This window comes from Syngnathoides biaculeatus, chromosome 5, assembly GCF_019802595.1.
Source record: "Syngnathoides biaculeatus isolate LvHL_M chromosome 5, ASM1980259v1, whole genome shotgun sequence".
Taxonomy (NCBI): domain Eukaryota; kingdom Metazoa; phylum Chordata; class Actinopteri; order Syngnathiformes; family Syngnathidae; genus Syngnathoides; species Syngnathoides biaculeatus.
Window position 1 is genome coordinate 13,549,254 of NC_084644.1, and position 71,043 is coordinate 13,620,296.

The 71,043-nt window shown below is 44.5% G+C and overlaps 4 protein-coding genes and 1 long non-coding RNA gene across 10 annotated transcripts; 4 read left to right on the forward strand and 1 right to left on the reverse strand.

The window, feature by feature from the left end:
• The first annotated feature begins 1,871 nt into the window (after positions 1–1,871).
• Positions 1,872–10,112, forward strand: dbpb (D site albumin promoter binding protein b). Its single transcript, XM_061821004.1, has 5 exons — positions 1,872–2,931; positions 3,061–3,399; positions 4,897–5,355; positions 8,433–8,701; positions 9,217–10,112. Exons 2-5 carry the CDS (start codon positions 3,210–3,212, stop codon positions 9,430–9,432), a joined length of 1,134 nt encoding a protein of 377 aa, XP_061676988.1. The 5' UTR covers positions 1,872–2,931; positions 3,061–3,209; the 3' UTR covers positions 9,433–10,112.
• A 4,457-nt stretch (positions 10,113–14,569) lies between these two features.
• ntd5 (ntl-dependent gene 5) lies at positions 14,570–32,727 on the forward strand. Its single transcript, XM_061820296.1, has 8 exons — positions 14,570–14,653; positions 16,397–16,531; positions 19,117–19,308; positions 23,896–24,022; positions 24,884–24,960; positions 30,279–30,461; positions 30,746–30,943; positions 31,049–32,727. The coding sequence occupies exons 1-8, from the start codon at positions 14,581–14,583 to the stop codon at positions 31,138–31,140; spliced, it is 1,077 nt and encodes a 358-aa protein (XP_061676280.1). The 5' UTR covers positions 14,570–14,580; the 3' UTR covers positions 31,141–32,727.
• LOC133500971 (uncharacterized) lies at positions 24,015–32,820 on the reverse strand. Of its 2 annotated transcripts, none has more exons than XR_009795057.1 (3): positions 32,745–32,820; positions 24,745–24,875; positions 24,015–24,330 (listed from the first exon to the last, which is right to left on the reverse strand). It is a non-coding gene; the product is annotated as an uncharacterized LOC133500971 (long non-coding RNA). The 2 variants fall into 2 exon arrangements; XR_009795058.1 differs by lacking the exon at positions 32,745–32,820 and adding an exon at positions 28,851–30,087.
• A 1,054-nt stretch (positions 32,821–33,874) lies between these two features.
• On the forward strand, positions 33,875–39,980 carry LOC133500968 (zinc finger protein 236). 5 transcript variants are annotated; one of them, XM_061820291.1, is made up of 3 exons: positions 33,875–34,015; positions 35,759–37,645; positions 38,900–39,980. In XM_061820291.1, the coding sequence occupies exons 2-3, from the start codon at positions 35,783–35,785 to the stop codon at positions 39,227–39,229; spliced, it is 2,193 nt and encodes a 730-aa protein (XP_061676275.1). In that variant the 5' UTR covers positions 33,875–34,015; positions 35,759–35,782; the 3' UTR covers positions 39,230–39,980. The 5 variants fall into 5 exon arrangements, with proteins under 5 accessions (XP_061676275.1, XP_061676273.1, XP_061676274.1 ...); XM_061820289.1 differs by lacking the exon at positions 33,875–34,015 and adding an exon at positions 34,034–34,297; XM_061820290.1 differs by lacking the exon at positions 33,875–34,015 and adding an exon at positions 34,313–34,578.
• A 5,119-nt stretch (positions 39,981–45,099) lies between these two features.
• si:dkeyp-69b9.3 (myocardin) lies at positions 45,100–58,301 on the forward strand. Its single transcript, XM_061821139.1, is given in 17 exon segments — positions 45,100–45,155; positions 48,769–48,906; positions 51,248–51,301; positions 52,452–52,507; positions 52,612–52,684; positions 53,176–53,289; positions 53,369–53,562; positions 54,058–54,198; positions 55,311–55,476; positions 55,552–55,704; positions 55,950–56,032; positions 56,143–56,398; positions 56,401–56,672; positions 57,255–57,353; positions 57,441–57,584; positions 57,748–57,802; positions 57,877–58,301. Coding segments are annotated over 16 exon segments (2,340 nt in total). The 5' UTR covers positions 45,100–45,155; positions 48,769–48,851.
• The last annotated feature ends 12,742 nt before the right edge of the window (positions 58,302–71,043 follow it).

Consider the following 71,043-nt stretch of genomic DNA (forward strand, 5'->3'; position numbering starts at 1 on the left):
CACACCAGGACTACCATTCCCATGCTCCAGTGTGGCTTTGCCATCCAAGTCACATGGACTTGCACTGTGATGAGGGATAAAGCTGTACGGCTGTGAGTTCTGCCTGCTTTATTCTTGTTTTTTTTTTTTAAAAAAAACCTCTTAAAATTAACCAGAGGAAAAATGTGAAGATCCTTTACCATTTCTCAGTTGATGCACGTCTAAAGCGCAACTAGGATGATAGTCGCGTGGATTCCTGCAATTTGTGGAGGGTTTAAAAAATAGAAAAGTACATTCTGCTGTAATGATATGAAGTTTTAATCAGTGAGTCACAACCACTGTGCTGTGGTAGATTAGTGTACTGTGTGAGATCAGCAGGTGATCTACAGGAAATGATCTGATTTCTACTCATTGGACAGAAGATGATTTAAACTTGGCAATCATTACATAACCTCTATATCAACATTTTCATTTTATTTTTGTTCGGTGGTGTGACATTTGTGGAAGATATGGGGCTTTGCTCCATGAAGGTTAGGAAAACATTGATTTTCACCATTACACTTAAGGTCATGTTGACAAAGGTTGCAGATTTCTTTTGGAAATTTTGAATGCTGAATGACCTTTAAATCAAGCCTGTTGAGTCAAACTTAAAACAATTGAGTAATAAGTCAATAAGAAGTCATAGCTCTGATAATAGAAGAAAAAAAATGAATGCTGTGACAAGCCTCAAACTTGATTGTACAAGTGTGACAATTAGTTCAAGCAGAGCAAATGCTTTATGCCCCCCCCCCCCAAAAAGCCTTTGACACTGGTCCAAATGATACAAATAGTTTTGTTTTTTTTCCTCCAGGGCAGATTCAGATTCGATTATGAGTCGAGGGGCTTCATAACTGATATTTGGAGCTGATACTCATTTGCAGTAAAAGCAAAAATGTTAATCTTTTTGAACATTTTTGCATGTTAGGTTTTTTAATATTAGTTTTCAGAATTGGCAGCTTTAAAATCCTAAAAAGGCAGGAAGTTAGCTTCCCGGTTCAGTAGCCTACCTTGCAAAGTTAGATAACACAAAAAATATAGCTAACTAAAGTTTATCGCCGTTACCAACAGTTCAATAAAAATGAAACCTTAATCTTTGACATTTCAGCTCAAACATAAAATGCGGGGGTTTCCTAGTGTTAGCATCTCATAAACCGAGATGGAAATTTAAATGAATGTCCCCATGGAGTTTAAAAGTTTTAAAATGGATTTCTTACAGTTAGTTCGATTTAAAAAAAAAAATAGCTAATGCATCAAAACGCAATTTTTCGGTGCCAACTATCGCCCTATTCCTCGCCCCAAATGGAATTCTTCATGGGTTCATAAAGTTTTGGGTCAATTGATAAAAGTGTAGACATCTGGATGTCAAGGCTGTGTTAATAATCTTTCAAATTGATATAAAAATCTGGAAATAGCAGGGATGACAAATGAATCAGGCCCGAGCGTCGCTTTCAATCGACCCCCGTTGGTCTCATCACTGTCAATTTATAGAAGTGAACAGTCACGTGCGTGCTCACGCTTGCAAAGGATTCCACCCGCCGACGGTGTCACAGAACCCTGTCAAATGTTTACTTGTCAACTCGAGCACATCCGTCTGTGGGCAGTGCACACTTGGATTCCTGTGGCGCGCTGTTTTGCATGTGCTCGGGTACAGTGGAGCGAGCTGGGCCGGGCCGCCCTCGTGCCTTTTTTTTTTTTTTTTTGTTTTTTTTTTACATCTCATCCTTCCAGCTCGCCCTCACGCGGCACTCGCATGCACGCAGGGGATCCGAGTGGGCGGGAGCAGCCGACCTACTTGTGGCCAATGGGCGCGCTCGCAGACGAGCTCCCAGCCAATCGGAGCGGGAGCCGCCAGCGGACAGGCTGGGCTCCGCGTGGCCGCTCCACGTGAGCCGTGGTGGAGCTTTTGTACAATACACCGGGAGGGAGGAAACTTGCTGTGGGGGGGGGAGACACACGCACGCTCACGTTTTCTCGGCCTTGCTATTAAGGAGGGATATTGAAATGAAAACATTATTATTTGACCGGCAAGATTAAAATATGTGTGCGTTTTACAACTAGTCGTACGTTAAACTTCCCCTTCCGCTCGTTCAAACTGCTAACATTTAGCTAACGTTAGCGCCAAGGTTAATTCCCCATTCGTGTTGTTGACGCCGCGGAGTAAACAAGAACAAGTGACAGCAGACGTCTCTCCTCGAGGTGTGGCACGAGAGTGGGCGTAGCTCATAAATAATGGCACAAGCTCCGGTGGGGGGTGAGCGAAGAGTTCTGGCCAACCCTCTCCGGGCTTATTCGGCGGCGTTTGACGTCACGTGAGCCGCCCGTGTCCGTTCCATCTGAGCTCGACGACGGCTTCACACACTACACACCACACACAGCCGTGCCCGTGACTTGGAGCCGCCGGATGCAAATGAGAAAGTACAGACAGAAGGAGGAAACGACCCCCCCGCCGCCCTCCCACCGCCGCTCGGGTACCTCCTCCCACTTCCACGCGACGGACAAGTGAGCGCGAGCCCACAGAAGACAAACATCAAGTTGTCATTTCAACGACAACATCGACACTCTGGCGTCGATTTCGCTCTTTTTTTTTGTTTGTTTCCAAAATCGGTCCGTACTTTCTTTTTGAGGACTTTTCACCAGATCCGTTGCTCCATTTTTGAAACGACTGGATATAATTTTCCATTATTTTTTAGGGGTTGCAATTTCTCGCATTGCACTGTTCTGACCCCCCCCCACCCCCCTACACTAGTACATTTTGGTGAGCTTTTCCACTCAGCTGATCCTCCCACACTGCACTGAGAATAACGATTTGGATCCCCCCCACCCCACCGGAGGAGTGAAATGGAATACTTCGAGGCAAACAGCCGTGCAAGGAAATAAAGGGAGCCTTCTGGTCCTCTCATCAGGTGATTAAAGGTAATTACACGTGGATGTGTTGTTTATACTGCACTTGTTATTATAATTCTGTACAGCGGCAGCACCATAAACACCCCCCTTTTTTCTCCACCTCCCCTCTTTTTCTTTCCACCCCCGCTGCATGCACAGTCATCCAAACTCGTTTTTGTAGATCCTGTGGTCACCTCTTCTCGCCCCTCCCAAGTACATCCCCCTTCCCACCTCCCACCTTCACCTCACAGGTGTCTCTCCGTGCCTCCCCCCTCCCCACCCCCCACCCTCCTGCCGTCTGGCCCAGGATGTCCAGGCAGCTCACCCAGCTCCCGACACCGGAATTGCCCGCGGGCGCCAGCCCACAGTTCGGGACTTGCACACAGCCCGGGGGCTCCCTCACCGCGGGGCACCTCAACTCCATGGTGGGACTCAAATCCCTGCTGCAGCACCCCATGAAGGGGGACCAGCGCCTGAGAAGCCCCTGTGATCTCAAAGGTGGGGTCTTGTTTATGTTGTGCACCATGTGACATGGCCTCCCACGAATACGTCACAGTTTCACCTGCTGTTGCCCTCTCAGTACAAATATGCAACATTAATGCATTGTAATTCATGCTAGAGTGTCGCCGCATATTATAATCCCCGCTCCCTTTGATTATAATCACTTGATGATTAGTGTCCAGTTTACAATGTTTGCTTAATGTCAAGGCTCCTCTCATGAATTCTGATATTCCATCATAGTGAGATTACCTCGGGATTTTACAGTCTACATGATAACAGACTGGCTCCGGCTCTTGTTTTAATACTGCAATTCTGTTGCCATCTGCTCTATCTGTGAGTTGTTTGCTTGTGTGAGGTGGGTGGCGGGGGGGTAGAGGGAGTTTTAAAGTAAAACCCTTAGAATTCGGGGAACAGTCGAATCTACGTTTTCACCGAGGTGTGCAGATGACTTTGGTCATGGTACAATCCAGAAACCTCGATCTGTCAATGGCCAATCTCACGCTACATTCTGTAAGTGACTTTGGCACATTAAAACAATAAAACCTACGATATTGAACTATCACGAACCATTGCCGCTTGGTAAAATGTGACTTTAACGCTAATTTTTTTATCCCCCAAAATATAATCAAGTAGACCTAAGTAGGACTAATTGTTTGGTCCAATGAGAGGGTTTGCTTTACAACTTGTCCAAAGGAAACCAAAAAAATAACAACACAATCGTACTGCTCGGTGGAAAGGACCTTAAAGCTCCATTTTTGTTCCTTGAGGGATAATTTAATGAACCCCACAGCAATTGGGATTAACATTAGAGCTTTGACACTGGGAGCCATAAAAGGGTACCGTACCAAACCAGACCTTACTGCTTGGTGGAAACCAGCCTTAAGGCTCAATTTCTATCCCACAAGATGGAACTTAACAGACCCGAAAGGGCAAAATGTTGGGCTCCAAGGTACCTGTTAGAGTTACAACTTTGAGAACAGCAACTAAAAAAAAAAAAAAAAAAAAAAAACATACCAAACGAAACCAAACTAAACCGTAATGCTCAGTTGAAACTCGCCTTAGCTGAACAAAATCATACTACTTGGTGCAAATAGGGGTTAAGGCTCCTTTTCTGTCCCTCAAGATACAATCCAATAAATCCCACAGGGTGAATTGTTGGACTCCAAGGTGAAGCTTAGCTTTGCAACTTTGACAATTGGGCCCAAAAAATAGCATACCGTGCAGAACTGAACAGAAGCGTACTGTTTGGTGGAATAAAGGATTTAGACTTTATTTCCTCTCTCCCGGACTCCTGTACTTCATAACAAAGTTCAAAGGTGTTCCCAAGATCTAAAAGTCAATGGTATATAAGGGCAGCGCTTTTCAAGATGGCAACATACTAATCCCCCACCCAATAGTTGGAGTACGTTTGAAAGGCTCAATCCTAAAATGTTTCTTGCTGTTACCTAAACACTTGGTCATCAAAATAATGATATGTTCTCTGTTTAATTGCAGACAAAGAGCGATCTATGGACCTCGATGAAGACTCTATGGGCGTGTGCTCCATGAGGAACACGTCTGGAATAGGCAGCGGCAGTGCCGGCAACGGCTGCAATGGCACAAGTACCGGTGGCAACGGAGGCGGCAATTTCAACCAGTTCTTGGGCCCCCTCTTATGGGATCGCACCCTGCCGGCGGACGGGGGCCTGTTCCAGCTGCAGTACATGGACTTGGAGGAGTTTCTGACTGAAAACGGAATGGGCAGCATGCACAGCAACAACAGCTCCAGTTCGGCCCAGATCCCCTCGCAGAGCTCCCAGTCCGCAGTGCCCAACCAGAGCTCCCAGTGCCTACCGCCCCCATCCCCGGCTGGCTCCTCGTCGTCGTCGCCCTCATCTTCGTCCTCCCCGTCCCTGCTCGGTTTGGAGGTGGCGCAGCCTCAAAGCCTCACCGGAGGAAACGACTGTCTGCACGGTGAGTTTTACTGATACGACCGGAAAAGGCTCAAGAAGTCGGGGGGCCCTCGTTACTGACAAATTGTCTCCTGAAATTGAGGCTCCTGCAGTTCACTTGCAAATGCAGCAGAGGCGATGTCATGCGTGTAATTTTCCCACAGGCTAGTGAAGGAGTTACAAAAGGAGATACCATGGTGACAAAGCACTTCTCTGCCCAGTAGAATCACAGAGAAGGCCCGAGATTCTGTCACGGGGCTTCACGAGAGCATAGAAATAGACTTGAGGATTCAAACAATGCCCAAAATACACCCCCAGAGTTCAAATGTGGTCCCCTTAGCTCAGCGGACTCAGGATCTGTGGCATTAGAGCGAGGAAAACACACCACGAGAATATTATGAGTCAGCGTCAGCATTTTGCATGTGATCAATGTTCCTCGGTTTAACGACGTGATCAGCATTTAACCCTGGCCAATTATTAATATTCACCAGCGTGGGAGGGGTGGAGGTCCAAACAGTTTTTGGAAACGGAAAGGGAACGAGAGCAGAGCGTGGAGTATTTATGATTGCGTGTCTTTAAATCTTCCCTCGCTTCACACGCCACAGCCATGTGCACGAGTCGCTACACGTGCCGAGGCTGCCTGAGTCCGCTGGAGTGAGAGAACTAGAGGCGGGTCGGTACACATGGGGGAGGAGCCTAAGGGAGGGGGAGGGCCAAGGGTACAGGAAGACGGCGGCGGCGGCTGCTGCTCCTGCTGCTGGAAACACTGGACATCTGATCGCCAATGTATAATACCAGCACATATCTATTATCTTTGAAGCTTTTATATCTCACTCGTAGACCACTATTGTGCTTTAAAGTCATCTTCATTTTTTTGCCAATTTCTAAAATCCATATAATTTAATCTGCTTTCATTAGGAACATTCACTTTTTCTATGTGATTGGCTGGGAGAAATCACAGGCCTGGGGACTGACTTCCCTATTCAAGGCACGCTGTGTCATTTTGAACACGTTACCAAATATGGTTCCTCGCTCCGCCACGTGAGAGGGACAACCGTACTAACGTCTCACAGAATGAGGGAGAACTCACGGGAGAGCGCTTAAGGCTAACCCCATTACATTTAAGGGCAAATTGGCTTATTCAAGCACAAAAAATGATCTGTAGCTCCAGCTGTGAAAGATGTTCCAGTTTGGCTCGAGCCAGCACATTCCAGCAGAACCCCTCCAGCAGCAGGTGGCTGCACTCACTGCTCCCTGCCAGCAAGTGCAAGCCGGGAAGAGGGGGGCCTGGGCCTGGGGGGTGGGGATCAAAACAATTAAGAAGTGATGGATAATAAGGTTCTCGTGAGCGGTTGATTGCGGGAATGTGTGACTTCCGACTTAGATGTAGATCCGCGGTGCGGAATGTGGTTCTGGGTGCACCTGGTGCGATGACGGGTCATGATAGGATAGCCCAGTAGTACACTAACTTATGAGTTTAATACACAAACGTGAATTTATGGATGCACTGCAAAATGCAGAGCCTTGTTTTATAAATTCAAAGCAGATGTTTGGCAAATTTCTCATTTAGATTAAACACAAACATAATCAGTCATCTTTCATTAAGGACAGAAATCTGACAAGGTTTTCTGTTTAGAAATTGAAAATCTCTGGATTTGGACAATTTGGAGTTAATGTCTCAAATAGTGATTCATCGATTTACGAAATAGTTGCCTCTTAATTTGATAATCAATTAATTGTTAATTAACTAATTCTTCCACCTCCAGATATCACCTTTATGTTTTTAGGCCCCTGCTTGTCTTATTGGCCATTCTGCAGTCACTGTTGTGTGGCTTTGAAAAAAAATCAACATTTTTTTTCTTCAAGTGCTCTGTGGGCCGTACTAAACATGAAATGTATTTTCATTATTCAGTGAACCCCCACATACTCATAGTTTGGCTTTCACAAATTTGCATACGTTTATCTGAAGATTTCTTTTGAGGGAACCTATCGTTTTTTTTGTACTGAAGCCACAGCCATGTCTAATGTAAATATATTGCTCTGGCGCCATCTTTTGGCAAGTGCTAACCTTTTTTTATGCGGGTGAAGTTTTCTTCACTATTCAGAGCAGGGCTGGCTATTTGCTATTTTTTACAAATAGCTCAATTTTTATTTTCAAAAATGTGTAGTCCGCCAGATGAAATGCACTAGCACTCTTCATTTGGTCACCAAGCTGTAGATTCTTCACCCTCCGCTTCTAAAAACGCTCCACAGACTTGACTTTAATTGTCTTTCACACAGTTCTGAAATTCCAAAGCAATTGGCTGCTAGCGCACGGGCACATAGCGACAGCATCTCTCCTGTACATCCCTTAGCTTTGCACCATCAATATCACAGCAATAGCATAGCAAGCCCCCCCGACCCCGGCTCCCGCCCGCCTAGCAAATATCGATTCCCAGCTCTATTTTCGTCCCACATCCATAGCCAATGCCCTTCATGTGTGTGTGCATATGGGAGTTTGTGTCAGCATCACACCTATGATGGAAAACCTTTCTGTGACCCCACTCCGAGTTAACTTCTTTCAAAGGGAGGGGTAGAACGTTACATAACATTTCCCACGTTTGGATCTCTCCGCTAGGTCCCGGTCCAGCACTGCACGGTTTTGATTGAAAAAAAAAAAGTACTCGTAGAATTCCTGGGTAATAGATTATTTATGTTGTAGGTTGGGTTCTTTATTGATGGCAACCAGTTAAGACAGCCGGAATGACATTCGTGATTGATGGAAGGTGGCTCTTTATTTCCCCCTGGTGGCCTTTTGTTTTATGCAACCCTGCATGTGTCTCACAACCTTCATTTACGCGAGGCAAATATTATATATTAAAAAATATCACAAGAGATCTTCAAGCAAAAATGTTAAAATAAAGTGTATATAACTGTAACTGTAATAGGCTAGAGCTAGTGTATCCATATGTATTTCTTCGGGCTGTCGCTTTACGTCACTGGCATATATAATGGCAGTAAATAAATAACTTTTAGACCAATCAGGTGCAATTTGATAATCATAATGTCTTCATTTGTGAATGTAAACAGAACTGACGTCTCCTCTTTGAAAAATTGCAGGGAGCCAGACGAGTATGAACGATTCCTGCGAGTCGCCATCCTCCTCCTCTTCCTCGCCGTCGTCCTCCTCGTGCCCGCCCTTGCTGACGCCGACGGGCAGCGGGCCGGACGTGGTGGGAATTTTCGACATGGACCCGTCGGACATCGTTTTGTCCAACGGGCCCGGGCAGCAGAACTTTGACCCCAGGCAGACCTTCAGCGAAGAGGAGCTCAAGCCGCAGCCCATGGTGAAGAAGGCACGCAAGATCCTGGTGCCCGATAATATGAAGGTAAATCATTTTCTTTGGTTCATTTGATTCAAAATGTAACTTAATGAGTTTTTTTTTATTTCTTTTTTTTAAATTTGATATGATGTATTTTATCTGTGATTTAATGGCATTGTTTGATTTTTAATTCTTGCTTCCATTCATTAATTGAAGCTGTTTTTTAATTTGTTGTTGATTTTATTTATTTTTTTTTTCAAAAGTAATCATTTTAAGGAATTATTTTATTACTAATATATATTTTTTTGCATAATGTACTAATGGCGGCACGGTAATCGGATACTCTAAATTGCCCTTAGGTGTGATTGTGAGTGCAATTGTTGTTTTTCTCGATATGCCCGTTGACAGCTGGGATAGGCTCCAGCCCTCCCTGCGACCCTTGTGAGGATAAGCGGCAAAGAAAATGGACGGATGGATGTACTAATATCGATCTATTGACCTGTTTGTCCATGTCTATCTAGATATCCGTATCTGTCCATCTATCAATCAATCAATCAATCAATGTGTTGTGTTCTTCTCAGGACGAGAAGTATTGGAGCAGAAGATACAAGAACAACGAGGCGGCAAAGCGCTCTCGAGACGCGCGGCGCCTCAAGGAGAACCAGATATCGGTGCGGGCCGCCTACCTGGAGCGAGAGAATGCCGCCCTGCGACAGGAAGTGGCAGAGATGCGTAAGGAACTGGGTCGGTGCCGCAACATCCTGAGCAAATACGAGAACCGTCTGGCTGACCAGTGATCGAGGAGGACGAGGAAGAGGAGTGAAATAAGCTGGATTCCTTTTTAAGACTTTGGATTTTTAGGTTGACAGGTTGGAAAAGTCTGGAATCATGATGATGATGATGATGATGATGATGATAATGATGATGATGATGAATGTATCAGGAGGAGGAAGGAGTGCGTACCTACCGCAGCTCAGGTGTTTTTGTCGAGCTCTTTAAAAACGACGGACGGAGAGAATAATTTAACAGATGTGACTTTTAAGGGTTTTGCTATTGGAGAATTGTATATTTTTATAATACTTCAGAAAACATTTAGAAGGAGAGTAGAAATTTGGAGAATAATTTTGTACATTTTCTACGTGACTAGAGATTGGGGGAACACTATCTTTTTATCGCAGACGAGTCCGGCGCAACGTGGGGGAGGGGCTCAGCCGTCGAAGGGTATTTTCAGTTTTGCGACTCCTTTGTAAATGTCGGGATGCTGCGGCGAGGGCGAGGAACGTGTGTAACAATTGTAATATAGAGAGCAAAAATGATCTTCACGTCGTATAGTTCAACATTTTTTTGTGGATTTTACTTATGCATTGAAGCAACGCAAGCACTTATGTTTTCTTTCGTTTACCCCTCCCGCCCCATCCTCCCTATTTGTGGGAGAGAGCAGCTGAGACGTTTTGTGCATTTTTTTTTTTTTTTTTTTTTTCCAATAGACAATCCTCTGTAATTATTAGCTCATTTATTAACCCGTTTACCACTTGGGCTAATCGTATCAGACTGGTACTTTACTGAATGGACATTAGTGGTGAAAGTCTTTGTGATGCTGCTTCTACTTTTAATTCTTTTATTCACATTTCCAACCTTAGTATTGTAACATTTCCCGTAACATTTTTTTTTTTAAACCTCGATGGTACTGGACTTAAACACTAAAACAGATACTGTATTACATATAATGATCGTTATCATTATTCTTTTATAGGACAAGTCGAAATGAGCATGGGGTTTTAACCCAGCCAATCAGAAAACAAAGGCAATTTGAGAGAAAAACACGATTTTTGTTATTCTAACTATTTTTACAATTCAAAAAAATATTTTTAAAAAGTAGTTTGTAAGGGTGAAACATTTATGCAACATGCTCCAATCATTTTCAAGTTATCTTTCAATACCTGCTTTCTAATGGGTTATTGAGAAGACACGTGCTATTTTTTTGCATATTGAAAGAGATATTTCTCAGAATTAAAGCCAAAATCGCTTTTATCGAGCAACGGAGTTTCTTTTTTTTTTTTTTTTTAACCCCCCCTCAACAATTCCCCTCGACTTGATAATGCACATATTAAACTCTGTACCAATGACGTGTTGAGTGGGATGGCGCAACAACTCGAGAGTGTGATCGCCATTACTGCTATTATTCCTGTTGATAATTATGAGGACTCTCCCTGTTATCGTTGTTGTTATATATTAACGACTGTTTTTCTTCCTTTGGATGAACATGATGCACCTTGATACAATGCCCCCCCCCTTCCCCCCAAAACAAAACAAGACTCTGACCTTCTCATTCTGGTATTCCTCAACATCGCCCACAGACAGTACTGCTACACTTCTGCTTTAATGGAGTTTCCCATTGTTCCCCCCCCCCAAAAAAAAAAAAAAAAAAGTAAAGGGACGAGCTCCTTCCAAACCCGGTGGACTATGCATGTCGTCATCCTTTCGTTGGTTTTCTTTCAGCCTTCGTCACCTCCGTGAAGTGATAGTTTGCTTTCTCCCCAACAGGACTGGTTCTTCAAATCCTCACAGATGTGCGCGCTAAATCTTTCGAGTGACTCTAATTGAACTACATCTGCGGGCTCCTCGGTGTCCAACCCACTATGTGCCGGTTTTATGGATGTAGTTGAGATTTCCCCCAGAATTACACCAATAAAAGATTATTCTCATTCACAACCTCTCTGGTTTGTCTGTTTGTATGGTATGGCACAGTTAGGGTCCTGAAATGCAGTATTCCACTGGCGTATGAAGGCAAAACATCCCTCCAAATAACCCGACCCCAACTACCACGCAGTGGAATGACTCAAACTGTTTTATGTCACCTCCTGTCCCGATGACTCAACTGTCCAAATATGTTCTCTTTTCCCACTCGTTAGTTGAGCAGTCGAGGTTTTAATTTATGTTGATGTCCGCCACATGCTCGCGTGGGATTTCGCAGAGTCCTCCGACTTCCTCTCAAATTATAAAAACGTACATGTTGGCTTCATGGAAGACTCTAAAATCACCAATCATCTGCTCATCGTTGGACTTTTTTTTACTTCTTGGGTAATGATTAGTAGGCTACAATTGGCCAACACTCGTGTGGATGGGGAGGCTCAGGACGTTGTGAGTCAGTGGGTAGAATACTTTGAAGACCTCAATTCCACCGGCATGCCTTCCAATGAAGTAGAGTCCGGGTCTCTGAGGCGGCTCTCCAATCTCTGGGTTTGAGGTCACCGAGGTGGTTAAAAGCTCCTTTGTGGCAAGCCCCCCATGGGTGGATGAGATTCAGCCCTTGTCACCGATTCTCTTCCTTACTTTGATGGACAGAATTTCTAGGCGCCGCAGAAGCGTAGAGAGAGTCTGGCTTGGTGGCCCAAGCATTGCATCTCTGCTTTTTGCAGATGATGTGGTTCAGTCGGCTTCATCAAGATGTAATCTTTATCTCTCACTGGAGCAGTTCGCAGCTGAGTGTAAAGCGGCTGGTATGAGAATCAGCACCTCTAAATCTGAGACCGTGGTCCACAGTCAGAAAAGGGTGGAGAGGCCTCTCTGGGTTGGGTATGAGATCTGTCTCAAGTGGAGGAGGTCCAGTATCTTGGGTTCTTGCTCATAACTGATCAAGTGAACTCTGCCTTTCGCCTCAAGTTATCTCGGATGGGCTCCAACATAACCCTTGTGAGGATAAGTGGCTTGGAAAAGGGATGGCTGGATCTTGTTCTGACTCTCACCTAATGTCACCAGCTGTGGGTCGTGACGGAAAGAACAGGATCAAGCAACCAAAACGAGTTTCCTCTGCAGGGTATAGATAGCGTGAGAAGCTCGGTCATCCGGGAGAAGAGAAGAGCCGCTGCTCCTCCGCATCGAGAGGACCCAGATGAGATGGCTCGGGCATCTGGTACGGTTGCCTACTGGATGCCTCCCTCTTGAGGTCTTCCGTGTACTGTGCACATTTAGCTCACATGATGCTGCAGTGCCTCACGTTTCTTAAATGCAACCAAGCTCTTTTTTAAATCTTCATTTTTAAATAGATAAAAGGATTGATTATTTGCAAGAACAAATGTAAACTGAGTTTTTGTGGGGCTGTCGAGCAAGTCTTGGTTTAGGATAGTGTGGTCTTGAGTATTTGTGTACTCTGAGCCTTCAAAGCCTTCTTTGCTGTCCTGAACACACAATGATTTACTTTTACTACTTACATTAAAGTGTATTACCATAATTTCCGGCCTACAGAGCGCACCGGATTATAAAACTCCCCCAGTACATTTCTAAAGGAAATACCATTTGGTACATACAAAAGCCGCACTGAAAAAGCTGCCCAGATTGAAACCCACATTGAAACACGAAATATTTACAAAGAAAGACAATACACAGAAAGAGTTTTCAAAGTTTTAATACCTTAACTTAGCTTAACATAGCAACAACACAGTAGCATGAACGGGGCTGGTTTAAAAAAAAAAAAAAAACAGCCGCGGTAGCTACACAGTAGCAACATGGTAGAACAGGACGAACAGAGCCGGTTGAAAAAAAAAACATACATAAATCACTGAGACGCGACAGAAACACAGCAGAAACATGCTAGCGGGGCGCTAACAGGGCCAGTTAAAAAAAATACATACCGGTAAAAATCACTGAGACATGGGAGTAACACAGCAGCAACACGCTAGCACAGTGCTAACACAAGCGCAGCGCTAACAGACCCAATAAAAAAACAAACAAAAAAAAACATACCGGTAAAAGTCACTTCCTCGGCACATATATTCCACTGGTTTCACTCTTACCTTTTCCGCTGAAGTGTCCCATTGCGGCCATTAGAAAAAATGCACAAATTAGGCGCATCACCGCATAAGCCGCAGGGTTGAAAGCGTCTGAAAAAAGTCACGGCTTATAGGCCGGAAATTACGCTGATTCATTTCCAACAGACTTTTGTCATCATTCCATCATGTATGTGGTGGCTGCCGAGTTTCCACTCATTTTTGTACTGTAGCGTTGAGATTTTGAGTCGAATACTGTAATGGAAGATAAATTGGGCTTGAAATGATCTGGTTTGTTCACAAGTTAACGTGGCGAATGCTTTCCGAGCGTTATTAGACACTCAGCCTTCTAATCAGCCAATTTTAGATTGCGTGTGAGTTTTTCGCAATAGAAATACACTCCTTGATGGCCCGGGAGGGGTGGGGGGGTTCTTTGTTTGGTGCTGCGTGAACTTGAAATGCACCCACATCAGCAGTTGCTGATCTGACTTTTTTTTTTTTTTTTTTCCCCCTATTGAAGTAGATTTGTCAACGGAGGCCGGGGGGCTGCTCAGCGAAGGCCCTTCATCCTAAATGCATCACCGACCACTGGTTATTTAGATAAAGATTTTAAAATAATACATTTTAGAGCTGAAATGTCAGTAGCTTGATTTTGTTCAACGGCAACATATCGTCAGAATCTGTTACACGTCCATGGCTGTCATTGCGGTGTGTCCGTTTTTTTCGGGCACTGACGTTGGCTGTGCGTGTCCCGGCCTCCGTGAGGACAAGCCCTCGAGCGAATGGATTGAATTTAGAAAAAGTACATTTTCATGTGATTCTATTTTTCTGACAAAAATTATTATATATTCAATGTAATTGAATTGCATTACTTAACTTTCACTGAATTTAATTGAATTTTTAATTGCTGTCTCTCCCCCCCCGTCCCCCCATAAATGGGTGAAAGGTCCTTCTGACTGGAATTTTCGCTTTTTATCCTGCTTACTGTCGAGCAAATGTGTTGCAATCTCTCCCTCCCGTCCAAAACATCCCTCCTCTTCGTGTTGATGACCCCCATCGACCCCTCCCACGCTTCCCCACCTCCCGCACCCCACAAGACCACCCCCCCCCCCCCGTCCCTTCCAAAGGCCGTGTGTGGGCATATCCCACCCTCAGATGGTCACAGGCCTGGCTTCAAGGATGGACCGTGCACTGCTGCTCCTGTCCCTGATGTGGGCCCTGAACGGGACCGTGACCCCCCAGACGAGTACAGGTACAGTGAGACATGCATCACATTTGCACTTGCGTTTGCTGAATAGCGTGGTAGCAAAAAAATGAAACACTGATATGCTGGATGGAGGAAGTTTAGACAAATTAACAACACTAAATATTTTCTTTAGTGTAATTGTAAATGTACTGTTTTAATCACATCTTTATTCTTTATGTTTTTTTCAACTTTTTGTAATGTTTTAAAATACGTTAATTGAGATTTGCTTGAGCATAATATATTGCAATTTAAAGATAACTACAACATCTATCTAGATATGATGCCATATTTTCTGCAAACTATCCTTAATTGTATTATATTTGCAATGGGCTACTTATAAATAAGGACTGTGCAGTGTATGCACCTACTGCATTTGCAGTATGTCTCCATGATGAACATGTGAGCGCAACACGTGTGCTTTGCTTTAAAGGAAAAAAAAAGTGTTTCCACGTGTTGGGTATAGAGTACACGCGTTTTCATTTTTGGAATTACAGTACTGCGATCCCATGCGTGCTGCCCTCTTCCTCCTCCAGTGTTGTGTTGGTCGGTAGGGAAGTTGGCAGGCTGCTAAAAAACGAGAATTTGTGCTTTGGGAACGTGATGGATTTGATATTCAGTGTATATCTCCAGCCATCCATTTTCTGAGCCGCTTATCCTCATGAGGGTCGCGTGGAGCCCTGGAGCCAGCTGTCAACGGGCAGGAGGCGGGGTACACCCTGAAGTGGTTGCCAGCCAATCACAGGGCATATCAAGACAGACGACAGTCAATCACAGTCACACCTATGGGCAATTTAGAGTGTCAAATTTATGCACGTTTTTGGGATGTGCCCAGACAAAACCCACACAGACACGGGGAGAACGTGCAAACTCCACACAGTCGGGGCTGGGATTGAACCCAGGACCTCAGAACTGTGAGGCCAACGCTTTAACAGCTGAGCCACGGTGCCACCATTAATACATTTTGGCAAAAAAAAAAATATTAGTCATAAAATAATTCCTTAAAATTATTACTTTGGAAAAAAATCAACTACAAATTAAAAAACATCTTAAATTAATGAATGGAAGCCAGAAATCACAGACACATATCAAATTTAATAGATGAAATTTTAAAAAAGACTCATTAAGTTACATTTTGAATCAAATGAACCAGAGAAAATGATTAACCTTCATATTTTTGGGTACCAGGATCTTGTGTGCGAGGCAGGGCTGGGATTGGAACCGAGTCCTGAGAACTGTGAGGCCAACGCTTTACAGCTGCACCACCATGCCGCCTATTGAATTGTAATTTCCCAAAACAAATATCCAAAGATTTAACTACATAAATACAGGATACGCAACAAAATAATTAGTACATTGACTGTAGCTATTTCTAGATTAAAACCAATGAAACAGGCAAAGTTATTCCAACAAATTTGACCGCTCTCTCTCGATGACGTCACCTTCCGGTGGCTCCCAGGCCGCACTTTGCCCACCCTCGATCTAAATGCTCAAAAGGCAACCTGGGTGGCAAATATTTTTCCAAGCCCACCCACACTGGATTTGCCCTGTTGTCAAGAACAACACAAAACAGAACAGGCCAACAAAATCTTATTGTGGCCCTTTAGATGTTTGCTGTTTTTACAAGGGGGGTCGGCAGGGAGGGAGGGAGGAGGGCGGGGGGGGGGGTGAATGCAGAGTGGAAAAACAAAGGGCCAAATGCCAGGAAACGTAACAGCGCGTGAGTGTGTGTTTGTGTGCGTTACCCAACAGAGTCGTGCCCGCAAAGACTGGTGGGGCACGAGAGAAGGAGGACGTGCCCCCGTCCCTGCAAAGCCGACCAAGACTGCGGCAACAAGCGTCAGTGTCTGTGCGATGGACACTGTGGTCTCAGCTGCGTAGCTCCAGGTAGATCATTTGTGTCTGTGTGTGTCTGTGTGTGAGTCCAACCCCGGCCATCATTGTGTTTACTCACAGCTGTGTCAACACATTTGCGGCAGTCGTCCTCTTGTATCAGAATGATGGCGTGAGAAAAGCGTGGCCGAGGAAAGGAATCCAAAGCCTACGACGTCAGGAGGCAGCGTAATGAAGTGACTGAAGGATTCAGAAGTGCAGAGGCATACGGTAGACTGTGACGAGTAATAAAGGCCTAAAATAACTTTTAACCTTCACACACATACAAACACACGCACAGCAACGACTGTCACGAGCACTCAAAAATCTCCAAAAAAGGACTCAATGACACGAGCCAATCAACAGTCGAGATTTGAGTTGGCTTCTGTTTACGCTTTTGAGCTTTCTTACACACATGGAATTGTTGACTTTCCCATTAAAAAAAAAAAAAAAAAAAAAACAGAAAAAAATACCTGCAGGAGGGTTCTTTGTTTTATTCCGAGGATTGTTGGGGAATGGGACTTTTGTCTTATGTATTATGCATTTTTGGTGAAAATTTTCTGGGTGTTTTTTGGTGAATATAAAATATTTTTGTCAATGGAGGAGGAGTGTTTTGGTGTGTATTAGTATTTCAGATGCAAGTGTGAGAGATTTTAGGCACATAAAGTTCTTGTGTATGATATTTTCTATGAGAGGTTTTTAGCTCTATTAGTCTGGTGTGGTGGAGAAAACTGTTAGAAAAGTACAGGACATGTATGAGGGCATCAGAACAGCAATGAGAGGTGCCGTAGGAGTAACAGAAAAATTGAAGGTGGAGGTGGGGCTGCATTAGGGATCCGCTATGAGCCCCTTCCTGTTCGCTGTGGTAATGGATAGGCTGAGAGATGAGGTTAGACTGGAATCCCCTTGAACCATGATGTTCGCAGATGATATTGTGATATGCAGTGAAAGCAGGGAGCAGGTGTTGGAACAATTAGAAAGATGGAGGCACGCACTGGAAAGGAGAGGAATGAAGATTAGCTGAAGTAAAACAGAATATATGTGCGTGAACGAGAGGGATGGAGGGGGAAGAGTGAGGCTCCAGGGAGAAGCGATAGAGAGGGTGGACGACTTCAAATACTTGGGGTCCACAATCCATAGCAATGGTGAGTGTGAAAGGAAGTGAAGAAACGGGTCCAAGCGGGTTGGAACAGCTGGCGGGAGGTGTCTGGTGTTCTATGTGACAGAAGAGTCTCCGCGAGGATGAAGGGCAAGGTCTAGAAAACAGTGGGCATGATGTACGGATTAGAGATGGTGGCACTGAAGAGACAACATGAAGCACAACTGGAGGGAGCAGAAATGAAGATGTTGAGAGCAGGTTGGATATGATTAGAAACGAACTCATTAGAGGGACAGCCAAAGTTGGAGGTTTTGGAGACAAGGTTAGAGAGAGCAGACTTCGGTGGTTTGAACATGTATAGTATGAGTATATTGGTGGAAGGGTGCTGAGGATGGAGCTGGCAGGCAAAAGATCGAGAGGAAGACCAAAGAAAATGTTGATGGATGTGGTGAGGGAGGACATGAGGACAGTGGGTGTTCGAGAAGAAGATGCACGAGATAGGCTTTGATGGAAAAAGATAACACGCTGCGGCGACCCCTAAACGGGACAAGCCAAAAGGAAAACAAGAAAAAGAAGTCTGCCTTTTTTTGGTCTGAATTGAGCGTTTTTTGGTGTGTGTGTGTGTGAATTATTTTGGTACCCAGAAGTTCTTTATTGACTGTGAGACATTTTGTGTGATTGTAAATGTATTTTTTTTTTTGTGCAGTGTGAAAGTTCTTTGCTGAATATGATTTTTTAAAAATGACAGTTTCTTTGTTGCGTGTGAGTTTTTTTTTTTTTTTAATGTGATATGTGTATATGTTTTGTCGTTGTTTGTGAGAGGCTTTGTGAGAGTTTCTTGAATTCTTTGGGTGTGTATGAACGTTTTTTTTCAATAATGTGATTGTTGAAAATATGTGTGATTACTGCTTTTTGGGGTCATTTTTCAGCCTATGTTTTGGCCCCTCACAATGTACGCTCTGCCCACATTTTCCCAATATAAAAACAATAGTGGCCAGATCTCTAATAACAATGTGCGTTAATGATTACATTTGCTAACCCAACACACTTCAAATCAAACAATCTCACACATACCCAAATTTTCAGATCGGGCCACATGTTGGTTTCCCACTGCACGCTCTTATGACTGTGAAATCACATCCAGTAAATGTATGATTGCCTCATACTGCACAGTAACAAGTTTTGAAATCAGAAGCCAGCAAAAAAGTTTTAAATCAAAATGACATTTAAACAGGATATTGGCAACAAAAACATGTTTGCAATATCTCAGTGTTATTAAAAGTGAAGATGACAATTTTGCCATTTTAGCAAAGAACATGAAGTCGCCGCGTATGATTTGTCTTTTGCGAGCCGCATAAATAGATGTGGTGGGCCATATTCGGCCCCCAGACCTCGATTTAGATAGCGGCGATTTAGGTCGTAATTTCATGTTGCTGCTTCTGCTGGAGAAGACCTCGCCACCCACGACTGTCTGCCCCCCCCCCACCCCCCACACCCTCAGGCCGTACGTGTCCCTGGCCGCTGCCCACCAGGGAAGACGCCGTGGCTCGCCTCCTCTCTCCCACGCCCTCCTTCTCCGCCCTGCTGGAGCTGCGATGCAAGCCGGGGTTTTCGTTACCCAGCGGCCTGGATGCCGCCATTCGCCGTTGTCAAGGCGACCGTCAGTGGAGCGGAGATGATCCAGTCTGCACAGGTGGGTGAAGGCTCGTGCTGTCATTTCACAGCACATGGTAAGAGCTTTATGAAATGTCGTGTTACCTTGACGAGTGCCCCGACATAGGAATTTTTCGAGTTACAGTAAAAGATGACCCCCCCCCCCACAAAAATGGGGCGATCAAGGTACTGTGACATTGGAAAGGAGAGCCACCAAATACAAAACCAGAAAACTTGCAGGGAACTGCTCTAGACCACAACTCACGCCGAGATGCTCACACTCTGACTAACCAGTCAACCTAACTTTAGCTTCTGATGTCACCATTTAATTCTAGGCCACGCCCCTTAAAGGTACACAACTAACACATCAGCACGACACTTGATACAATCTTGTTACGAAAATTGCCGGACCACTTAGCAATATTGAAATTAATCCAAAACTGATTTGATGCTAAACCATGAATCATTTAGAGAGATTGTTTAAATCTTCTAAATTTTAGTCAAATCATCATAGATTTAGGCAGCTCGGTGGATCAGATGGTAAAGCGTTAGCCTCACAGTTCTGAGGACCCGGGTTCAATCCCGGCCCCGCATGTGTGGAGTTTGCATGTTCTCCCTGTGCTTGCATGGATTTTCTCCAGGCACTCTGGTTTCCTCCCACATCCCAAAAACATGCAACATTAATTGACATTAACATTAACTCTAAAATTGCCCCGAGGTGTGATTGTGAGTGCAGCTGTTGTCTGTCTCTATGTGCCCTGCGATTGGATGGCAACCAGTTCATTGTGTAGCCTGCCTCCTGCCCGTTGACAGCTGGGATAGGCTCCAGGATGCCCCGTGACCCTAGTGAGGATAAGCGGCAAAGAAAATGGATGGATCATTGAAAAGAACCCAAAATCAGCTTTCAATAAGGAGACGCCAGCATGTGTCCAAAAGCTCAAGGTAGCTTGAAAATAGCCAGACAAACACTCCGGAATGAATGCCATTGTATTTGACTGGGTTCCTCGTCGCCATGGCGACCACCGCTGCCCCGCTGGAAGAATATTTTGGAGTTAGCCTTGCACATTCATTATAAACACGTACCCTTGCACAATCTAATAAAGATTACAAATACAAGAGCGGTGTCATATTTTGATTGAACGATATTACTTCTCACTTTTGATTGACGTCCCAGATGGAGTCATGTAATAATGTTTTGATTACTGCGGTTTGTAATTTGCTTTGGTGGAGACGGGCACTGCATCATAATTGTGAGGTCGTGCGTTTATCGCATCTACCTAGTTTGAGAAAATATTACACATTTTATACAATAGTGGCACCGTGGTGGAGCAGCTGGTAAAGTATTGGCCTCACAGTTGTGAGGACCCGGGTCCGATCCTGGCCCCGCCTGTGTGTAGTTTGCATGTTCTCCCCGTGCCTGCGTGGGTTTCCTCCGGGCACTCCGGTTTCCTCCCACCTCCCCAAAACATGCAACATTAATTGGACCCTCTAAATTGTCCCTAGGTGTGATTGTGAGTGCGGCTGTTTGTCTCTATATGCCCTGCAGTTGGCTGGCAACCAGTTCAGGGTGTAGCCCGCCTCCTGCCCCTCGACAGCTGGCATAGGCTCCAGCACTCCTCGCGACCCTCGTAAGGATAAGCGGCGAAGAAAATGGATGGATGGATTTTATACAAGAGTATTTGGTACCTGGGACTTGAGCCAAGATTAATGCTGTGAAAAGAAGACAATAGGCAGTTGGAGCTGGAGCCTATCCTTGCGGTCCAGGTACACCCTGGACTGGTCGCCAACGCACAAGTACTGACAATTTTGAGTCCTCAATCAACCTAAGATGCATGTTTTTAGGAGGAAGTATGAAAAAAAAAACAACCTAAGCAAAACCCCCTAAATCACAGATTCGAGCCCGGAGCCCCTAGACTGCGAGGCAGGCCTACTAATCACTCCCGCACCACGTCGGCTTGAATGAATGTTGTTCAAAATACGTAACGCATGTTAACGTTGAATTCACAAATCAAATCCCACTCGTCACGTGCGCTTACTCGCTGCACAAACGCCTACAAAGACTTTATACTTGCTTCTCGTGCCGGCGTGCCAGCTCGTCTTGAAAAAAAATATATATATAAATAAATAAATAAATAAACAAAACAAAACCCCTCGAAAACAAACGAAAAAAAGAAGAAAACGCGCTTTAAAGGTTGGTTGCATTCTGAACGTGCACGCTCGGGAGATCTTTTCGAGCCACCGGAAGGCCGTGTAATGTGAAATGAGGATGCCATTGTCGGCTCTGTGTGCCGTTGAGTGGCCGCGCTGCTGAGAGACGGCCAGAAGGTAGTAGGTGGGTTTTTAAAACGTGCGAGAGCGCCGCTTTGCAACTGCTTGCGTGTTGTGTGTGTGCGTGGAAGTTGGAGCGCCTTCCTGCCTGCTGAGAGGCTGTGGGCGGCCGATCACTGTCAAAGTGGCACACAGAGATGTGAGTGTGGATGTGTGCGCATTGTAGAGAGCGCATGTGTGTGTGTGTGTGTGTGCGTGTGGGCGGCCCATCATAGTCCACAGAGTCAGAAAGAGAGAGACAGAAAGAAAGAGAGAGAGAGAGAGAGAGAGCTGTGCTGGTCATGCTGCTTGAGGCCTTTCTCTTCTGAGTTCTCCTCTCATCTTTTTTTCTCCCTCTCATCCTTTTCCATGCGAGAGGCCTCTGATCAGGGCTCGCTCGACAATGGCAGCCAAAAGCGGCTGTGAGGCCGGGGGCGGTTTTTGGGGGGGTAGTTTGACAAACATGCTCACGATATGCAGCGGTGGGAAGTAACCAAGCACAAATGCTTTGTTAGCAGGGGTGGGGATCCTTTAGGAACCTCGCAACGGGATTCAACTTTGATTCTTTGCGTTGCGATTCAATTTGATTTTGATTCTTTGAGTTGAACACGTGGCACGTCGCTTCTGGTTTTTGTGGAATAAAATGTGGGCAAATTATGGAGTACAAAATTACCCCAAAAAAACATGTGGAGCAGCTGGTAAAGCGTTGTCTCACAGTTCGGAGGTACTGGGTTCAATCCCAAACTCGCCTGTGTGGAGTTTCCGTGCCTGCGTGGGTTTTCTCCGGGCACTCCGGTTTCCTCCCACATCCCAAAAACGTGCAACATTAATTGGACACTCTAAATTGCCCCAAGGTGTGATTGTGAGTGCGGCTGTTTGTCTCTATGCTCCCTGCGATTGGCTGGCAACCAATTCAGGGTGAACTCCGCCTCCAGCTCGTTGACAGCTGGGATTGGCTTCAGCACTCCCGGCGACCCTCGTGAGGATAATCGGCAAAAATGGATGCAACATGACAATTCTATATAAACTGAAAAAGCAAATTGCATGTCAACTCCTGCAATATGTGTGGGTACTTTTTGCGACCTCCGACCTACTTAAAGTACATCATGTGAGCACCGTGCTTGCGCCACGGCTAACTTGATTGTGTGCTTTTGATTGGAGCGGTCGACGCCTAATGTTGCTTGAAAGATGACTGCGATTATTCACCTGCTCCGTTGCACTTTGGTGCCGCAGCATGTGTGGGAGGGAGGCAGCAGCGAACCGAGCTCTGGGCTCTCATCCACAGCCAACCACCCTCACCCATAGGTGCCTTTGCATTCTTACAGCAAAAGATGCCCCCCCCCCACCACCAGGCGTTTGATGGTGGCCCCCCCTTAGCAAGCTGCACAGGCGCTTGATATTTTTATTTGCACTCGAAACGTTTTCACCGCCGAGCTGTTATACAACGACGGCGCTGTTAGAGAAGGTGCTCTAACGCATTACCTAAGAACGGCGACAGCAGATGAAATAGAACAAAACCCTCCATTACCGCGCGACCCCTGACCTCGGTTCTTGTCCGTCGTGCGCACTCGAAGTCCTTCAGCGTCATCGACATCCGAAGCCTGTTGAGTGTTTCGGCACTAAAGTCAAAACATATTTTGCACTGCACAATATGTCTCTGACCTTCCATTTTTTTTTTATTGTGTGGTAAATTTATACATTTTGCATCTCACTTTCAGGTTGTTCATGTCGGAGGGTGAAGATTATATTTTCCAAGCAAGCAGTGCTGGGAAAGTTCATTTTCTTAGCTAAAATAGTCCAAAGTTGAGTTCATCGTTCCTGAAAGGAACAAGTTCAGTTCACAGTACAAAATTTTTAATTTTCTACGACATGACAACGACAGGAATGATGATGAAATGTCCATCCATCCATCCAATTTCTTTACCACTTATCCTCACGAGGGTCACGGAGAGTGCTGGAGCCTATCCCAGCTGTCAACGGGCAGGAGACGGGGTATACTCTGAATTGGTCGCCAAACAATCACAGGGCACATGGAGACAAACAGCCGCACTCACAATCACACCTAGGGGCAATTTAGAGTGTCCAAATTAATGTTGCATGTTTTTGGGATGTGGGGGGAAACCGGAGTGCCCGGAGAAAACCCACGCAGGCACAGCGAGAACATGCAAACTCCACACAGGTGGGTGCGAGATCGAACCCGGGATCTCAAAACTGTGAGGCCAATTTGGAGGTTTAACTAAATCATTCATCATCCTTGTGTGATAAACGAGGGACGGTTGTGGTTCTTAAACGAGCGCCTCGATGGATGTGCTTCCCGCAGAAGCCGGACTCCCCGACCCTACTGCGTCCTCCCCGACCTGCCCCCTTCCCCGGGAGGTGACGAGCACCTTCGCCATCGAGGGCGACGGCGCCGTGGGGACGGCCATCCGCTACAGCTGCTTGTCAGGGTGAGTGAGCTCAGGTGTGGGGGTGGGTCGTGGCAGAGGGTTGAGGGGCGGCGACTAGCCTGTGAGCGTGTGGACCCTGCAGCTGCGTGTGAACCTGAAGTGCTACGGAGGTGGATGTCGAGGAAGTGACAGAGCGTGAAGAATAAGAGTAAGAAGGGGGAGGGGGGAGGGGGTGATGCATTTGGGTAGCGAGGGGATTCATATCTGATGAATGGCAGGGCATCAGGAGCCGGCCCAAGGCCGACCGAGTAAGCCGACCCAGCACCTGCGACCGCTCTGGAGCTCCCAGAACCAGAGAACAGAGTAACCTAAAAAAAAAAAAAAAAACATTTGGATTAGTGTAATTTTATAAAACTATTAAAACATTATGTTTTGAATGTTGTTTATAATGATACTTGTCAGAAAGCTACAAATTTGTTTGAGGCCGTACTCGCTGTCAAAAGCTGAAAAACCACTGGGCCAGTTGGTGGAAATCAACCCCCCTATTTTTTTTTTTTTTTTGGTAGTTTTATTTATTATACTTATGGCAATCACTCAGTCTTGCTTGGAGGTGTGGGCCAGCTCATTCTCTCGCTCCATTGAGCTAAATAGGTCATGATTACATGCGCGCTCTTATTTGAATGGACTCCCTTTCACGCTGACTCATCAGCAGGAGCAAGATGAGTGGAGTCGCGAGCCAGACACAAACGAGAAGGAAGCAAAGCAAACGGAGTCATTCACACCTTTTTTTCCCCCTCTCCTCTCTCTCTCTCTTTTCAGCGTTTTATCTGTTTCCCTCCGTGCAGAGTAGCATCTTTCTCCGTCTATACTGCGACGTGTCGCTCACGGGCCATCTGCCCGCCGCTCTCTTTTCCTGTGCAGGGCCGACATTGTGGGAAGCAGTGAGAATTTCTGTCAGGAGAATCGAACCTGGCAGTATCCGCACCCCATCTGTAAAAGTAAGTGAGCGCTCCATGCCCACGCCTGCAATGTTTGTTTTATTTTCACCTTTATTTACCCCCCCCCTCCACACACAATGTATCTCATCAGATGACAGAATCTTCAAAGTGAGATTTTTTTTTTGTCAACATAATTGAAGAAGTGGCCTTCCAGACCTCAGTCTTGTAGTGCTTTACTGCTATCTAGTGGCTAAATATGGCACTGCTCATTATTAAAATAGACAATTAGGTATTATTTCCAAATGCAGCCCTATGGGGGCACAAACCAGTGCAATCTGTAGGCCGGTCCCAAGCCCGGATAAATGCAGAGGGTTGCGTCAGGAAGGGCATCCGGCGTAAAAACTGTGCCAAACAAATATGAGCGTTCATCTAAAGAATCCCATACCGGATCGGTCGTGGCCCGGGTTAACAACGCCCGCCCCCGGCACTGCTAACCTGCAGGGCGTCGGTGGAAATTCAGCTACTGTGGGTCGAAGACAAAGAAGAGGAGGAAACCGGATCCAGCGTCAGAAGAAAAAGAGGAATGCACAGAGCCTACAACTGAGTGTAGGGACTTTGAATGTTGGGACTATGACAGGAAAAGCACAGGAGTTGGTTGACATGATGATTAGGAGAAAGGTTGATATTCTGTGCATCCAAGAGAGCAGGTGGAAAGGTAGTAAGGCTAGAAGTTTGGGAGCAGGGTTTAAATTATTCTACCACGGAGTAGAAGGGAAGAGAAATGGAGTAGGGGTTATTTTAAAGGAAGAGCTGGCTAAGAATGTCTTGGAGGTGAAAAGAGTATCAGATCGAGTGATGAGACTAAAATTTGAAATTGAGGGTGTTATGTATAATGTGGTTAGCGGCTATGCACCACAGGTAGGATGTGACCTAGAGTTGAAAGAGAAATTCTGGAAGGAACTAGATGAAGTAGTTCTGAGCATCCCAGACAGCGAGAGAGTTGTGATTGGTGCAGATTGTAATGGACATATTGGTAAAGGAAACAGGGGCGATGAAGAAGTGATGGGTAAGTACGGCATCCATGAAAGGAACTTTGAAGGGCAGATGGTGGTGGACTTTGCAAAAAGGATGGAGATGGCTGTAGTGAACACTTATTTCCAGAAGAGGGAGGAACATATAGTGACCTACAAGAGCGGAGGTAGAACCACGCAGGTAGATTATATTTTGTGCAGACGATGTAATCTGAAGGAGGTTACTGACTGTAAAGTAGTGGTAGGGGAGAGTGTAGCTCGACAGCATAGGATGGTAGTGTGTAGGATGACTCTGGTGGTGGGTAGGAAGATTAAGAAGACAAAGGTAGAGCAGAGAACCATGTGGTGGAAGCTGAGAAAGGAAGAATGTCGTGCGGCCTTCCGGAAAGAGGTGAGACAGGCTCTCGATGGACAACCGAAGCTCCCGGAAGACTGGACGACGACAGCCAAGGTGATCAGAGAGACAGGCAGGAGAGTACTTGGTGTGTCATCTGGTAGGAAAGGGATGAAGGAGACTTGGTGGTGGAACCCCAAAATACAGGGAGTCATACAAGGAAAGAGAGTAGCGAAGAAGAAGTGGGATACTGAGAGGACTGAGGAGAGGCGAAAGGAGTACATCGAGATGCGACGTAGGGCAAAGGTAGAGGTGGCAAAGGCTAAACAAGAGGCATATGAAGACATGTACACCAGGTTGGACACGAAAGAAGGAGAAAAGGATCTCTACAGGTTGGCCAGACAGAGGGATAGAGATGGGAAGGATGTGCAGCAGGTAAGGGTGATTAAGGATAGAGATGGAAATGTGTTGACTGGTGCCGGTAGTGTACTAAATAGATGGAAAGAATACTTTGAGAAGTTGATGAATGAAGAAAATGAGAGAGAAGGAAGAGTTGAAGAGGCAAGAGTGAAGGACCAGGAAGTGGAAATGATTACTAAGGGGGAAGTCAGAAAGGCACTACAAAGGATGAAAAATGGAAAGGCAGTTGGTCCTGATGACATACCGGTAGAGGTATGGAAGCAATTTGGAGAGATGGCTGTGGAGTTTTTGACCAACTTATTCAACAGAATACTAGCGGGCGAAAAGATGCCTGAAGAATGGAGGAAAAGTGTTCTAGTTCCCATTTTTAAGAACAAAGGGGATGTTCAGAGCTGTGGGAACTATAGAGGAATAAAGTTGATGAGCCACACAATGAAGTTATGGGAAAGAGTAGTGGAGGCTAGACTCAGGACAGAAGTAAGTATCTGCGAGCAACAGTATGGTTTCATGCCTAGAAAGAGTACCACAGATGCATTATTTGCCTTGAGGATGCTCGTGGAAAAGTACAGAGAAGGTCAGAAGGAGCTACATTGTGTCTTTGTGGATCTAGAGAAAGCCTATGACAGAGTACCAAGAGAGGAACTGTGGTACTGCATGCGTAAGTCTGGTGTGGCAGAGAAGTATGTTAAAATAGTACAGGACATGTATGATGGTAGCAGAACAATGGTGAGGTGTGCCTTAGGTGTGACAGAGGAATTTAAGGTGGAGGTGGGACTGCATCAGGGATCAGCTCTGAGCCCCTTCCTATTTGCAGTGGTAATGGATAGGCTGACAGATGAGGTTAGACTGGAATCCCCTTGGACCATGATGTTCGCAGATGATATTGTCATATGCAGTGAAAGCAGGGAGCATGCAGAGGAACAATTGGAAAGATGGAGACATGCACTGGAAAGGAGAGGAATGAAGATTAGCCGAAGTAAAACAGAATATATGTGCGTGAATGAGAAAAGTAGAGGGGGAAGAGTGAGGCTACAGGGAGAAGAGATAGCGAGGGTGGACGACTTCAAATACTTGGGGTCAACAATACAGAGCAATGGAGAGGGTGGTCAGGAAGTGAAGAAACGGGTCCAAGCAGGTTGGAACAGCTGGCGAAAGGTTTCTGGTGTGTTATGTGACAGAAGAGTGTCTGCTAGGATGAAGGGCAAAGTTTACAAAACAGTGGTGAGGCCGGCCATGATGTACGGATTAGAGACGGTGGGACTGAAGAAACAACAGGAAGCAGAACTGGAGGTGGCAGAAATGAAGATGTTGAGGTTCTCGCTCGGAGTGACCAGGTTGGATAGGATTAGAAATGAGCTCATTCGAGGGACAGCCAAAGCTGGATGTTTTGGAGACAAGATTCGAGAGAGCAGACTTCGATGGTTTGGACATGTTCAGAGGCGAGAGAGTGAGTATATTGGTAGAAGGGTGATGAGGATGGCGCTCCCAGGCAAAAGAGCGAGAGGAAGACCAAAGAGAAGGTTTATGGATGTGGTGAGGGAAGACATGAGGGCAGTTGGGGTTAGAGAGGAAGATGCAGGAGATAGGCTAAGATGGCAAAAGATGACACGCTGTGGCGACCCCTAACGGGACAAGCCGAAAGGAAAAGAAGAAGAAGAAGAAGAAGGTATTATTTCCAAACGGTAAAATGAAAAAAAAAAGTTTCAGTAAATATTGAAAAAAATATTGATACCTAAATGAAAAGAAGACTTTCAAAATAGGCAATGTTTTAAATCAATTGGTACCAGTTCTCAACATATTATTTTTTAAGATATGAGCTATCACTGTTTTTTTTTGCTTTGACTTGCGAGCAAAAATTGGCAATACAAGCACTACGTGTTTTTTGTGCCGACTTCTTCAAAAATAAAGATGTTCATTCCCACTCCAAGTTGAACTTCGCCTTCATGCTACATGTTAAAGAAAGACAATTACGCGTTGTTATTTAAAACAACATCCTAACTTTGCACCCGGGTTAAGCCCACTAGCTTAACGCTAACGCACGCAGCAAAAAGCTACAGGCAGGCTAATGGGTAGCACAAATATTGCGGTGTTGTAACCCTTTAAGCAAAAGATATTTGAACACAGACGTAGCAACACATGTCGCGAGACAGTAAAACTGTACTCACGGGCGTATATTTGTTCATCTTTGTGGAAAACAACTGATCTAAAAAAAAAAAAAAAAGACTGGAGCGCGCATAAATATCTAGCGATGTGCCGATTGGTTGAAGCGAGTTGGCCGCCATCTTGGTACTCCCAAAACGTGCGGGAGACATGGTTCACGGATTGGATTATGTGGGAGTTTTTCTTAAATTTGGGGTGTAGAATTAAAACTGGCCGTGTGAGCTTTGAGATTTTGTCAGTTCTGGTAACATGAAGGATTTTTAATTCGACTTGGTAAGCGAAAAAAGGCTAAGTGGAAAGGAAAGACATATAACACCGTGACTACCAAGAAACCTTGCATATTACCCAGGCCCCGATTTCCGTGACATGTTCACTTTTACCAAAATACGCTGTGAAGCACTATCATCATAACATAGCAAAACAATAAGTATTTTTTTGTCATAAAAACATTACATTTTAAATCAACCAGTTAGATATATTTTGGGAAATAAGGACACACAATGGGAAAATACATGCTAAACGTATTGTTCATTTGTTGTCTCTGCGACGTCCCATTTCAGACACAAAATTTAAACTTGTTTCCCCGCATTTAAAAATCAAATACAATTCGCAGAGTTCTGTATTATGAAATTCATCAAAAAATTTCACAGAAAATGTGTTTTATTGCTTATCCCCTAATGACGTTTGGGAAATTATTTACATCGCTTTTTCGTGAAAAACCGTTGGCCTATAAAGGTGAAGCAGAGAGTGAAAAGTGAACGACAACAACTGTAAACAAAACTTTGTTCAGGTGAATTAAGCTCATCAGAAAATTTAAAAAAACCTTTACAAACAAACTTTAACAGTGTCAAAGTAAATCTTTCTAACTTACCTGTGGAATGTTTTCTCGCAGGCACCAAACTGTCGCTGCACAGGTGGCTTGGTTGTTTTGGGAGTATCAAGATGGCGGATATCTGCTTTTGGCGACAGAAGCTTTCATGGCCAATGAGCTATTCTGGCTTTCTTTTTTTCAATTATTTTTTTTTTAGATCAGTGAATCCCAACTTTCTGAGCAGTTGGGATTGTCTCTTTCATGTATATGTAGTATGACTGCGTTATACTGCCCCCTGGTGGCCAAGGTGGACACACTGAAAGGGGGAATAAATTATGAAACTTTTAATTCTTTACACGCTATTTAATTGTTATTACTTTATTATTGTATTTGTGAATCATATAGGCATTGTCGTAAACTATTGTATTCATTGTTTTCACCATAATCAAATCAAACTTTTTCATTCAAGCCAAGAAAAACGCGAATGAATGAAGCAAATTGAGTAATATTGGATGAAATATTCCAATATTGGTCACAAATGTAAGTCAATGCTTGTGATTGTGTTTATTCCGGTAGAGAAGGCCTCCGCTAATGAATCGGATCTTTCTTCTTCATGTCTCAGAAGTCTACTGCGAGCCCCCCCGCGAGGTGGCGCAGGGCTACGTGGTGGCCGTCCAGAAGACGGAGTACGAGGTGGGCTTCGACATCCATTACCTCTGCAAGAAGAACTTCCGCCTGGACGGACCCCAGAAGGTCACCTGTCTGGGCGACGGCAGCTGGAGCGCGGCGCCCCCGTACTGCAGGGGTGAGCGACGCGCCCCGTGGGATGAGACGATGCCGTTGTAAGGGCCACAATATTAGGTACACCGGCACGTACGGGGAGCGGATCAAAAATGGCTTCACGGCGGCACGTTGTGAAGGAACTTTCCACTTTTCATTGGCAGCGTCGCGGTAACCGTTAGAGCGACGGCGCCAATCAAACGTGGCCATTACATTTCTGTCCTCCTCCCGAGATCGTACCTAACGTTGTGGCAGGCGGCTGTATATCTACACGCGTGTAACAAATGCGCAACTCTCCCCCGTCCCCAGCTCGCTGCCTCATCCCCGCCGAGAGAAGCCGCGTGATGATTGACGGCGTGAAGCGTTGGCCTTTTGACATCACAGACGCCATGGTCCCTCACGGAAAGAACGTCACGTTCTTCTGCAAACACCCTCGCAAGCCGTGCAGCTTCAGGGCCGCGCAGACGTGCTGGAACGGCGAGCTGCAGCCGCCCGCCTGCTACCTCGGTAGGCCGTCCCTCGTCCTTCCATTTCCCCGCGTCGCGCGCGGGAGTTGGTTGTTGACAAGTCGGAGGCTGCTGCAATATTTATGAGCCTCTCTTTGATTTGCAGAGCCCACTTGGCTGCAGTATAAACTCTTCCCTCACCGGCTGGTGTCCGAGATTGAAGCGTGCGACGGCGCCGACGAAGCGGAGACCTTCTGACCCTGTTGCGCCCTCAATCAGTGCCTCCTGTTGCTGTGGTTCAGCAGGCCCCACTGCCTGATTTGTGCCCCCGCCCCCACCAACCCCTCATGCTTGGTTCGAACCCTGCTCAGACCGTCTGCCCTCCTTTGATCCATTCTCTAAAAATCCCCTTGTGTCATATTGACTGAATTCAACAAGTCATTATGGCACAAGAGTAGTAAATGATAAAAAGGAACTGTGGGGAAAAAAAAAAAAAAAAAAAAATCTGCCGTTTCGGGCCACCTTTCAACTTCCAACTGATAAGACGGAACGCGGCTGTGATTGTGTAACAAACGATCGCTACTTTGTAAGTCCCGCCTTCTATCTCTGATTGGTTGTGCTGCGGTTTCTTGTAAATCAAACTATAGACAGGAAGGGGACAGAGACGGCAGACCCCCCCCCCCACCACAGATGTTGCCTTGAGATACGAGTGGCCCGCATCTTGATTTTGCTTTGAAGCGGGCGTCAATGGACCTTTCCGAATGGCAATCTTAAGCTCCGCCCTCTTAGCCATGTCCCAAAAGCTTACAAAATGGCGATTGAACACAACATATTTGAAGTTGATTCTCTATCGCGTATTGCAGATAATATTGCGGTATGTTTTTTGCCAAATGCGCCAGACTCGTCCAAGAGAGTTCTACAGAGAGGTCTCGACTATTTCACGCAAGGAGATGTACACGGAATTAAGATTTTGGACGGAGCAGGACGCAATGTCAGAGTTACAGCTAAACGTTGGCGATCGGTGCAAAAAAAGTTTGACGCCTCACAAACTTCATTTTGAAGATACTTCTCCTTCACTTACCTTCGAACATACAGCCTTGTGTTTGTTGATATTTTTCACAATTAGTTGTACGTGCGCTCTTCTTCGAGCCTTAATCCATCGTAGACACTTCCTCAAGTGTGTTTTAGGCTTTGAAAAATGATTCAACCGGGCCCCTTGCAACCTAGCAGGATATCTTTCATCAGAATTGCACGTTCCCCAAGCTCATTTGAGGACCATTTTCTTCGTAACTTTTCCAAGCGCACGCTACTGACAACCAGCATTGCTTGTGGGACAACATGGCGGCAGGGGCGTGTCAAGCCAGGCGTTAAGACAATGCGGCTATCTGATTGGCTATTATTGTACGGGTCGGAAAGGTCCATTACTTGTGGATTTGTTATTTGCGGCCGGGCTCGTTTAATCATAAAGCGAGTGGCAAATCCTGGAGATGATCATCGAACATTGCGTGTTGTGCGTATTTAAAGAGGTGTCCACCGAGCACATGCTAATGCCAGCTAGCTTGTAATTATGTGATCTTTGTTCTTCCTGACGCATCAAGTTTCGAGGCTTGTAATTTTTCATTTTTTTTAATTGATTGTAGTCCTTTGAAATAAACTTACGGATTTAGCTCCTTTTTTTCTGACGGAGGAGCGGGAATCTTTTGAAGCTGCGACGTAAACTCACCGAGGCCTTGTGTGCGAGCATAAAAAATATTGATTCTAATTCAATCCAAATTATTTGCGTGGCTCAGTCAGGGCACCGATGCCCTTTCAGTCATTTACAAAACAGTACAACCAATCAAACACAAAAATACAAAACTCACAAATATCTGCTGTAGGCCACAGCTCACGCTCAGACCCTCACACAAAGATGACTCGACTGATGACTGCCGCTCACTAGGCCACGCCCCTAAAAGGCACACATGAAACACACAAATATGGCAGTGACTAGTTTATTTCTGTACTTTGTCCCTTTTCATTTTAATACTGTATATTATACTCGATACAACATGGTAAATAGAGTATTTTATAAACAAAAGGACAACTAAACTTTTGCACTGCATTGCATATTCATCAAAGGTCCGCGCCATTTTCTCTTGACTGATCAAAGTTAGTCCATCCATTTCCTATCGTACATCTCCTCGTTAGGGTCCCGCGTGACCCAGAGGCGAGGTACACCAATTAAATAGCCAGCGGAGCCTAATAGTTACCAGGTCTGCACCACTGTGCTGGGATTCTGTGCTCGAAACTTGGAAAAGAGAATTGAGGGGTTGAGCGACTAGTGGGAAAGATGGGAGGACAATGAGCACAACAACAGCCATATCCATCCATCCATCCATCCATCTGTTTTTTGACCCGCCTATCCTCACTAGGGTCACGGGTGTGCTGGTGCCCATCCCAGCTACTTTTGGGCGAGAGGCTGGGATACAGCCTGAACTGGTCCTCAGCCAATGACAAGGCACAAAACAAATAACCATTCGCAGTCACATTAACACCTATAGGCACTTAAATGTTATTAACATATTATAACGTATACAATTGACATACTGTTTACGTTTTGCGGATGGGAGAGGAACTCGGAGTACTCACAGCCACGGGAAGAACACGGAAACTCCATACAGTAGGTGAAGCTTTATAGCTAATAATAAAGTCAATATTTGATCACTACTTTGTGTATTTCGTCTATCACAGGCATGGTCTGGAACGCAAGTTTGGGATAAACGAGGAATTCCTGCATCACCAGTTTGACACGTGCCTGACTAACTCAGCCATGGACCTTCAGCACATAATTCATGCATATACAGTGCAGGGGGTGTGAATCCATACTTGAACTGGGTGTCATCAGACTTCATTTAAAGCTCTCCATCGTCCCCAGTGGTCGTGCACCCCCCACTCACGCGGAGCCGACGAGGCGCAGGCTGCAGGTTCCACAGCAGCCCAAATGCCTAATAGGCTGAAGATGGCCGCTGCTCGGACCCGGTAGGCTGCTCCGCCATAGCAACTCCTCCTGACCCCTCCCTCGCCGAGCCCCAGCCAGCATCACCCTGCACACGGCTCAGACATATTTGGTCCTCCGGAAGCGTGCGCGGCTCGGGTAAGCCAGTCCCTTCATAGCACGGCGCCTGCGTATGGGTGGAGCACACTTTTTCCCCACAAAATATATATTTTATTGTCATTAAAGATTACAAAAAAAAATGCAATAACAAAGACTCGTCCGGTCGTCGTCAGCTGGAGGAGCTCGGGGATGAGGAGGGGGTGGGGGGGACCGCCGTAAAGTTTGTCCTGCTCGCGCTCGGACCTTCGGCTTCTAAAATGGCTGGCTGGAGGTTCGAGGAGGAAGAAGGAGCGGCGGACTCTCTTCCTGCACACGAAAGCTGTAAATATCAATCCGTGTGCATGCTTGTCTGCTGTCGGGGGAGGGACGTGACGACGTGCCGGCCCGGCGGCCGGCGACGACGTCGCGGGTTCGAACTCCCGTCACGTCACGTCGCGGCGCGGCGCAGTGACAGCTCGCACCGCGGACGAGGTTTTCCGGCTCGTCTCTTATCGCCTTATTTTTCTCGCAGAACCCCACGAAGACGTGAGATTCGAATCATATCATTACCTCGGTGTGCTGCGCGTCTCCATGAGGAAGTCGGAAAGACGACGTGCAATCTGGTTCGGCTACACCCCCCACGCGGGCCCTTTAATTCCTTTATGTTCTTAAAAAAATGCTCCATAATTTCAAATATCGCCAGCGAACGTCACATTCGATAAGACGCGGTGTAGTTTTCGTGAGCTCACGTGACAGAATCATTAGCATCTCTTAACTTGACCCATATACGGGGGTGGGGGGGGGGGGGGTTGGGGGTGCTTGATTTACAACCGGCATATTCGTTCTACGGTGGCCGCTGCCGGTTTTTGCACGTAAGTCGGAATGAGCCGCCGTCGATCTCGAAATTCACCCGTGGCTCAATTTTTTCATACCGCTTATCCTCAGTCGGGTCGCGGGGGTGCTGGCGCCTTTCCGGGCGGACTTACCACTGGCTTTCTCGTGCACCTATGGACAATTTCGTCTTCAATGACCCTAACACGCACGTTTTTAATGTAGGAGGAAACTGAAGGACTTATGAAAACCCTGACGCAGGCACGGGGAGAACATACAAACTTCACACAGGCGGTCCTGAGTACTGCTGGGCAGATGTGCTAACCAGCCGCCTACTAAAATTCAAGTCATAATTATAAAACAAACATGTGATAAACAGATTTGCTGCCTTTGACAACAAAGTTCTGAACTCACCAAGTAAATATTTGTATGTGATACAATTCAAGGTCACACTTATGAAAAAATCGAATCAAAAACTCAAGTATGCCGGGAACCGCGCATTCTCGTGCCACGTGGCCACGTAATTCTTACACTACACTCTGCTATCACATTTATGAAGTCATAATTACAGTAAATATTTGTGAGAAACATAGTTTTAGGTCATAATTATAAAACAAGTGTAACTTCTTGTGTCCAAATCTTACACTGTGCTGTCGTCTATCAGGAACTGACGCAAAAACTCGAAAGTTTTACACACCTTTCAGTGCTCATGACGAAGTATCGCAATACAACGGTGGTAACACGACGAATTAACACAACTGCCTCGCACTTCTGAGGACCTAGGTTCAAATCCTACCAAATATAGAAACATTTTTGGGGGTAACTGAATGTGCCTGTTTGTGCGTTTTGCCCACTTAATTCTTACTCCACTCCGCGAATTATTTCGTTGTTCAACTTTCCTGCCTGGAAATGTCGGAAACGTCTTAATGCTCATTTGACTCACTAATATATTGTGATGTTCTTCTATCCAAGATATCTAAATGGGTATGACCCAAAATGGATGCTCAGCTGGCTACAGTCCTGTCAAGAGACAGCCTGGAGGTCCAAAATGGCAGCCAGTATGCAGTAGCGTCGGAGGTGCCGAGCCAGGACCCAAAGGGGGACCCGCTTGGGACATGTTCGGACGAGACCGGGGCAGGTAGCCTCCGGGCGTGCCTTGCCAACTGCGATGCTCTGTCAATCAACAGGAGAAAGCCAGAGGCGGGCGAGACTTGCGAGCTCGCCCCCCAGGAAATGAGCGGGACTCATGGGTTGAGGCAACCGATCAGAATCCAAATTCTGGTTCCGCCTCTGTGCCAGACGCCCGACGAGGACTCCGCTGCCAGCTCCACCAAAGACTTGCATTTCGATACTGCACGAAAAACAAACCAAATATCTATAGTCGAGACCAAGGACCAGGGAGTGGAGCTTACGGCAGGGATGCATGCGAGGGGGGATGTTTTGGATGCTGAGACCATCCGCTCGGATCTCTCAGGAATCCCAAAAGAAACCCACAAAGCCAACGGTGTTCTATTGCTGGGTCAGGAAGTAAAGGAAGAATATTTAGAGAGGCAAGTGGAGGACTCTGTGACGGTTGCGGCCTGGGCGGAGGAGCAGAGCGAGCCGCTGGACTTGAGTCTCCCCAAGAAAAAAGAGAACCGGGACCCCAGACACGGACGCTTTATGGACGCGTGCGATAGCTTGCTAATTATGGAGGTGGACGAATATGAGGGCGAGGGAGACCGGGACGTGGTGGAGGAGGATGAAGAACGACCCGCTTATTACCCTGCTTCTGTCTTCGCCCAGGACCTTCTCCTCATAGACGACCAGGGCATTCCTTACACGCTCAGCCCAGATGGACTCAGGGTGCCGCAAGTGGACACTACTGCCTCCGAGGGCCGGGTCGAGAACGACGTGTCCCCGCAGTTGCCTGCGTCAGCAGGTTCAGACCACAGCCAAAGCATGGCTGAAGCACTAAATGCACCTTCCGCTGACATGATACCTTCACAGGTCTCTGAGTTGCCGTCTCTGACTCCACAAGTCCTCAGCAGTTCGGATGCAAATTCCTCTGAAGCCTCTGGACTACCCATCCCCAGCCAGCCCATCCAGATTCTCACAACACCTTCCTCCAGTGCTCCCATCCTGCTCCCCTCAGCTCCACTTAGTTTTTCTCTTCCACTGTCCGTCACCCCCAGCACTGCTGGGGCTTCGGCCCCTATGTTCCTTCTCCTGTCCTCCGGTGACTCTACCTCCACCCCTATCGCCATCCTGGACCCTTCAACCGGTCAGCTGTCCCAGATCTCCCTTCCTCTGGCTTCCGGTACTGCGTTATCTCAACCTGTCATGGGTTTGGGTCTCAGCAGCCCCACTATGGTCCTATCGGGAAGCTCCGGTAATGTCCTCACCTCTAATCTAACTGCTGTTTCCTCTTCACTCATTCCTACTCACGTCGACTCATCTGTGGGAACTGAAGCCATACCTGCCGAGCAGGTCTCGAACGAGAGCGATAAGCCATTATCTTTAACAGCAGCCGCTGCTACTTTGACGCCCGACCCCTCAGACGCCCAACTCCTGGACCCCAATCCGCAGGAAGACTCTGAGCGTTTACCCCTAGACGACCACATCTACTTCTCCAGCGGCGCCGCTCCTTCCTCACCACCTAAGCTGGACCCCCTGGACCCGCTGGACCCTCTGGACCCCCTTTCTCCCTCGGAGTCGTCCAACGACCCTTCTGCCCGGCGGATACTTTACTGCCAGCTGTGCCCCCGCATCTTCTTTTACCTCTCGGACCTGGAGCGTCACGCCATCACGCACTCGCAGAAGAAGCCTCACGTTTGCCAGCAGTGCGGCAAAGCCTTCAAGCGCTCCAGCCATCTGCAGGTCAGTGCTGAGCAAACATGGCTGCAAAACAGGAAGCGTCAAGCTGAGGCCGGGATCCATGTTACACATTTTTGCTCGCAATACAATAGAATTTGTAGACTATGGACTGTAGCATATTGTTCAGGTGCATTTTGATTTCAGAACCTGAAATCATCATTACTTTACTTCTTCTTCGATGATTGTGATCAACTAGTCTGTGGGCCATGAGGAAAATAAGTTTGAAACCTCCCTGTTAGTTTTTAGCGTTAGCTAGCCTTGTACTCTGAGGTGGCTCTTGTTTCTCTTAGTGTTTACAAGCTAATGCTAACTTGTCTCTACAAGCTAATGCTAACCTGTCTCAACTATAGCTTGGTTTATAACCATTCTAGCTATCATATCACTTTGACTAAACTATGATCATTGCTAAAGACAGCACAAACGTTGCCTTAAAGCACAAGTAACAGTAAGTGTTGGTCTTTTTTCCTCCATTTGACAGCTAGTATAACTTGTTTCACTGAGGCAGTTCAGAGTTTTTGTTGTTGTACATGTAGCCTTTCTGCAGCTACGATAGAACTGAGGCTAACATATGATACTAGCTAATGAAACGTAGCTTCTCCTTGACATACAAAAATCTTGAAACTATTATGATGTATTTATCAGTTCAACTCTACTTACTTTTGGCTTTGGTACCACCTGGTGACTTCTTAGGCTCCGTTTACACTGCAGATACAATTAATTTCTTTTTTTTTTTTGCCTGATGTGACATGTATCTAATTTTTTTTCATGCGACCGTGTCGAGAACGGTTCAGATTTTTTCATAGCTGACCATGGCCTCTTTAAGGTCAAGCAACAGCATATGAATCGGACACCAGTCTGGACTTTGACTATGCCCCTCCAAAACCTGAATTCAGAAGTTCAGTTTTTGTTGTCTTTTGTGTAGCTGTCCTGCTCCAGAACCCAAAGGGGCTTCACCTCGAGGTTATGGCCAAACATTCTCTTTCAGGATTTTCCAGGTCCTGAAGGTGCAAATCACGGCCAGAACCTCAACAGTAGTAGTTGTTCCATTATGAGCGCTGACCTTAACTGAGACAAGTGGGGCCTGCAGTTCTTTAGGTATGGGGGTCCACTATACGAGTAACCCGAGTTACGAGCTTGTGCTCGGGACAAATGAAACTCACAAGTCAAGGTGCCGTTGTGCTGTAATTTAGTTCTGGTCAAAATATACGGAACAGCTGTCATTTAACCTTTCCTGTCCTGTCTGTCGCTCCGCCACAGAGGCACAAGCACATCCACACGGGCCAGAGGAACTTCGTGTGTCCCATCTGCGCCAAACGCTTCAGGGAGGCCGGCGAGCTCCAGCGCCACCAGCGGGTCCACACGGGCGAGAAGCCCTACCAGTGCCAACTTTGCCACACGCGCTTCGCCGAGCGCAACACGCTGCGACGCCACACCAAACGCAAGCACCCCTTCCACCAGGTGGCCATGGAAATGCTCAACGAGCGAGGCGGCGCCGGCGTTCATCACCGAGAAGAGGAGGAGCCCGCGGAATGGTACAGCTCCGCCGTGTCTCACCTGGAAAACTCTGATTCTGAAATGGAGGCTTGAAAAGTCCCAAACATACAAAGACGGGAGCGCTTGCAATATTTATTTTGAAAAAAATGATGTATTTATATAAATGTTCCCATTGCATTTAATGCCCCCCAACAAAGACTTTATTTTGCCCTTTTTTGGGCTGATTTTGACAGCTCAATACTGAAATAATGATTTTGACGTGTAGATTCAAAATATGACATTTCCCCCCAAAAAATTGCATTCCCTCACAATCAATGACGAGACCTTTAAGTGCTTAAAGATAACTTTAACAATTCTCAGCGTCTTGTATTAAACAAGGAGAGCTGCACTACCTTGTAGTAAAATTTCTTAACAGAAACACTGTGAGTCATTTTCCCTTTTTTTTTTAGCACAATCTTCACTTTTCTTCATGTAATGAACAAAAAAAAAGAACGCTTTCCATGTCTATGTGTAGGATTTGATGTATTTAATACACAACTTTCAAGACCAAACAAGTTATTCCAACACATATCTATAAATATTCACATTTTGCTTATTTGTGGAGTACATTCAGTTGTTTAATTGACATTTGGACAACTTCTGTTAGTCTTTGCTGATTTTCTCCATGTTCACATGATATTAAAAAAAAGAAGTTCCAGGGTCCCAACCTGCAAAGATGCCTTCATTGTCCTGTCCTTGTTTTTCTTTCAGTTTTTTTCAAATTGCACTTTTACTTGTGTTGTCCATTTATTCGGCCTTCTGAGGCCCCTCAAATGTTGCACAGCCCCAAATTGTTATTAAATGCTTTTTTTTTTTTTTTTATTGGTCAAATGACCCCATGCGGTCCTTGTGGCTGTCCCATTGAGAGGAAGGCGTTAAGCTTGGCTTTATTATCGTTGGGCAAACACACTCATCGGAGGGTCAGAGGAAGGAGAGGCAGGTGTGTGTGCGTGTGTGTGTGTAAACAGAGCAAAGGTTAGAACAAGCTTAGAAAAAATACAGTGTGTGTGAGTACGTGAGCTAAAATGTGAGATTTAATGGAATCCGTGACCTCTTTGTGGGCCTCAGTGGATCACAGCATGCCATCCAACAACTAATATCATTCCAATAGTGGATATGGGGGGGGGACTTACACACTGCTACTACGATGTTGTAACAATGTTATTAAATAAAGTTACGGCCGTTAGCTAAGTCAATTAATCATAATATACTCAAAACAATGTTACTACCAGAGCTACTACCAATGATTTTCTTTGGTGAACTCACCGTAATTAGCAATATTTTATGGTCCTTATGTAGCTGACCTCACTGTACTACAACTACAACTACTACTACTACTAATCATATCAGCAACACTTTTTGATCACTAGTTGATGCAGTAGTACTAATAAAAACGATGATGATAATATTTTGGTAATCATTTTTTGATTCAATAATATGTATCAATATTATTAGCATTAATAATTTATTTTATTACTGGCAATTGTTATTAGAAGTATTTACGTGGGTGACTTAGTTCATTTTGCAGCCAGCCATATTTGCTTATATGATCATGATAATTGTAAAGAATGGTAGCATACAGGGCGCCACGGTGAAACAGCTGCAAAGCGTTGGCCTCACATTTCTGAGGTCCCGGGTTCGATCCCGGACTCGCCTGTGTGGAATTTGCATGTTCTCCCCGTGCCTGCATGGCTTTTCACGGGCACTCCGGTTTCCTCCCACATCCCAAAAACACGCAACATTAATTGGACACTCTAAATTGCTCCTAGGTGTGTTTGTGAGGACGACTGTTTGCCTCGATGTGCGCTGCGATTGGCTGGCAACCAGTTCAGGGTGTCCCCTGTCTCCTGCCTCTTGACAGCTGGGATAGGCTCCAGCACTCCCGTGACCCTTGTGAGGATAAGCGGCAAAGGAAATAGATAGATGGATGGTAGTATACAGTACTACAAAATAATGTTACTAAGATCTACTACTGTAACTACAACTGCACTAATACTACAAACTACAAGATGCTTGATCAACATATTGCGCAATAGTAATTAAAAATGAGTATACTATGGTATGTCTTTTATACATTATTTTACTCATGATTTATATTTTTGATTGTCAAGACTTGTTGATGCATATTTTTAATCCATTACAATAATTATTAAATAATAATAATAAACATTAAAATGATTATTTCCTTTCCTTCAAGCTCGACTTTTGCAACAGCCAGCTTGCAAGGTCCTCATATCATGGCGGTAAATACCAACTAACCCGACCAGTTGTGTGCAAACAGAACATTGTGTGTCTGCGCCTGTTGCATGGATAGGAACGGGCCATCAGGATGGCCACGCTGCCAACTTGCCAAGCCGTTGAAGTGCAAGGTCGCAGCCCAGCCGAAAGGTCTCCCCCGTTCCAATATTTTATTCCCTTTTGAGTGCGTAACATTTTTTATTTATTTATTTTTTGCTGTGTATCTGCTCTGCAGGAAAAACAGAGGGGCAAGTTGAGAGCACTTGACAGTCAAAATTGAGGGGGATTCGATTCAAATATTGCAGTACTAATTTTGTCCACGCGAGGGCAGACTTACATCAGTCATATGGCTGCTTTAAGCTTTCATGTGGCTCGCCAGTTACGGCACTCTGGTTCAATACTTATGACCATTCAGTTCCTGCACAGTTCACACACGCGCGCACACACACGCGCACACACACAGGTCACAAGTGATCGATGAGCGAGAGCACATTTTCTACCCGGCGACATGCTCATGCGTGTGCGTCTCACTGCGAAATATGATATTGCACCAGAGAAAAGGTTAACATCATGCAGGATTAACAACCGGGGGAGTGCTTTGGGGGTGGGGTGGGGGGATAGAAGGAGGCAGACAGGTGTTAATCAGCGAGGGACTCCGAGCCGGGGTAAAGAAGCAATTATGGCGTCTTCGCCCCAAATTCCGTTTGCGTAAAGATGTCACAGGTGGTAAACATATAAGGCTGAGTTTCATTGGCAAGGTCTGCTCCATCAGGCCTCTTTTGTGGTCATTTTGCTCCATGGCAACAGTAATTGAGCAATGAAGAGTTCCACGAATATCTGATGAGTGTGCCTTGGCTCACTCCTGTTTTTTTTTTTTTTATGACTATATTTACTTCCCTTTTTGCATCTCATGAAATGGCAGTGGGCTACGTTGGTCTAGTGGTGAGCACGTTTCCCTCACGGGGTTTGAATCTGAATTTGTGTTTTAGCTCTACTAGAGTTCCCTCCCACATTCCAAAATCATTCATGTGAGGTTGATCGGAGGCTCTGGAATAGATCGTCCATATGTCCTGACCTGCGATTGGCTGGCGACCAGTACCTGGTGTGCCCCGTCTCTTGCCCAAGTCTGCGTGGGGATCAAATAGCAGTGAGCAGGGGTGTAACATGGATCGCCAGCGCCTATCGCAAGTCAAATATTTGCGTCTAGTTAGCAATTCCTGACATGCGCAACGTAATATGCGCGGCTACATTTCTGGGGTGGGAAAAAAAAAAGCTATTTGAAATGGTTTTCTATTGACATCATGACATGTAAATCACTGGCGTTTGTATGGCGAAGAGATGACGTGTGTGTACAGTATGTGTACATTATTTATGGTATCACCACCTAGCCAACTTATCGTCCAATATTGAGCCATTTTTTGGGATCCTGAGATAGTTGTGAATGAATTATTTCTTTCGAGATACAAGCCATCTTTCAGCTAATGTTTTGCCTTGACTTGAGAGCGCAATCTTGAGACACGAATGTAGTACTGAGATGGTGAAGTGAAGCCGACCAACTTCACAACACGCGACACCTGCAGCACTTTGGCAAATACCGAAAAATTCTACATGAAAAACCTTCATGCCCTGCCAGTCCCAATGGACATTTCCGATGGTGATCTTAAGATCTGCCCCCCTAGCCATGTCCCACAAGCTTACAAAATGGCAGTTCAACACAACACATTTGAGGTGGATTCTCTATCGCGTATTCCAGATACTACTGGCGTATGTTTTTTTGCCAAATGCGTCAGACTTGTCCAAGAAAGTCCTACAGAGAGGACTCAACTATTTCACTCAAGGATATCTACATGGGATTAAGATTTTGGATGGAGCAGGACGCAATGGCAGAGTTACAGCGAAACGTTGGCGATTGATGCAAAAAAGTTTGACGCTTCACAAACTTCATATTAAAATCCAACAGGATAAAATAGTGAAGTCGTACTGCGCATGTAAAGCAGGGTGAGTACTTTTTACTTGGAAAGATCACAAGTAATATCATTGTAGTCTTTATAAAAGTTTGATGTGATGCAAATAGGGAAATACACATTTCTCTTGCATGACAACGCGCTTTTACGTATCACGAACCCAACTCGTCGGCATAAAACATAACAGACTTCATTCAGCAGGTCAGTGATACACTAATAAGGTAAAGGTTGTTCTCCGGGAATGTAAAAATCACTGATAATAATTCAATCAAACATGGCTCACACTCAAACGTTCACGAGCAGACTCCCAACATCACATGCCTCTCCACCAGGCCCCGCCTCTTAAAGGTACTCATGCTGAACTATAACATGACAACCCAACTCTTAAAATCCCTCATAAGGTTACGCCCCTTATTGGCACATGTTCAACACAATGATACCGCACGCCAAAGAGTCACCAGAAAACGGTTGTATCCTCTTTAATTGTGTTTATTAGGTTTTAATGTATAACATATCTCATTTCTCTTTCTTAAAAACAACAACATAAAGTTGTGGCTGTGTTTTTGGGTGTGGAACAGAGTCACGACATCTCAATTAATTTCAACGCGGAGACCTGATTTGGTGTAGTAATAAATTGAGTCAGGAGGCAAGTGAAGGTACTATTTTTCACCACATCGCAACCCCTCCTCCACCACCCTTGCTTCACTCTCGAGCCCCTGCAGCTCTCCCACACCCTCGCCGTCATTACGACTTCCCTTCCGCACGCCCACGCTGCTTCTTCAAAGCTTTGCTTTGCCTCACCTTCGACCCCCGAAGCCCCCCCCCCCCACCCTCCACCCCTGTCCGTCTGCCTTCTATCTGTTCCATTCCTTTACTTCCCCCGCCTGCTGTGGGGCTGCTGAACCAGCACACGCCGGCCCGTCCATCAAAGAGCAGAACAGATGCTCACCTCCCCCCACTTGATTATCCCAATGGCCGCCGTACAGTATGCAAAGTCGGACAGCTTTTAGGAAATGGTCAAATGTTTTATTTAAGACGGAAACTTTGTTGCAACTGTCACACTATAGGCTATGCATGGCACTCACAAAGAACACACACACACACACACACACACACACCACACACACACACACACACACACATGCACACGCACGTGCGCACACACACTCATGGCACTAAATCACTTTAAGAGGGGTGATCCAGAGGTATCCCAAAGGCACCATACGACCCCTGCCACTCAACCATTCCCATCGGGCCCATCTACGCAGATGTCACCGCTCTACGGATCACATGACACACTGGGGGTGTTGTGGTGTGGGAGGCATGTTAACTTCCTGTTGGGAAGAAAGTGGCAAAAAAAAAAAAAAAGAAAAAAGTATATGAGCTGCTCAATCAAAGAGTCAGCAGATGTCAGGGGTGATGGCAAAGGGGAGAATTGGCTCGGGTGGGAATGGGGGTGGGAGGAGGAGTGGGGGAGTGGGCTTGACAGTCGCTCACAGTTGGCACCGAGGATCCATGATGCTTTGGGGCAGGCGGAGAGGGGCTGAGCGAGAGGAGGTGACTGGCTGAGTTGGACGAAGAAAGCCGAACGCAGCGGTTCCGAAAGAAAGCAGCGACAAAAGAAAGGCCATGAAAAGAACATGAAAGAAGGAAATTGCCATTAAACACACGACCAGTTAGTTGTGCTCTTCTCTTCTTCAATTTCATCTTCAATCCACTTGAGTTCCTCCAGCCCGAGGGACCGCTCTGGTTCCCCCCCACACACCCCATTTCTTGCTGTAAGTACGATTCTCTTTCATTGGCAGGCTGCTCTCACTCATCTGCTCCTGTACAAGCGCAACACTTGCGTCTTTGTCGTCTTATTGAAGAATAAAACACCCCACTGGCCTTCTTCTTTCTCTCTTGAGAAGGTTAACTGTACTGGCAAGAAAAAAATAAAACGAGAAAATTATCTACCAGTGGAACAGGAAAATTAAATATTGTATGAATTATTAAATTAAATATACCTGAACTTAAAAATGTGCCCATTTTAGGTTATGTTCACTTTCCATGCGCATTGTGACATGCATATATATATATATATATATATATATATATATATATATAATTTTTTTTTTTTTTTACGTCCGTGAGAACAGTAGGATTAAATTCCGATAAATATGAGAAAATGTCGGCTCAAGTTGTACAAAATCCTGGGACATGCCCCAAATGCGCCATGACGAGACCTACGAGGGGGCCACATTTACTTCCATGACCAAGTAGCCTCGTGTTTGTGCGCATGGGCAATGTGACGTCCTGCTTTATGCGCATGAGCGTGATACCATACAGTAGTCTTTGCTTTTGTAATGTGAAGGACTATTGAAAAAGAACAGATTTTCCAAAAAAAAAAAAAAAAAAAACAACAACAGGGCATAATGCACCCACTTCAAGTTTGAGGTCATACAAAACATTAAACAAAGATAATTGCATGTTGTGTCATTAAAACAACCTCAAACTTTACCTAAAGTTCTGATAGCTTGTTGCTGACTCATAACAAGCTAATGAATAGCATTTTAGTGGTGTTATAGCACTTTCAGCAATGTATTTTCCCACACAAATGGTGGAGCAACACATATAGACAAACAATGGAATGATCACAGGCATGTATACTTTATCCTGTGTAAAAAATGGCTTATAATATTACAACTGACTGAGTCACTGAGTAGTATGTAGTCTTTTTTTTGTTTTTGTTTCTGGCTGTACTGTACTGGCCCAGAGGCCAAGTAACACACCAGAAGGAACTGCAATGAATTATTTATGATCCACAAACATCTCAATAATAACTTTCTATTTAATTATTATATGAATTTATTGCGCACAATACTATGGAGTCCTATTTTCCTAATTAAAAAAAAACTTTTTCTGGAGAATCAAATATATTAATTGCTATCAATAGGGATAGGGGATTTTACATTGTAAGCATTTTGAGTTAGGAGTGTCGTCATGGAAAAAATGTAAAAAAAAAAAATCATATCTCAGGGTACCAATGTATTTGTTCTAAATTAAACAAAACTTCCTTGTATGAAATAAATATGTTTTGGGACAAGGAACAAAATGTTTTTTCTTCTTCATTTTAAATACTTCATAGTGGTTAGATTTTTGTATTTGTAGTTTTAAGTGTGCTTGAACTATGTTTCGAAGCCTTATTTGTGTGTGTGTGGGTGTTTGGGCACAGCCGTTTTATGCACATTTGCCTATAGAGGTCAAATATCAAGAGAATTTTGCAAACATTTTCTGGAAAAACACCCCTGTAACGTTACACATTACATAGGACATCACACAAGAATACAACATCACACGAGTTTTGAGCACGCCAACTTAATGCCAACATAGAATGTGAAACATAATCAAGGCATTCTCAGAGTATGATCTATAGCTGTTATGGTAAATGTAATCTTTCCAAGAAGTGTTACTTTAAAACAGGGAGCAGCAATACATAGAAATAGAGCAGCAAGAAATACGCAAAATACTCATCACTACTTTGTATCTGCTATGTTCTCACATTTTTACTCAGTATATAACGTACATACAAACTCCAATTCTAATGAAGTTGGGAGGTTGTGTAAAATGTAAATAAGCGTGGACTACAATTGTTTGCAAATCTTTGAGAATTGAACTTGTTGAAATTTTGTAGGTGGAATTATTTCCCATTCTTTCTTGATGTACAACTTCAGTTGCTCAACAGTCTGAGATCTCCGTTGTCATAATTTATGCTTTAAAATGTGCCACACACCTTCAATGGGAGACAGGTCCGGACTGCCGGCAGGCCCGTCTAGTATTCGGACTCTTTTTCTACGAAACCTCGCTCTTGTAAAATTAGCAGAATGTGGCTTGGCGTCGTCTTGCCAAAATGAACAGGGATGTTGCTTGGATGGCAGCATATGTTTCTCCAAAAACTGTATAAACCTTATAACAGTAATGGTGCTTTCACGTATGTACAAGAGTGTCAAATTCCAAATGAGCGAATATTTGGAAAAGAAGAGAATGATCACATATCAGTTTGAACATTAAAATCTCGTCTTTGTAATATATTCAATTGAATATAAGTAAAAATGATTTGCATAGCATCATTTTTTTTCAATTGAATTGGAGTTTGTAGATATGCAGTTTTTAAAATTTTTTTTAGTCCGGTCAAGCTCGTAACAATCCCTTACCCCATTTCAGTCCTCCTGAAAACACCACCATTTGTTTAGTGTTTCTTTTTTAGAATAAAAAAGTACACTATTGTATAAAAACATGATAGGATGTAAAGAAAGAAACAGTTTTTTAATGGCAGAGTGTATTGTAGTCGTTCTATGTTGGATCTTTGACGTTCATGTCGTAATGAGTGACATCAAAAGGTGAATTCGGATTGGCCAATTGTTCATTTTAGTCTACGCTGCTAAGAAAGTGGGTGTTCATAATTTGGACACCCGTTATATAAAGCATGCAAGCCTTTTGACGCAGCTCCATAAAACAATCTGAATCCAGAATCTGACTCCGGGCTGTGTTCAAAGTTCCACTGTATTTTCCGTTTTTCTATCTTGCCCAACACCGTCGGGATGCTTATTTCATTCCTCCTCTTTTCCTCATGGAAATGCGTAGTCTACGTCGTTAAAAACGGCGACGGGTGGGCCGAGATGACACACTGCGATCGTGACGATCTGTTGGGAGCCCGGGTGTGAAACTCAAGGCCCGGGGGCCAGAGGCGGCCCGCCACAGGATTTTATGTGGCCCGTTAAGGCAAATCATGCATGTCAAATTCCCTGATTCTTGTTCAAATCTGGACAAAAATTTCAAATTGTCATATCATGAATGATGGCGTTGAGATATTACAAGCATTTTTGTGGTACCAAACATCAACAATAGCTGATAAATGCATTACCCTTGATTTCTGATTCCAAAACTCGTTTCGTCCCTGTGTGGGTTTGCTCCGGGCACTCCGTTTTCCTCCCACATCCCAAAAACACGCGACATTAATTGGACACTCGAAATTGCCCCTGGGTGTGATTGTAAGTGCGACTGTTGGTCTCGATGTGCCCTGCGATTGGCTGGCAACCAGTTCAGGGTGTACCCCGCCTCCTGCATGGTGACAGCTGGGAAAGACTCCAACACTCCCCGCGACCCTCGTGAGGATAAGCAGCCAAATAAAGGGATGATTGGATTAAAGATTCTTATGGTTTCGGTCACAATGTCCCTCTGCTAAAAATTAGTTTGGCCCTCCTGGTCTTCAGGGAGTGCTGCTGATGCCAGAGTTGGATTTTTAGGTCTTTGCGTTCTTACCTCCGTTTGTTTGGTGTGCCTCTGTCCATATTATTTCGTGCCGTGGATTCGCAAGCATGTGCATCCCTCACTTCACTGCTTTTCTCGCAGAGGTTCCGCTGGTCCTGGTGGACACGCGCCGAGGGAGTGCCGCTCGTGTCTTTCTTCCTCGCCGACCGCCCTTCAGAGCCGCCATGACGCTGCTGGCCTCCGAGAGGTCACTCCTCATCCGGAACAAGTTTCGCTCAGGTGAGCTGTTTGGAACGGAAACAATTAAGTGAAACGACGCAGAGCGCAAACCGTGGCGTAATTGGCTACATTAGCGTCAAAACGTCGGGCTGAAGGTGACTTGGATATTCAGTCACATGGTGTGTCACGTGATCAATAGTGTGAGGGGCTCGATGGAGGCTTTAGATGATGTAATACTGTACAAAAGCAGTTGTCATCTGTCTCATGGAACAACAAACATTATTCTTTGTCTTTAATCCGACTAGTTACTAGATATAGCTATCAAATATCTAATAAATATCACAAGATGATTTTTTTAAGTTGAAGTTGGCTGGATAAAACCTTTTTTTCATCATCAAGGGGTGGGAGGACCCATTCAAAATCAGATTGATGTTTTCTAATAATGTAAAATTCAAATTACATCAGCCAATACTGAAGTTCTGAAGGCTTTGGGCAGATTATCTTGACGTGGCAACGCTAAGAGGCTCAAATTTGATTGGACAAAATTATGCAACATCCACTTATACTGGAAACAGGGCGGATAAGAGAAATACTATGAAATGAAGAAAATAGACTGTTTGGAATAAATATAATAAACTAATAGCACTATGCGCAAATAATACCTGAGCATTAGTATTCGTTACATAATTGTAATATATTTCAGAGATAACGGTCCATTGGAGAGCGACAATACACAGGACATAAATCCTCCACATTCCTGAAATTTTATCCACTAGGCTTCTTTTAACAAGTACTCGCAGGCTGTCTGGTCGGCGAGCAGCTGTCGTCTTTGGAGCACGAAACGGTAACGATGTTGTGGCGGTGGAGGCTGTCCCCAAGGTGTACCAACACCTGCTGGAAAACGTAATTCCTGGGTTAAGGGGTGGGCTTAAGGGGAGGTGCAATGGAGGAAGAGGAGGGTTTGCAGCTGCTCTCTGTGGGGGGCATCATGCGTGTAAAAGAGGTGAATGCCGAGACCAGAATACCAGTTTGAACGCGTCCTCTCGTCGCTATGATTGGCTCAACACGTGTTGCTCAGCGCATTTTCTCAGCTCCAATTAGTCGTGTTTTGCCGTGACAAAATTCAGGATACATGACGATGTGACGATGACGTAGAAGTTTTTCAAGGTACGAGCAAGCAATCCCGCAAAAGGTCTTTTGCTTTGACCTGCAAGCAAAAATTTTAGATACAAGCACCGTATGGTGGTCGTGAACTCGATTCATTTCACAACAAGCAACAGGTCGGCGGATCGTGAAGAATTCCTCAAAAAAATGGAGGCTTCACGCTGTTTAATTCCACTATAAGTTGAAATTTACTGGCAAACATCTTAAAACAACAAGTTGTGTGCACGTTGTATATTAAAAAAAAAACACAACTTTGCTGTAGGAAAGTCCGTTTAGCTTAATGCTAACAAACAATGCAAAACACTCATGGTAGCATCTATCTCATGGAGTTATAAACCTTAAAGCAAAAAAATATTTCAACACAAATAGTGGTGCAACATATTTAGAGAGATAGCATAACAATACCCAAAGGCATACAGTACAGTATATTTTTTACCCTCTGCAAAGAACAACTAATTTTACTGCAGCTTACTGATAAACTGTCACTATCTTCATGTAATACACTGCCCCCAGGTGGCCATGGGGCATATGCAAGAAGGAGCAGTACAATGTCCACTCAATTGAAGTAAAAATGTGGCAAAAACAGAATGTTTACATTAATTTTGTCAATACCATGTGTATGTTTTTTTTTTTTTGTGTGGGTAAAATACTATATTACAGACTCCGATTTTACCTTTCCATTACATAATGTGTACTAGTTCTCATATGCTGAGTTTGTAACTCTTTTGGCACTCCTTGTTTGCCTCAAACCCAAGTACAAAGGGCTTGGCCTTGGACTTGATTTCTCAGCGGCGCATTCGCTCAACTTTTGTCTCGCACAAAGTCCATGTTGATGAGCGTAGTTCTGGCAGCACCGTTGAGGATGACGTGAGGAACTGGGACGCAAGAGAGGCTGGGACAGCTGAAGGGGGGGATGGGAGTTGACTGAAATAGACATAGTGAGCGAGAAATAGTTACTGGCCTCCGACACCCACCCCAGGCAGACCTCACCTCCCCCCTACCCTCGGTCAGGTCGCACTAAAATTTATCGTTGGTGTCACCTGTTTGCGTGTGCGCGCTTTACGTTAATGGACAAACTGCGTGCGCAAGCGTCGCAAAGTCATTCGGTTATAGAAGCGAGCGTCTCATCATCGCTTGACTCGATTTATCGATTGGGTCGCTCCTCGCGGAGCCATTAAAGCCGACTGTCGTCCCGCTGATGCCGACGTATTTCTCATCTTTTGATCTTGTCTTTCAGTGCTGCAGTTGAGGATTCAGAACCGAAGGCAGAGTGAGATCAATGCAGACTCGGGTGGGTTTGGAATGTTTAACACTTATGACTGATTCACACTGGCATTAATCACCTTTGGGGAGTTTTTGTAGCTTCTGAGTTGTCCCATTGTAAGACAGAACTTAATAAAAGTCAATTAGTTAAAGGAGTTACAGTGAAGAAAATAAGTATTTGAACACCCTGCTATATTGCAAGTTCTCCCACTTAGAAATCATGGAGGGGTCTGAATTTTTCTTCATAGATGCATGTCCACTGTGAGAGAGATAATCTAAAAAGAAAAATCCAGAAATCACAATGTATGATTTTTTTAATGATTTATTTGTGTGATACAGCTGCAAATAATATTTGAACACCTGTCTATCAGCTAGAATTCTGACCCTCAAAGACCTGTTAGTCCGCCTTTAAAAGTTCACCTCCACTCCATGTATTATCCTGAATCAGATGCACCTGTGTGAGGTCGATTGCTGCATAAACACACCAGTAAGACTCAAACTTATAACATGGCCAAGACCAAAAGAGACAAAATTGTACAACTCCACACAGCTGGAAAGGGCTACAGAGAAATTGTCAAGCGGCTTGGTGAAAAAAGGTCCACTGTTGGAGCAATCATCAGAAAATGGAAGAAGCGAATCATGACGGTCAATCTCATTCGGATTGGAGACCCATGCAAGATATCACCTCGTGGGGTCTCAATGATCCTTAGAAAGGTGAGGAATCAGCCCAGGACCACACGACAGCACCTGGTCAATGACCTGAAAAGAGCTGGGACCACTGTTTCCAAGGTGGCTGTTGGTAATACACTAAGACGTCATGGTTTGAAATCATACATGGCACAGACGGTTCCCTGCTTGAACCACCACATGTCAAGGCCCGTCTTAAGTTGACCATTTGGATGATACACAGGAGTCATGGGAGAAAGTTTTGTGGTCAGATGAGACCAAAATGTAACTTCTTGGTCATAACTCCACTAACCGTGTTTGGAAGAAGGCGAATGATGAGTTCCATCCCAGGAACACCACCCCTACTGTGAAGCATGGTGGTGGTAGCATCATACTTTGGGGGTGTTTTCCTGCACATGGGACAGGACGACTGCACTGTATTTTAGGAGAGGATGACTGCGGCCATGTAATGTGAGTTTTACTTATAGTGTATGTCCGCCTCATTTCTCCAGGCTTGAAATCAGCGAGCTCCCCTAAAAAAGAACAAAAAGACAAGAGTGAAGCTCAGGTGAGTTGTATATTTCTGTGGAAACTGTCAATACGAACCTCGTTATCAACGCAGTACTGAAGTGAGTATTGTCAATTGTCTTACTTTGCTGTTTCCTGACGCAGCGTCTAAGTGTCAATGTTGGCGGAAGACATGAGAAGACGCACCCTAGTGGAGTCCCAGCTGTAACTGTGCAAGGTGATGCCTGAACGAACACACGAGTACAATAGAAGTGTATACACGCGGTCAGCTGTTACTTGCAAACAAGTGTGACCTCTCTAATTCCTCAAACACAGTCACTGACCTGACACAAAAAACAATCAGAACTGTTACTGACGTTTGCCCCCCCCCCCAAATTTAAAAACATCTTTTTGACTTGCTTTTGTCAAAATACACCAAGGATCTAGTATTATTGCTTTAGTTTGTACCGTAATGAGCAAGAGTGGAGTGAGGGTCTTGCAAATAGGTGAGCCGCAGGAAAGGATTAATGGATGGAAAGATGAAAGTAGAACCTAGTTACAAGCGGTCACAGAATGAATTAAAAGTGGAAGTCAAGGTCGTACTGAATTTGTGCACGTGCACTTCAGTCAATTTTACATACCACGTTTAATGGTATGCAGGAGACTACATGTCTGGATAATGAAGGTGTGTTTGCTCCACCTTGAAATCTGCTGATTTTCACCCCTCAGGGAAGAGCGAGTGCGGGTCCGCGAGGCAAAAGAAGGCCCGTCGAGACCTCAGAGGTGGGATCCAAGACCCGCCCACGCCCGCGGATCCCAGAGACAAACCGCACCCTGACAAGCGTTGGTCATCCACGCAAATGAGCTAACAGTGGCCAGCACGCCCTCTTTTGTTCACTTCCTCTCTCTTCCACTCTCACAGGCGCCGTCGCTTTCCCGCTGCCTGCAGATGTTTTCGAAGACGACATCTCCTCTTGCTCCTCGTCTTCTTCGGTGAGCGAGCCGCACGTTTTCCCCCAACGGGGGGCCTCGGCCTTCGCTTCACCGTCGAGCCTCTCGGATGAGAGTTCGTCATCTGTGGGCCCGCCCCGCAACCACAGTCCACTTCGCGCTCAGGTGGGAAAACCGGCATACAATGCAGACGTTTTCAAGCTTTTGGGGTCCAGGGACAAACTAGGCCAGTCACGACTTTCAAGTCATGACATTATGTAACTTTATTATAAGAAAATGTAATTACAATCAGCGGCATGGTGGATCAGCTGGAAAGTGTTGGTCTCACAGTTCTGAGGTCCCGGGTTCGGCAAAGGTAAACGTAGTTAGCTAATTGAATGTTGATTACCGCCGCTAGTTAGAAAGAATTGTGATCCATAATAGGTGCACACACAACGGCTAAAGCTAAAGCTAGTAAGTAGCTTTATACTTTGTACCTCCTCTTTTTTTTTAAACACAAAGTTATTACTCTGTCACACTATATGTATGGCAACAGGTGGCTACACCGTATATTTGAACCTTCTGCCGCCTCGTGGAAGAGCAATGAATTGCCTTTTGTGAGAACTGACTCAAAGACGAGTTTTGATGCCAACTCAGACGGATGTCCGTGTCCTATCTCAGGCCGGTCTGGCACAGCTCCCGGCAACCGAGGGCCTCCGACCCCCCACGGGCGTCATGCTGAGTGAAAGCAACTCCATGGGAACCATGAGTCGACCAAACGGGATCTTTCTCATCTCCCAGACCGCGTCCCTGCTGCCAAAGGTACGGTGGGGATAATGTCAAACCAAACAGGGTGTGCATATAAAAAAAAATAAAATAAAATGAAAAAAAAAAAAAATAAATAAATATATATATATATATATATATATATATACACACACACATCATATTGCTTTGTATGATCACAGTATGACATTCTCTGCTACATTAAACATAATCAGAAGCACCGACTTACATTTACAACATAAAGTCAATTTTTTTTCCATGCAATCATAAATTCCCGGCAGTCTATTTTCGTCATTTCGTCGCATTTGTCTTAGATGAACTGCTTTCAGTATGTGTGTGTGATTTTGTTTCCCGTCCAATAAGATATCAGTCTCTGTGTTGCCATGTGACTCTTTCGAACCAGTAATGGCTGTCAAAGGCACTTCAACTTGATTAGCGATGAGATTCTGATTTCTTGAACCAATTCGATTTCAAATTTCTCTTCACAGGGTCATTGCGTTGGCCCTCGTTTACGACATGAGCAATTTTTGTCACATTATTAGATCAAAATGTATTCCAAACTGCTCCAGGTGATGTACATTGCACAGTTGCATCCTGTTATATTGCTTTTTTTTCCACCTTATTAACGGTTTTCTATCACATAATTGTGATGTGATAGTGCTGATATCAAGAGGTGGATTAAGTCTGGTAAATCCCCACGAAAGACCCGGGTCTCAAATGCACAGCCCGCCACTGGCACAGCGCATCTTACAAATAATGCATAATTAGAGTCGTTCGAGTCAACGTTTGACTTATAAATTAGAATGTGTTCTTTAATTAGGGGAATTCACAACAAAGTAAACTACCTAACAAGATGTTAACGCTTCTGTTTTTGGAATCACCGTACCGATCTTAAGCTGCGATGCATTCATTACTGTCGACTTGCACCTGCGGGGAAACGGTGTGTATAACACGTGTGCACACAAACAACATGGCTGTGTGTCAGGGCCAACAAAGAGCTGTCATCCAGAGATTTGCTCAGACTTTAACCTTCAGACGGAGCAAACGCTGTCAAACAACACGGAAACAGCTTGACATTTCCCCCGCTTCAAATCTTATAAACGCCGGCCTTGGAGTGACTCCATGGAACCTGGTTTGAACCCTTGCAGACAGCTCGGCCGCCCAGTCCTGCCTGTTCCTCTTCCCTGACGCCCGCCTTCAACCTCAGCCATCTTGCTCGCTCACGGAAACCGCGGGAAAACAAGCCCAAGATGAAGAAACTCAAGTATCACCAGTACATTCCTCCTGACCAGAGAGGGGCTTCTGGGCCTGGAGGTAGAGTATTGCTTTGAACGCCTTCTCAACCAAAACCGGAGGCCTGGGCTTTACCTGTGCTGTGTGCATTACAAGGGGGAGGAGCCAAACAGAAGAGCCCTCCTACCCAGCCATTAGACCCGGCAGAATCTCAGCTCCTCAAGCAGCAGCAGGTCTGTCTGCAGCTGCAAATCCTTCAGCACCAAGAGCAGCAGCAACTCAACGTCGTGCCCAGGTATCCACTTATGTTCAGATTAATGAGATTTCAATTACTTTTAATGGGGGCTATTGATTTTACATGCACGAGTAAACTAAGTTACAAGATGGGTCATGAAACAAATGAAACTCATAAGTCAAGGCACCGCTGTAATTGAAATAGCTGGCATGTAGAGCACGGGTTTTAAAATGTTTCGAGGAAACTGATGGTTCCAAACTTAACTCCGGTAGAGAACAGAATTCATCTGGAGCTCTGCCCCCGAACCCTCAACCTGTTCCTGCCACCACCAACCACACGCCAAAGGACACAAACAATCCGTCGAAACTTGAGCTCCTCCCTGCAAATCTGGTTGATCTTAAAGTAAGAGAAGCACAGTGTGTAAATCCAGAAATATCTAGAACCTGATCAGTCGTATTCACAGTTTATGCTGAAGACAACCTCCAATGACCTTGTGCGTTTTGCCTCCTCAGGTGTCAGAGTTGAGGCAGCAGCTGCGTAAGCGAGGCCTTCCTGTCTCCGGGACGAAGCCTGCCCTGTTGCAGCGCCTTCGTCCCTTCCAGCTTCCCACTTCATGTGCTACGCCGGTTCCTCTCTGCCAGTTGGGGGACAGCATGGAGCAACGGAAGCCCTCTCATCCGCTTCTGGCCCATCACAGCCCTGGCTCAAGTTGCAGTTCTGGAGACTCACCTGGGAGCAGTCCGAACCAACAGATGTACATCCTTGATCATCAGTCCCGAAAGGCATTGAAAATGTTGCCCTGAATATTTTCTCCTCTGTTCTTTCCGTTAGTCTGTCCAGTGAACAGTGTGGTCCCATCAACCCTGTGTTCGTGGCTCCTGCCTGTACCGCCTCTGAAACTCCAAGTCCCAGTTTACCCATGTCATCCGCCTCACCCCTGCAGTGCGGTACCACCTGGAGAACTGAGCTCGGTCTGGAGTTTAACATGAAAGAGAGGATGAAGTGCAGGGCAAGAGATGCCGCTGCAAATACTGTCAATGAAGTGAGGGCAAACACTTTGGTGTTCTGGTTTTTGGTGAAGATCTACATTACTCACACCATTTTGGGCATATCAGGTTTTTTTGAGCTGAATTTCAAGATGAAGCTAAAATGCACGATAACCTTTACAGGCGACTTTGATACTTTTTCCTCTCTCAACGTTTGAATGCACAGTACTTTTTTTTTTTTCTCCACAAATTGCCATTTGGTAACAAGGGACCGAATATCTCTTCATCAGTCCTCGTCATCTTGTTCTTCCACATTTTGACATCTTAACATTAAGACCAGAAGTGGCCACTGTGGTTGAATCGTCAACAGAGCTACAGATGGACTGTAAGAGTCACAGAAGTCACAAAAGTGGAGTTCTGGAAATATATTATCACACACCTGTTTTGCTAATTTGAAACATGGAACAGTAGGTCGTGAGTTCAAAAATTCGGAGTACGTAAAATAAACTCACCTGTTAAGGTTACTGTAAAGTCCATTTGAGGCTCATCCTGAAATTTCACCTGAAAGCTGAATATCTCCAAGTCATTTTGAACAACATATATCTTTTATACCCTTTTACTCTCTGCCCATATTATAGTCGTGTGCCAGATCCCTTCATCCGTTCCTGCAACAGGAACCAGCATACATGAGGGGAAACCGGGAAACAGATGTAGACACGGAGGTGTTGTTTACACAGGTAACAGCAGGACATCTTTTCAAGCTCAAGTAACTCTTCAGACCAGTCAACCAACGGACATATTTTTTTTCTTACTCTTGCCTGAAGGTGTTCTGCTCCCAACCGTGCCCCAGCGATATGATTGACCGGGACTTTGAGTTGCCAGTGGAGATCACTGCAAGTCCTATCCAAAACTCGCCTGGCATTCGTAGCTTAGAGGAAGAACTGCAGGAGGCCATCCAGAAAGTACAGGTGGGTCCGTGGTCCCATTCTTCAAGAGGTGGCAAAAATACTCATATAAAGATACTCCCAAAAAAGGCTTATGAAAGTAGAAGTACTTTACTTTATTCCTTCCCCCCACTGCCATATAGTGAGTGTGCAAAGCAAACGTTTTACTCGTTTTTCTCCTCAATAGCGGTACCCTCGACAGTCGATAGATGACATTCTGGATGAGCCCATTGCTTCTGTTGGTGAGTAGCTCATGAGAAAATAACTCTTAAAAATTGTTACTTGGCTTGATGCATTTTTCTGGCTTCCTTTGTAGGCTCTCTCAACGGCCCTATTGACAATTCACCTATCCCGTTAACTCCTCCTCCTCCTCCTCCTCCTCCTCCTCAAGTCGATCAGTCCCAGAAATCCCAGCAGCACTCCAAGGATAGCAACTTCCTGCCTCTTTGCTCCTCGCTCCTCCTGGAGCTCCCCCCGTCTCCCGCCGTGATCCCACCGAGTCACATCACCTCGGCGCCGGCGCCTCCCTCCATTTGCGGCTCACCTCCGCCGCAGTCCGCCGGAAAGTCGCGGAAGCGGCGAGCCCAGGCCATGTTCGACGCCGCCGAAATCCTGGAGACTCTGACGTCCGGTTTGCGACCGATCACTCCGCCGGCGCCTCCCTTTGCTGAGACCGACTTTGGTCTGGATTCGGATCTCAACATCAATCGGGTGTTGGATCTGATGATAGAGCAGTGGTGAGGATGAGTTTTGTGCTTTGTGCTAATTCGTGTAGAATCCAAGATCCAATAAGCCTTTTCTGTTCTTCCACCCATTTCCACCTCATGTATCTTTTCTTGCTTCCTTCATTGTGCTGACTAGTACTCAGACCTCTCAACTGCAGCACAGGGAGTCCTCAGGTTAAAAAGGTCTCGACTGAAGACTTTTCACCTGTACAACGCTCGTCCCCCATCCGCCATTTTGTGTAGTTAATGTGCATAGTGCTCATCTGTGTTTGTGCGACGGGAGTATCTTTGAATTTTTCGCCTTCCTTTTTAGACATTATGGCCCCAAAGAAGAAAGCTGTGCTTTTTAGTAATTCTTCTGCAGCCAAAAGAAAATCCATTACCATGGAAACAAAGCTCAAGGTCATGAAAAGATCGGCGAAAGAAGAGACACCGACGAACATCGGTAAAGAGCTGGGCTTCAGTCGGTCGACCATGGTTCCGATTATTAAAGACAAAGCCCATATTTTAATGTATATGAAGGGTTCCGTTCCTCTGTCGGATACAGAAATCACAAAACAACGTTCTCTGATACTTGTCGAGATGCAGAGACTTCTAATGTGATAGATTGAGGACCAGGTTCCTTCGCAATTGCGAAGCACAGCCTCCCCTTCTTCCCCGTCCACCTCTCAGCAGTAATGGTTTTACTCAAATGTATTTGTTTTGTTTTATACAAAGTATTTTGACGTGGATTCTTACTTTAAAGGTGAAATCCGACCTACAACAAAATTCATCACCAGCATTGGAACGGAACTCATCTGTAACCCAAGGACTCCCTATATCTCCTTTGCTACCTTCCTTCTGTCTTTTCAATATTTCCATCCTTCCTTTTATCCTCCATCCTGAGCCACAAAAATCTTTCCCACTTCCTCTTTTCCACTACATGCAGCATTTCTTTCATCCAGCATTTCTTAAAACCTAACAAGTTCTTCCTTTCATCCTCCCTCACACAAACAATTGCCCCAACCTTAACCTTCCCCTCCTTCAAACACATGCACTTTTCCTTTTAGTCTTTCAGTCTCCCTTCTTTCGATTGCCTTCCTACCTTTTATAGCCTGTTTCCTACTTCCTTGCACCCAACAATCCATTTCCAATCCTCAATGCCTTCCTTCTTTTATTCCTTCCTTTCTCCCTACATCTCTCTATCCTTCCATCCATGATACACTTCCCCCTTTCATGTTATCATGCATCCTCCCTTCCTATCCTCCCTCTAATCAGTGATAAACAATGTGTATCATTCCTTTGTTGGATCCCATTTTCTTTTTCTTCTTTCCTTCTCCCCACCCCATCATCCATTCATACTGTCTCCCTTCTCTTTGCCGGATGATCACTATCTATCTATCTATCTATCTATCTATCTATATCTATCTATCTATCTATCTATCTATCTATCTATCTATCTATCTATCTATCTATCTATCTATCTATCTATCTATCTATCTATCTATCTATCTATCTATCTATCTCTCTCTCTCTCTCTCTCTCTCCTCTCTCTCTCTCTCTCTCTCTCTCTCTCTCTCTCTATCTATCTATCTATCTATCTATCTATCTATCTATCTATCCATCTATCTATCTGTCTGTCTATCTATCTATCTATATCATTGACTCCACGCGATGTGGAGACTTTGATTCAGTGCAGTGTTAAGGCAAAAAAAGCTGTGATGGGAGAAACATACGCACATGTACACATTCCCCCGCCCCCTAAATATAATTACTCTTTGACTGGCCACTGCTCACGTATTTCATTTTGGTTCAGGTGTTTATTGATACAGATATGCAAATGAGTTGAATTTAAGAATACATTACAATTAATGATAATAATTTATCACCATCAAAGAAAATATTATCCTTCTCCAACCAAGTGTAGTTTACAAATGTTGTTGATACATTTTAAAACGTTTACCACCATTGTGCAGAAACAGCTTATAACGTGGCCCAGTGGATTCGACGATTGGTTTTGCACCTTGAACTTCACGTTTGAGCCGTCCCCATGATTTCAGACGTCCATTGCTATGATGTGCGGGGAATCTACAAGGAAATCTAACAAACGAAAACTGAAAAACGAAAAAATATACGAGTAAAAGGCAGTCAAAGAATGAGAAGATTTTTGGGGGCGGGGGAACCTCACACACTCCTCGTAAATACAAAAATGTTGTTTAAAAGCACTTGGTGTCGACGAGTTCAAACACGAAGAAGAACACACGGGTGGATTGACAGGCCTCACATTGCCGTGTTTGCAGAGGCCCAGCTAAAGCAAACCTGGTCTTGGCACACAAGCACAAACATGCTTCCAACATGGCAGCACGAGGACAACTTTGCTTTCTGACTTGCCGCGGGACTCGATCTGGGTGCCGTTAACCGGGCCAATGAATTGCAGCCATTCACGGAACCAGTTAGGTGGCGCGTTGTAAAAACCAGACGGGGCACATCAGCTTGAGCATGGCACCGGCCTTTCGTTTCCGTGCCAGACGCACAGTCGGCATGCGAAGAGAGCGAAAGAGCTGGCGAAAGCTACAAAACAAGCAGCGGGTTAGGAAGAGGAGGGAATAGGGCAAGCTCGCGTCTTGAACATTCTCAACTGTGGGCAATCGTGCTCCGAATGCTGCTTTCTCTCCTCCTGTGCCAACACAAACGTTTTCCATGTATTTGCCAAACGCACCCCTTCCTATATGATTTGCTTACGTTTAGCGTGTGGTACAAATAGAGCAGCGGTTCTCAAACTGCGGTCCCGAGGATACGTAACATACTGTAATGGTATTTTTAAGAAATCTGAGCTACATTTGGGAACCGAGAAAGCAAAGTACACCAGTCACTCCTCCCAACGTTACCTATAGCTCAGTTAAAATATCATTAGCTTAATAGCATAAATTCTCTTCATCATAATTTCCATCTTTTTATACGTTTTAGCTTTGATTCCATGAAAATGACTCATTTAAGTTATCCTGAAGGTTTAAGTTGAAACTTTTTATGCCATGTTTGAATGGCAGCGTTTAGCACAGTGTTAGCTCTTGCTAACGTCGCTTAGTTTAGTTTTAAAGCACAGTCGGGTTATTCTACGCTCAAAGTTTCACACAAATGACTGGCTTTTATCATGCTGAGTCAAAATAATCAGTTCAACCTCGGTAAAGTAACTAAATCTGCACAAAATCCAGAGCTACCAAACGAGTGTGTTAGGAAAACAACACAGCATTTGTAGCGTCTAGTTTTTGAGACAGTTTTTTTTTGCTTTAGAATAGTGTTTTCTAAAATGTGGTATTAGGAGAAGGTAGTTGTATTTCTGAAATTTGTTGCTCTTGTCAAGATTCTGACTTTATTAAACTTTATTCCCATAATATTGCAAAAACAATGTACACAAGAAAACGTTTTGCACTAAATTGGCAGCAGAGAATTAAATAATTAAAGCCCCCCTTTTTCTCAAATTGTGGTCCGCGCCACAGAAAGATAAATGCCTCAGTAGAGCTCAGTTGTATTTAACTTTTCAATGCATCCATCCATCCATTTTCTTCTCCTCACAAGGGTCGTGGGGAGTGATGGAGCCTATGCCAGGTGTCAAGGGGGAGGAGGCGGGGTACACCCTGAACTGGTTGCCAGCCAATCGCAGGGCACATTGAGACAAACAGCCCCGCTCACAATCACACCGAGGGGCAATTTAGAGTGTCCAATTCATGTTGCATGTTTTGGGGATGTGGGAGGAAACTGGAGTGCCCAGACAAAAACCACGCAGGCAAGGGGAGAACATGCAAACTCCACACAGGAACGTCTTTTCAATACATTTGTATAGAATCTATAAGAACGGTTTTGAAAAGCTTTCAACATTTCACATTAATGCGCAATCCATTTTTTTCATTGATTCACTACTGAAGTGCAGTTTTCTTTTGTTTTCCTATATTTAAGTTTACAGTGTTAATATTCAAACTGTGCTTCATGTTACATTGGATTTTTCAAAATACTCCTTTGGAATTCAACCCGTGCCTCGTATTTGATAAACAATTAGGCCTTCTGTATTCAAATGTCGGAGAACTAAGTAACTCTTTTAAGGTGCTACTTGGTGTAAGTTTGAGAACCACTGCTCTATTACAATACTGCACTGAGTGACGCAGTTCTACGTGTTCATTGTACAGTGTTTATGACGAAGAACAATGCAGTTGCATTTGTAGTTGTGGTTGTGAAAATCATAGCCGCCAATAAGCATTTGCTGCTGCATGTAAAAACAAAACAAACAAAAAAAACCTAAAATATTAGAAATAAAAAAGAAATTGCCAGGAGAGTAAGATGCTACCTCCTGTGACTTATAGCGCTTTTTTTTTTGCGGCCTACACGCCTCGTTCCATGTTGTTTTACCAGCATAATTCTGATTCTAATTCTAATAAAATATTTCCCAGTTTCATAAACTTGAAACAATTTCCCAGCCGATACACGTTTGATATGTGTTCACATCAAGCTGGATACCACAAAACGAGAGTGGAGGGAAATTTTTGCTGCTACGAAACCAAAGTGTGTTTGATTTTATTTATTCTGTAACTTATTGATGCCTAAATATGCATTTACAGCATTGAAAAAAATTAAAGTCTTAATAGATTTCCATGTGCCTCTACTTTGTTGTTCTTAAAGTAATCGACCCATGATAAGAAATATTTGACATTTTATTTTTCACTTTAAATCCAGTAACATGAAAAATTCCATTGAAATATTCAAAATGTTGCTGTGAAGTGATACAAAATATTTGCGAATAAAGCGTTACACAGTATGATGCGACCTAAAATGCTTAATATCATTAATCATTAGCATCGATCATATCAGTGTTTTAATTCAATAAGTGTTATATACAATATGAAATGCTGAAAATACTAACGGTTTCCTTATTTTTAACAAGAACAGCTATTGCAGAATAACTGCGACTATTTAAGTATGACAAAAGGCAACTGCTGTCACAATAGTGTTATAACGATTATTCATAATATTTGTATTTACAGTCATTTCGAAAATAGTGATTGTGATGCATGATCACTAGTTTGATTATTTGTATTATTTGATGACAAAAAGGCATTTATAAAGGCATATATAAGAAAAATAATGAATGAAAATGTATTATAACAGCATTGCAGTAGCATGATAAAATCAACTATGTATTTTGGGATAAAAAAAAAAACAATCAAAGGAGCAAAAAAAAAAGCACCCTTCCTGAAATTGTATTGCGCAGTTAATGATGTGTAACATTTACTTGCATAGAGCCTCCTGATACTGTACATCCAAGACCTCCATTATACTAACAATACACTTAAAGTTATAAGCATCATTAATGGTGCAGCAGCGGGATTAAAAATAGATACATAAAAGGGAATTTTCTCACTTGTTTTCTGGTATTTGTAGGTGAACACCTTTTCAATATTCAAATTATTAACTAAGAAGTATAAGACTGACTGAGCAGAAAATGTAAAAATTAAACACACAAATTATATAATTAATTATAATGTCACCCGAATGAGCCAAAAATTCCATAAAAAAAACCTTCAGACGACTCAATCAGCCAAGTGAAAGAGCGCTGTAACTTCTTTTATTTTAGTACGTGTATAACATGTAATGCACCATGTTCGCGACTAATACATAATCTATATGCACCATTACAAGACACCCTCATAATACACCAAGTTGATATGCAATGTTGAAAATGTTAAAACATCTCTCTAAATACTACACGGCCCAGTATTAATGTCAATGTTAATACATTTTTTTACTTTAATGCACTAACATTATGTCAATACACAGTCTTCATTGACCATGTTAATATAACACGTGAATATCGCCTTTGAGTAGCTATGTTAATAAACAACGTAGACACCAACTGTTTATATAACACGTCGATATTCATGGATGGAGACTGAGCCTGAAAATCCAAAAGTAATTGATACCCTTTGAAAAAGTTTATAACCGCCTGTAGATGGCAGCAAATAGACTATGGCCTGACTAAATGAAGCTCCTGAGCTCAGTTCAACCTAGTTCCTGGGCCCCAGAATATGCCACTAGAGGGCGCTGAATGAATAGTTTACATTTTTTATATATATTGGACAAGCCTTGCCGTGAGGACTGTATGTTAATGCAAGATGTTTGTAAAGTACGTTCGTATACCACGTCAATACAGTCTGTTAGTAATTTATGCTCATTTTAATACGCCATGATGATCCATGCTCACACTCTTTACGTTTTGTCGAAACTGAACAAGCGCTTGTACAAGAAAGATGACGACGCGCCTTCTATGCTTTTTGCACCCCGGGACCAAGATTGTGTTTTCACAAGGGCAATCGCACAAATCTGTGAACTAAGTATCATGAAGGAGTTTCTGTGATGGTCTCGCTCGCTCGCTCTCTCTTATCGCATATCACATTTGCAATAACTGCTTCCTGCGTGATTTCATGGCATTCACAGTGAGTTTCATATGTAAAGCGCTGAGTTGATGGCTGGTTATGGAGGCCTTCCTTTCAGCTTGTGTATCGCGGGCGGCGGGGGTGGGGGTGGGGGGTGTTTTTCAGGGGGAGGCCGACAGTTTGATAATTTTTTGATCATGTTTTATCAGAGAAAAAGTACTCCTATATTGTAAAGTGTTTGTATTTGTTAAGTTGGGATGGACAAGTACCGGGGCCAATTATCGACGGCAGGCTAACACTGGCTTTGTTATAAGGTATTGGGTACTCGTGAAGGCTGCTGATACCAACCACTGACACTAAAAAACTCCTGCAGCCCTTATGATGATAAATGGCTTGGAAAATGGACGTAGACATGACTGCAAGTAAGTCCTCCTCGCCAGCAGTTGGCGGTACACTGAGTTGACTCAACACGTCGGGGAATCATCATGAGCTCCAAGTTTCAGAACGGACCTTACATCACTGGTCCTCAATAATGTCAACTATATACTTATGCACTACTACAGTTGTGCCCCGTCATATTGTGTTTTTATAAAGTACCGATGGTTTTCATAACTTGTGTTATTATAGGTGGACTAAGTCAATTAAATTCCCAACTGTACCAAGGCAACAAATGCACCAAATATACCATAGCAGAGAGAAAGGGAAAGGCCGTGTTTGGTGCCGTCGCAAACTGCTCATGGGTCGCGAAATCCATCAAACAATATCATTAGCCCGTGAGTCGCGTGGATGGGGGTGGGGGGGACGAAGGGTCTCAGTCAGGGGGGAAGGCGGCAGGCAATCACGACGTGATGACGTTCCGCAAGGAAACATACAGATGAACGCGGAGGTTAACTCATCAATGCTGGAATTGGTACAGCGCCGTAATGGATCTCCTTTCGAGCATTTGTAATAAAAACAAAAAAAATAAATGAGTCCTAGGTCTGAAGTGCAATGGAAAATGGATGCACCGGAACACATTTTGGTGTACAGCACTGTGTAGAGCCGTACTGTAAATGTACGCAATGAAAAAATGACATTACCTGTTACTCTTACTCTGTTATTACCTCTTTGAATCTTGGGACGGTTCTGGACATTTTTCAGATTCACTTCCTGCTTTCCCTCACTGTCAGACTGCAGACAAGATCTCATACAACCGGCTTATATTAGTTTCTTCACATCATTAAATACGAGTGTGATCAATTTGGATTTGATGTGTTTGTGTTCAGATTCCTGTGCATTAATTGAGTTTCACTTTTGTGACCCGCGCTTGTCGTTATGCAACAAAAGTGCATCGGAGTGCAAAACGTCTTTTAATAGGTTCTACCAAGCGAGGGCCCAATTCAAGAAGTGAGTTCAGTTCACTGAAGATTTGGTTCCGACAAAAGTTCTTTTTGTTTATGTCAGTAAAGAGGTAAACACGAAGCTGCTGTCGGCCACAGCTCACACCCAGACATTCCCGTGCTACCTCAATAGGCCCTGCCTCTTAAAGGCCCATATATGTACACAAACAATACGATACCTACCTTATTTTCCATTCGTTTTATGCTTGCAATTTTTTGTTTTAGCTTCAAAATTTTAAAAAATGTGTTAAAGTTTGTTTTTGATAAGTTAAAGCTTGTGCAAGCAGTAAAATTACAGTAAGAGAAATGTTTTTCTTCTAAATTAATGTTGGGTTTGATGCGTACAGCTCTCGTATTGAATGCCGTTAGCCTGCGCGGGTGTACCGAATGAACTGACCGAGGCGCTCGGCGCGCAGCCGCTCAGGTTGTCGGTTGAGTGACAAACGGCGCAGAGCGCAAAGCTGAATTGATTTTTATTTCTGTAAAGATGGAGCAGAGAGATCCACAAAGACATCCCTTTCAAGTAAATTATGGGAAACATTTTCGATTGATGCGTGTCTGCATGCGTCTGTAGGCGAGCGTGCATTTATGATTTAGCATGGACGAGGATGTTTCATGTTAAAACTGTGGACACGCAAGGCGTAGAGTTTTAGTTCAAATAAAAAAAGGAAAAAAAAAAACAAGTGTTGCTCCAATGAAATTGAATGCTTACCGTCAGCAAGGTAAATCTAACCGAGGAGGACAAAAATAGATGAGCGGAACATTGTGGACCGGTCACATGTCAGTGGACTGGAATGCGAAATGTTTTTAGAGATGACGCCGTAAGGGGAAAGACAGCACACGTCCGGCTCACCCTTCTGGGATTCGGACCTCCGGTCCTGTTCCTCTCTGCGGGGGTTCAATTTACTGAAGTGTCACATCGCAGTGGTGCGGAGGCGGACTCAAATGCAGGACCCCCAGGCAAAGGCATAATGTTCATTGGGTTTTATTCTTAACTAAGAAGATGCACAATTACACAGTCCAAGAAAGCAGGATCCAAAAAACGAGAAACAGTGTTCGATGACTATGAATCTAAGTAGCGTAGTAATGCAGGATGCGCTGAAGCACACTCACTAACACAAAGCAACGAACTGGCAAATGCCAGTGACAAAACTCCAACTTAAGTACTTGGTCTAATCACAGTGCCTCATGCAAAACAGCTGTGACTGCTGACAGGTGTCAGAGATGACACCGCCCAGAGCAGCGGCTCGGCCACGCCCCGCCTGGTAGTGCCCAAGCCTTGCTCATGACATGAAGCCTCTAAATTGCAAAAAAAAAAAATCCATCCACACCTTTGAAAATGAGGCTGCCCCAATAGGTTTGTAACTGCCTCCAGATGCGACAAAATGGTGGCAAAGCAATACATTGTCTAAATGAAGCTCCTCAACGAACATAGTTCCTTTACATCAGGGTGTCAAACTAATTTTTGTCGGGGGCCACATTGTAGTTATACTTTGTTGTTGCCCTCAGAGGGCCATAATGACTGTGAAACCCTAAAATATTTAATCACCTCATCATATTTACATCAATTTATGAACAATTTTTGGAATGAGAAATCAAGGCTAATGAGTTTTTCAACTATTTTTCACGTTTGTTAACGGTAAAATGCTTGTAATATCTCGTTATCATTTACGGTATATGACAAATGGAAATTTTGGTACAGATTTTCACAAGAACCATGGAAGTTCACGAACTGGATTTGGCTTTGCGGACCACATAAAATCCTGTGGCGGGCAGACATATGGCCCCCGGGCCTTGAGTTTGACACCTGTGCTTTACATCAATATACCAGCAGCTGGGCTGGTGAATTTCGGAAGTGAATATGTGGTGGATTCCTGCATGTGCTTGGAATCCACTATAATTCACTTGTGACCCCAAGGAGGACAAGAAATGTATGTATAATTACAACTTATTTGGGAAAAAAGCAAGTTTTAAATCCACGGTCAATGTCTTTAGCACACTTTTATTTTTTTTCTTCCAGTCGTCGACCTGTTTATTATCATACTTTAAAACTAACCTTAAAAAATATTGAGAATTCACCACTAAAGTGTCAGAAAGAGGCAAAAACACCAGAGAAACTGATATCTTTACCACCAAAGTACTAATCTTTAGATGAATTTATTGTCTTTTTTGTTTTCACTTGGATACTTCTGACATGACGTAAGCCCGCACGAGGCGGAAAGGCGGCTTCGCGTAAATCCGGCCGGAAGTCCGCGCAGCTAAAGCGAATCAAAAGTTGAGTCTTAGCACTCGCGAGTCAAAGGTGACGCCGAGCAGGAGCAGCACATCAAAAAAACTGTCCTTGCTTAACACCGAGAGGCCGACCGCTGCGACTTTTTCCAGCGTTCTCATTCTTGTAACATCCAACACTGGCGAGACCTCACTCACTTGCTTTGCTGCTAATTAGTCCAAATTAGTTTTCTCCCCTGCACCGACTCTAATCAAAATCAGTGAAAAAAATTGTTAGAAAGACAACAAAATACTCACTCTATCCATCTGGTGATCCTGCTAAAATGTCATTTTTGCCACTTCGTTATCACCATTAGAAATTAGAAATGGCGACTGCACATTCTGTTGACTCGCATGTTTTCAAATGATTTCAGCCTTTTGTTTGCAGACGCTTGTGAAAATATTTCCGGCTGCGCTCAGCAGTTTACAAACATCATCATCGACATGGAAAGTCAGATTTATTTTGGGGTGCACTTAAATTGTTTGAGCTGAACGATTGAAAAACTGACATCTTAAAGGACCGGGCTGCACAAGTATGAATTGTCTTTCGAGGAAAACTGTCATATCCTGCAATTCATGCCTGCTTTTTTTCTTTTCCACAGCACTCCCATTTATTGTACATCTTCCAGAGTCACCTGCAATACATGAAAAGCGGCAAGATAGAGCAAACCATTTTTTAAAATTTCCACACATTTCTGACATGAAAACCTCTTACAACACAGTTTTTGAAGACATTGCAAAGGTATTTAAACAAAAACTAATTGCAAGGATAAAATGCCTAGAACATACTGTATGGAATGTAGTGTCTCTCTACATGTATGCGCCTTTAAGGGGTGGCGCCTGATTGGGTACGCACACGATGTCAGCAAGTGCATGTGAGAGTCTGGGTGTGAGCTGTGGCTGACAGCAGTTCTCTGCGAGTTCTTTTACTGTGTTTTCCGTTTCTCTCAAAGATTGGCAAAAGGTTGCAAGTGAGTATCTGATTTATCCATCCATCCATTTTCTTAGCCGCTTATCCTCACAAAGGTCGAGGGGAGTGCTGGAGCATATCCCAGGTGTCAGTGTACACCCTGAACTGGTTGCCAGCCAATCGCTAGGCACATTGAGACAAACACTCGCCCTCACAATCACACCTAGAGTCAATTAAAGTGTCCAATTAATGTTGCATGTTTTTGGGATGTGGGGGGGAAACCAGAGTGACGGGAGAAAACCCACGCAGGCACGGGGAGAACATGCAAACTCCACACAGGCAGGTCCGGGATTGAACCTGGGACTTCAGAACTGTGAGGCCAACCCTTTACCAGCTGATCCACCGTGCCACAAACAAAAACAACAACAAAAAAAAACAACAACTTTGTCTTGCAAACATCTACAATACAAAACACCATAGATGGGCAAACTAGTATTAATTTTGTGATTGCTAATTGGTAATTTTCAACCTTTAAAAAACACCAAAAGTAGTAGCAACACAGTGTTTAATTAATAACATTGTAATAATTGTGTTATTACTAAATCATTTCATTCATTATCCAGTCACCTCAACAGAGCAATGTCATTTGAGACACTCGTGTGTTTTGTGCTTGGCACATGGTCTGGGAGCGAATTAAACTTGTAAGTCACAACATTTCTGTATATCGTCACAAATAAACTCGACTCCTGCTCGGCTGACGCAAAACAGAGCCGACGGCCAATAAGAACATCAGCTGCGATTTGGGAGCCGCTAAGCGTTGACGTGTTGAAATCCAGCGAGAGGCTCGTGAGCGCCAGTGAGTCACTTGCACTCTGCGAGGCTGTGACGCATCGCAAATAAGACGTGGGCCCGAAACACTCCAATCGTCCCCGAAAGCCTCGGCCAAGCAAACGCTATCAGTTCCTGGATCCCGCCTCGCTCACGCTGGATCTCGTTGTCCAATCTAGTGAATGTCACGGCCCGCCTGTTGTTTTTATGGTCCTGGCGCCGCAAGCTGTGCGCGCGACGATCTCTGTCAAACTCCGTCACGTTCAGTTTTACGGCCTCCTCTAAGAAGTCTTCGCGGGTGGGGTGGGGGGGACGACGCGGGTCAAGTATTGAAGCATATTTATGCGCTCCCCGCTGTGCGCAATGGTCAACAAACGCTTATGCAGAGGAATTTTGTGTGGGAGACAGTGAAAAAAAAAAGAAGACAATTTAGAATCTCAAAGCTAAATAAATAGACAAAACGTTTTGGGAAATGGATATAAATATAAAATTCCAACTCGTTTTATTTATTAGTAGGTACAGTGAATATCCAATCCTTTGAGCCTTAATATTTCATCCGTCCATTTTCTTCACCGCTTATCCTCACGAGGATTGCGGGGAGCGCTGGAGCCTATCCGAGCTGTCAACAGGCATGAGGCGGGGTACACCCTGAACTGGTCGCCAGCCAATCGCATGGCACATAGAGACAAACAGCCGCACTCACAATCACACCTCGGGGCAATTTTTAGAGTGTCCAATGTTGCAATGTTTTGGAATGTGCGAGGAAACCGGAGTGCCCGGAGGAAACCCACGTAGGCACGGGGAGAACATGCAAACTCCACACAGGCGGGTCCGGGATCAAACCCGGGACATCAGAACTGTGACGCCAACGCTTTCCAGCTGATACACTGTGCCGCCAATATGAATATACTACCCTTCAAGTTTTACCGATAAAATTGAATAAATGGGCCTTAAGTACGTACTTTATGAATT

What these genes read in the sequence shown, in the direction of transcription:
- dbpb (XM_061821004.1), top strand. Translation starts at nt 3,210, where the DNA reads ATGTCCAGGCAGCTCACCCAGCTCCCGACACCGGAATTGCCCGCGGGC. An exon ending in AAGCCCCTGTGATCTCAAAG is followed by an intron (nt 3,400 to 4,896) that starts GTGGGGTCTTGT and finishes GTTTAATTGCAG; the next exon opens with ACAAAGAGCGATCTATGGAC. An exon ending in TGGTGCCCGATAATATGAAG is followed by an intron (nt 8,702 to 9,216) that starts GTAAATCATTTT and finishes TGTTCTTCTCAG; the next exon opens with GACGAGAAGTATTGGAGCAG.
- ntd5 (XM_061820296.1), top strand. Translation starts at nt 14,581, where the DNA reads ATGGACCGTGCACTGCTGCTCCTGTCCCTGATGTGGGCCCTGAACGGG. An exon ending in AGATGATCCAGTCTGCACAG is followed by an intron (nt 19,309 to 23,895) that starts GTGGGTGAAGGC and finishes TGCTTCCCGCAG; the next exon opens with AAGCCGGACTCCCCGACCCT. An exon ending in GCCGCCCGCCTGCTACCTCG is followed by an intron (nt 30,944 to 31,048) that starts GTAGGCCGTCCC and finishes TTTGATTTGCAG; the next exon opens with AGCCCACTTGGCTGCAGTAT.
- LOC133500968 (XM_061820291.1), top strand. Translation starts at nt 35,783, where the DNA reads ATGGATGCTCAGCTGGCTACAGTCCTGTCAAGAGACAGCCTGGAGGTC. An exon ending in AGCGCTCCAGCCATCTGCAG is followed by an intron (nt 37,646 to 38,899) that starts GTCAGTGCTGAG and finishes GCTCCGCCACAG; the next exon opens with AGGCACAAGCACATCCACAC.